General features: G+C 43.2%; 2 protein-coding genes and 1 long non-coding RNA gene across 13 annotated transcripts; 1 reads left to right on the top strand and 2 right to left on the bottom strand.

Moving 5' to 3' along the window:
• Positions 1-20,779: 20,779 nt before the first annotated feature.
• LOC118972798 (uncharacterized) lies at positions 20,780-25,923 on the bottom strand. The gene is made up of 3 exons (XR_005061885.2): positions 25,812-25,923; positions 25,459-25,625; positions 20,780-22,276 (listed from the first exon to the last, which is right to left on the bottom strand). It is a non-coding gene; the product is annotated as an uncharacterized lncRNA (long non-coding RNA).
• A 144-nt stretch (positions 25,924-26,067) lies between these two features.
• On the top strand, positions 26,068-35,446 carry HNRNPA3 (heterogeneous nuclear ribonucleoprotein A3). 4 transcript variants are annotated; one of them, XM_017666098.3, is made up of 11 exons: positions 26,068-26,167; positions 28,200-28,322; positions 28,415-28,561; positions 28,638-28,848; positions 29,160-29,249; positions 29,334-29,426; positions 29,521-29,601; positions 30,048-30,191; positions 30,947-31,069; positions 31,157-31,224; positions 31,318-33,263. In XM_017666098.3, the coding sequence occupies exons 1-10, from the start codon at positions 26,162-26,164 to the stop codon at positions 31,207-31,209; spliced, it is 1,071 nt and encodes a 356-aa protein (XP_017521587.1). In that variant the 5' UTR covers positions 26,068-26,161; the 3' UTR covers positions 31,210-31,224; positions 31,318-33,263. The 4 variants fall into 4 exon arrangements, with proteins under 4 accessions (XP_017521587.1, XP_017521584.1, XP_017521586.1 ...); XM_017666095.3 differs by lacking the exon at positions 31,318-33,263 and adding an exon at positions 33,982-35,446 and having other exon boundaries at positions 26,081-26,233; XM_017666097.3 differs by having other exon boundaries at positions 26,081-26,233; positions 30,048-30,188.
• Positions 35,447-39,391: 3,945 nt separating this feature from the next.
• Positions 39,392-69,242, bottom strand: NFE2L2 (NFE2 like bZIP transcription factor 2). Of its 8 annotated transcripts, none has more exons than XM_037020628.2 (6): positions 69,027-69,231; positions 55,617-55,732; positions 42,901-43,167; positions 42,277-42,366; positions 41,458-41,649; positions 39,392-41,069 (listed from the first exon to the last, which is right to left on the bottom strand). In XM_037020628.2, exons 3-6 carry the CDS (start codon positions 43,162-43,164, stop codon positions 39,843-39,845), a joined length of 1,773 nt encoding a protein of 590 aa, XP_036876523.1. In that variant the 5' UTR covers positions 43,165-43,167; positions 55,617-55,732; positions 69,027-69,231; the 3' UTR covers positions 39,392-39,842. The 8 variants fall into 8 exon arrangements, with proteins under 8 accessions (XP_036876523.1, XP_017521579.2, XP_017521577.2 ...); XM_017666090.3 differs by lacking the exons at positions 55,617-55,732; positions 69,027-69,231 and adding exons at positions 60,683-60,788; positions 62,128-62,276; XM_017666088.3 differs by lacking the exon at positions 55,617-55,732 and having other exon boundaries at positions 69,027-69,242.
• Between the last annotated feature and the right edge of the window lie 1,766 nt (positions 69,243-71,008).

Genomic DNA, 71,008 nt, shown 5'->3' with positions numbered 1-71,008 from the left:
CATATTGCCTAAAATTCCACCAGGGAGAGTTTGTATTAATAACATTTAAATGCACCTAAGAGAAAATTCAAATAAGTTCCTTAAGACTAGTTGTAAGTCTGGGGAAAGGAAATCCTGAGGCAAAATACCTCTAAAAACCGAAATCAGTCAAAGGGAGAAATAAAATTTAAAATCCATTTATTGCTCACAGACTGCAGTCCCGGGCCATCTCTCTTTCCTGCTCCGGCAGAAGCAAAACCAGCGCTCCCCTCACATCTCAGGTACAGATAAGCCCTCTTTGCCCAGTACCCATTGATATGGAGATGAACTTCTCTCCCACCAGCAAATACATTAAAGCCATACTTCTTTCCACCTCTGAACGCCTATTGATATGCAGATGTACTAAAGCCAGGTGAGATATTCTGGAAATACTACAGTTTTACCTACACTAGTGGAGACATGACAAAAAGGACATAGAAGCCAAATTTGGGGCAATTTCTATATCCAAAGGAACAATGACAATTGACTATAAAATATTTCATTAAAAACAGCAATGTATTTATATAAGAGAATATCCTTATTTTTAGGTTATGCAGGTTAAGTACTAGGAGAAACGTGTCGTGATGTTTGTAATTTATTTCCTTAGAGATACATAAAGAATATTTGGCAAGTGATTATCAATTGTTGAATTTAATTGATGGGTACAAAGGTGATTTTTCGACAAAGGTGATTTTCTGCATTTTTGAGAATTTCTATAGTAAAGTTGGAAAAAAAGCCCTGAGAGAATTAAAGGTCTGTCAGTCAACTGGATGGTAATCTCATTTCTTTCAATCAGATTACTTTTTTCTATATTCATTCATTCAGTGTTTGCACTGACCTTTCTCAGCAACATAGAAGCCAGGCTGATGGATGATGTTAAAATTAAAGTAAAAGTAAATCAAAATTAGGGTGATGGGACTAGTGGTAGAGATTGGTGTGTAGAACTGGGGTTGAGAAATGAATATACATTGAGGACTGGCCAGTGATAGCTACCACAATACCAAGTAGGAAATGTGAAACCCAAGTTTGATACCTACTGCACTCCCAGTTGTTTGGAAGTAATCCTGAACTGGGGGAACTGTCCTCCAAAATAAAGCCCATCTACTTCTCAGGTTCCCAGCATCTTCTTAATCTGCTTAGCTCCTTTCTAAAATTGTGGCTCCTGTTTCATACTGAGATTCCTCTGATCCATTCAAAACACTGTGTCTTATTCCGGGACTGGAGCTGATAGTTCACCCTCTCAGCTTCCCCTGGTTTTGAGCCCCTCCAGCCTAGTTTATTTCAGTTCTACCTACCATTCATGCTGGGTGGGATATATGTTGCATTGATCAGAGATCAGTAACAGCATTCTCTGGGTTGTGGTCACCTTTGAAGACCTATGCTTTCCAAATCCCTGTCACCCTAGTAGAATGCTGTGGAGGCATTGAGTTGTACTCTAAGTACACTCATGTATATTATCTCGTTTATCCCTTTAAAAAAAACTATTTCTGTGGCTATTGTTAAAAAGAAAAATTACACCTTGTCAATCTGAAAATCTAATTGTTCTATTAAATATAACTCTGGGACAGGGGGGAAATCCTGGGGCAAAATACCTTTGAAACCAAAATCAGTCAAAGGGAGAAATAAAGTGGGAGAAACCTGTTTATTTCTTACAAGCAGTCTTCCCGCATCTCTCTCAACCCTGCTCCAAAAGGAGAGCTCCACCTAACCTCTTAGGTCCAGATAAGCCCTCACTCATCCAAGTAATTACCCACTGATATGGAGATGGACTACTTCTCTTCACCCCTTGGAAACGCCTCTTGTAGGGATATGCACTAAAGCCAGGCAAGAGATTCTGGAAATCTTGCAATTTTACCCACAGGTCACCCCTCCAGAAATCTTGCCTTACAATCTACTCATTCTCCATCTTCCACAATGGTCCCTAGGTAAGAAAACTGAAGCATTGTAACCAGACTAATAACATACAATAGCAACAGCAATGAAATCATGATAATCCTCAAGCTGGATAATTAAGCTAGGTTCAAAGTCCTATGCAGATTAAGTCCATAGCTCTCCCATTCCACAGGTGGTCAGTGAAAGGAAAGGAGTGACACACAGCAGCAATTCACCGGAGAAATCCGCTTTATTAGGGAAAGGTGCTGGGTTATATAGGAAGGGGCATGGGGTGATTGTGGTGTTACTTCTATGGGGCTGGTGGCTATTGGCTAGGTGCTGGGATTGGGAGGGGGGTGAGAGGTGATTGGGCTTCAGGTAGCACCAGCGGGAACCGAGGACCCCCGAAGAGAAGCCGGAAGTTCGCCATCTTACTGGTGGGGGCCCTTCATTCCCCCCTTTCTCCTCTATGGGGTTGTGGACGTTGCTTTCTCTCTGACTGCTTCCTGCTGAACGGGGGTGGAGAAGGGAGTGAGGGCTTGAGGATTGGAAGTAAGGGTTGATAGGACTCCCCACAGTAAGGATGAGTAGATGTGGACTTCTTCAGGTTGGAAATCAATGAAGGTTCCCTGTAACCATAGGTCGAGGACCTGTTGATTCCAATGGTGCCAAGAGGATATGGGTGTCAGGAGCCAGGCATCTGCGGCCATTGTTTCCAGGAACAGTTTCCAGCGGAGAGAGGGGTCCATCTCAGCGTGTGGTGAGGAGGTCATGTGAGGGTGAGGGATCTTCTGTGGCCAGAAGCTGGTAGTTCCTGAGTAAAAGCTGGTTGAAAGCTTGATTAGAGATTTTTCCGACTTGGGATTTGATGAACTTTATTATACAGGGTAAGAAGAGACAGGCGAGAAGAATGATTATTATGGGGCCTGCAATGGGCCAGACCCAGGTAAGGAGGGGGTTTGTTAGTATTGAAGAGAATGGGTTGGAATTGGAAGCAGAGTGGAGACTGGAGGCAAGGTCGGTGAGTTTGGTAATGTCAGTTTCTACAATGCCAGATTCGTTGATGTAATAGCAGCACTCTTCTGGGAGGAAGACGCAGGTGTTGCCCTTCTCTGCTGTAAGCAGATCTAAGGCCCGCCGGATTTGAATGATGACCTTAGTTAGCGAAGTGACCTGTCTTTGGAGAGAGGCTAGGGAATCGGCAGCGGATGTCAGGGCTCCCTCAAGTTTGGCGTTGAGATCTCTAACTGCCCATAGAGAGTGACCCAAGGCTCCTCCCGAAAACCCTGCCCCAATGGCTGAGGTGGTCAAAGAGATACCAACCATGATGGGAAGGAAAGCAGCCCTTTTTGTGCATGAGGGCAAGGGAGGTTGGAGCTCAAGAAATTCTGCCATGCTGTAAAGTGTAAGCTGTGGGATTAGGGTGACGAGAATGCAGGGTGTATCGGAGTTGGGAAGCAGTGAGTTGAAAAGACTGCCATTACACCCAAAGAAGTGTCCCGGTTGCGTAAAAGTCTTAGAGCTGGAGGTAGGGGTGTAGATAGAGAGGCAGTGAAGTGCGCTGGAGGGGGGTGGAGTTGGGCCTACACAGTGGTGGATGGTGAGATTATCTGCATATTCTGGTTCCCATAGGGGTATGGAGGGGTTGTCCTTCTGCATGGAAGGAGTAGTTGGAAATATTAAGGGGCACGGAGGCCATCAGCGGACGCTGTAGTGATGCGCACAAGAAACAATTGGAGGTGTTGAGGGTGTGGTTGAGGAAGATGGTGGTGTCTTGAATGAGCTGTAACCAAGAGTAGGAGGAATAAGAAGATGAAGAGGCGCTGTCAAGAGTTTGGATAATGACTTTTTCAGAATGTCTGATATCTGATGCAACTTGAGAGATCTGGGAGTGAGAGAGAACATACTCTCGAGAGATGTGAAGGGTACCGTGGGGGGTCGAGGACCCCCGTAGTAAACTGAGGCTGTGACTCCGGTGGCCCATCGAGAGTCCCAGGGATCTGGGATTGATAAGGAGAATGAGCCGTTGGGATATTTCACGAAACGGTTGGAGGAGTAATACTGTGGGTACTGGAAGTTACCCATGTAGTGAATGGCGCAAGACCAGTAGGGACATCCCCCGTAGGTGTCTTGCCATCGCTTGCAATAGGCTTGTCTTTGGTCATACAGGAAGCAGAGGTAGGGAGAATAAGGGTAGCTGCTAGTGAACACTTCTGTGGAGGGAGGAAAGTGGAGGTATAAAGGCTCAGAGCAGCCTTTCAGAGGGCGGTCTGATGTGACAATGAGGGCAGTAACTTTTGTTTGATGCTGTGTGTAAGTCTGTCTGACTTTGAATTGCCATACAAAGGAGGCTGGGGTGGCAGGGAAGACAATAGGAATGAGGAAAAAAAGTGAGAGAGCAGTAAAGGAGGAAAAAGTCATGATTCGGGTATGGATGGCAAAGGGGGTGAATGGGAGATGCGGAGTTTCAAGGGATCAGAGGGATGAGGCGTGGTAGAGTAGACAGCGTCTTGGGCTGTATCCGAAGGACTCTGGATTGTGACTGATGGGTCTTGGGTGTCCAGAGAAGTTGGGTCCTGAGTATTTGGTTTCAACCTGGAGATATGAATCCAAGGGGTGACAGAGTTATCAGGCAGTGAGAGCTTGGCAGCTGAGGGGGTGCAGAGAATAACTGGGTGTGGACCTTCCCATTTTGGGGTGAGAGAGGGCCGATCCTCTGGCGGCTTATAAAACACTAGTTGGCCGGGCTGTAAGACAGGATGATTTTGGGAGGTGGATGGATCAGGAAGGAGCCAATCCTGATATTTCCACAATTCAGTGCAGAGGAGAGAGAATAGTGGAAGGGCCATATTGGGAGGAATTGATCCTTTGTGGGAAGGGAGCCCCGGGGGTAGAATCTGGCGGCCGTACATGATCTCCAAAGGGCGACAAGAAGGAAGCTTTCTTTGGGAGGGCCCGAATGCGGAGTCGAGCTAAGGGAAGTAAGCGAACCCAGTCAAGGTGTAATTCTAGAGATAGTTTGGTCAGGATGTCCTTTAGAGTCCTATTGGCTCTTTCTACTTTTCCCAAAGCTTGTGGTCGATAAGGACAATGTAAATGCCAGGGGAGTGAGAGCGACTTGGAGAGGTTCTGGATAACCTGGGCAGTGAACTCGGGGCCGTTATCTGATTGGAGGGAAGTGGGCATCCCAAACCTAGGAAAGATCTGGGTGAGGAGGATAGAGGCAACCGTGGACGGTCGTTTGTTAGCGGTGGGGAAAGCTTCGACCCATCCTGAAAATGTATCTACTAACACGAGTAGGTATCTGGTATGCCGTACAGGGGGCATGTTAGTGAAGTCTATTTGCCAATCTGCAGCGGGGACATTACCCCTTGCTTGATGAGCTGGGAAGGGTCGGGCCTTGAGAGGGGTATTAGGGTTAGTGCGTTGGCAGATAGTGCACCTGCAGGTGATTTGGTTAAGTAGGGTTTTGTCTTCAGGAGAGAGAGAAAAAAAATATTGTAAAAAATGGTATCGCGTCCCGCCATCTAGGGCGACGGCAGGAGAACGATCACCGAAGGCCTGGTTCATTAGGAATCTTTATTATGGGCGTCCAAGCATCCATCTAGCAAAAGGCAAAAGCAAAAAACAACAACAACCACTTCCTCCAGAGCAGCAGCTTATATAGCATATCCCAACCAATCAGCTGACTGATCACGCGCCAGGTTCAGTCTTATTGGAAACATGTGAAAAGCATACTATGAGCACGAGCACGGAAATGGGGACAAGCCAATCATGGAGGCTTCCTTATGCGCTGAGCTGTAGGGCCAGGAAGGGTGGTGTCTAGGAAGCAGGTGCCATCTTTAGGGCGTTGTCCAGCTAGAGTGGGGCTCAGCCTCGGCCGTAGGCTGGGCCCCCACATCTCCCCCTTTATTGTTTTATAACCAAAGGGCTGTCGGGATCATGCCTGTCTTAGGTCGTCCGGAGTCTGCGGCATTCTTACCCGTCCTCAGGCAACAGACAGCTTAGGTCTGCACCCTGTCTTAGGTTGATATGCGCAGCTCCCGATCTTACCCATCCTTGACTACTGATCCAGCATATTAAGCCATACTCTAGGGGAGATGCCTTCCTCTAGCGCTGCCATGGCCTGCAACAGGACCTTCCATTCTCCCCATTGCTGTTTTTTGTATGGAACAGACTTTCCTCCCAAGGAGGAGGAGGCCCACAATTAGCAATATTCCTATGACACCTACACCTGACCAGGCATGGGTGGCGTTTAACACAGCTTCAGCTATTTGAGCTACGGAGAGCATCTCTACCTTCTTGGAGCTAACATTCAAAATTTCTAACCGTAGCTGAGTGGTGAGCTCGTCAAGCAAACTGGACCAATTTGTGGTTAACATCTTGCCTAACTGTCTGGACAAGTTGGCACTTTAGAATAATTATGAAAAGGAATACCAGTAATACACCCCCATATAAGAATGGACGCAGCCCACAGATAAAACCTCCCCCAAGAGGTCCAATTGTTCTTGAAGAAGGTTCATGCGTTGGTTGACCAAGGCCATCCCATTCTTAAAATGGCCGTTGATGACATTCTGCGTTGTCATTGCCAAGGCAGTGGCCTGGGATAGACCATTCAGCGTCTCTGCCGTAGGAATGGTGATAGTCAGCGCGGCAGTGGCTGCAGCTGCAGCTCAGCTCCACCATCACCTGCTGTAGGATCCACGGCAGGAGCAGAAGCAGTGCGATCATCTTGTACCTCCGCTCCGGGGTTTTCCACTCTGCGTTCAGGCACCCAAACGGGGTTCTGCTGGTCCTGTGGAAAAACACAAACTGAGCCTCAGGTCCAGATTATCACTGGGTAGGGGCCTTTCCATGTTCCTTCCAACACATCCTTCCACAAAACTTTAGGCATGTGTTTTGGATTGGATTGTTGGCCGTGCTGCTCTGCTGCACTGCGGCCATTTTTGTCCAGTGTTAAAAAGTTTAAAATGAATAATATGATGTTTAATTTGTCTCTGGGGGATCTAAAGTCTTCTCCTATTCCCCCTTTTTGTTTATATAAGGCATTCTTGAGGGTGAGGTGGGTGTGTTCCACCATACCCTGACCCTGAGGGTTGTCTCTAGCTCCCTGCTGCTCTCATGACACAAAAGGATGTCATCCATATAATGATAGATGCCTTAGGCAGGGCCATGGGCAGTGGCAAACCCAGTTGTATTGAGCCCATAAGCACCATCTGCTTATTTACAGCCCTAAGGTCATGTAAAAGCCTCCACTTCCCTGTTTTCTTTCTTATCACAAAAATAGGTGTGTTCCAGGGGGAGGTAGAGGCCTGAATATGCTTGGCAGCAAGCTGCTCCTGTACTAAAGTGTGGGCTGCTTCCTTCTTCTCTTTAGTAAGGGGCCACTGAGGAACCCACACAGGATTCTCAGATCGCCACTGAATCTTTATTTGCTGTTCTCCTTCAGTGGCCCCAAGGAAAAACCCAGCCCGGGCCCTCCAAATCGACTGGGTGTAATGTTAGACAAAGGAATGGGCTTTTCTCGACCTGACAAGTTCTTCCCAAGTCCACCTGTCCCGGGGTTGCCCTGTCTTTTCATCATAGGCCAGCTGCTTCACATGGGGCATAGCAGTATCAACATCACCAAATATGCGACCGGCTGTTTGCATCAGTCTGGCTAGAAAGTCTGCATATGGCTCATTAGATCCTTGCAACACCTTTGACAGCTGACCCTGTAGGTCACCTGTGCCTTGCAGCGTCTTCCAGGCCCTCACTGCTGCCGCGGCTATTTGCATATATACCGCTGGGGGGAATCCTACCTGATTCTGTTGACCCAAATATGGACCCATGCCCATCAACATGTCTAAGTTCCATTGATGATTACCTGCTGCGGCATTACGCCGAGCCGTGCCCTGTGAAAATTCTTGCCAGGCTGTCTTAAATGTCAGGTACTGACCTCCAGAGAGGGCTGCTCTTGCTACATAGGCCCAATCATCCGGTGTCAGATTAAGAGAAGCTACTGACTCCACTAAAGAAACAGTGAAAGCTGCCTGGGGGCCATACGTTGTGGATGCTTCCTTCAGACTTTTAATGACCTTGAAATCTAGGGCTTGATGATACCTCTGTTGTGTATTAGGGTCTTCAATTACAGGGAAAGCGGCACTTCCTTGTTCTTTCAGCCACTCCCTCCACCCCCCTCTTTCTAGTCCTTGATTGCAATCACACATAGGACGAAAGGGCTGTACGTGATACAGGGGCGGTTCTGCAAATGAAGCCGGAGGAAGAGGGGGGCTGACGGCACCATTTTCAAGGACCGTTTCAGGGTTGTTGAGAGGGGGGTGTCCTCTGACTCCTCTTCCTCTTTCTGTTGCCTTAGCTGCATTAGGGAGGGATAACTGCGGGGGATAGGGCGTTCCTCTGGGCGATTCTAAGTCTCCTTATATGCTTTTCTAATTCCTCCCCCGATAGCTCCCCTTCCTCATCTGTAGATCCTCCTCGCTCGGACCCCCTCTCTGAGGTCCTAGCGGAGGATCTTTCCTCGAGGACATCTTCCAGGACTTCCTCCCCCTCTCCATTAGCCCTTAGGAGTGCCCGGAGGGTTCCTCCGCCCGCATCCTAGACACCTCTGAACCCATAGTGCAGAGGAAAGGAGGTTGACTCTATTCTAAGTTGAGGTTACGTGCGCCCGCGCTTGTACCCCTGAACTGAGTCTCCTTACAGCCTGAGAGACCTCACTAACTGGTTTTCGTCGCTTCCCGTGAACTTTAGTCTACGTCGCTTTACTGCGAACTTTCCACAGCGCTCTTATTCTTTCGTGAGGAAACGCAGAAACATATACAGACTAAGACAGAACAAGACAAGGAACACAAAGGCTAAACACACACACCACAATTGCTTGCATTCGCACAACCTGATGTTGCTTTCACTTTGTCCCTGACCATACTCACCACTCTCCAAAATGTCAGTCACTCGTGTAACTCTTCCAAAGGGTGTCCACTCAGATCGCCACAGGGTGAGAAGTTCCACTCTGTCCTCGGACGCCAGGTTTTCGTTCTGGGTTTCGGCACCAGCTATCGCGTCCCGCCATCTAGGGTGACGGCAGGAGAACAATTACTGAAGGCCTGGTTCATTAGGAATCTTTATTATGGGCGTCCAAGCATCCATGTAGCGAAAGGCAAAAGCAAAAAACAACAACCACTTCCTTCAGGGCAGCAGCTTATATAGCATATTCCAACCAATCAGCTGACTGATCACGCGCCAGGTTCAGTCTTATTGGAAACATGTGAAAAGCATGCTATGAGCACGAGCACGGAAATGGGGACAAGCCAATCATGGAGGCTTCCTTATGCGCTGAGCTGTAGGGCCAGGAAGGGTGGTGTCTAGGAAGCAGGTGCCATCTTTAGGGTGTTGTCCAGCTAGAGTGGGGCTCAGCCTCGGCCTTAGGCCGGGCCCCCACAAAATGGATCAAGGATTGGGGGCTGGGATGGAACAGATCATGTAAGAGGCGGAAGAGAGACTCTTTGTCCTGGGAACAGAGGGTGTCTTGTGATAAGGCTAAAACTGCAAGGACAGATGGATTGTTGTCTGGTGTGTCTTCTGATAGGGCAACTGACCGGGCTACTCTGTCAGCTTTGTTGTTACCTCTTGCAATGGGAGAGTCATCCTTTTGATGTGATTTGCAGTGGACTATGCCTAGTCAGTGTGGGAGTTGTGAAGCCTCTAAAAGTTTAGTAATTAAGGCTGAATTAGTTATGGAATTTCCTTTTGTGGTGAGGAGGCCTCGTTCTTTCCATACTGCCACGTGAGACAAGAGAATGTGGAATACGTACTTGGAGTCAGTGTACAATGTGAGAGACGTGTCCTGGGCCAGAGTGCAAGCTCTGGTGGCTGCAATGAGTTCGGCCTGTTGATTGGTTGTACCAGGGGGTAGGGCTCATGCCTCAATGACATCTTCGAGGGAGACTACTGCGTATCCTGCGTAGTGGGTGCCCTCATGCTTAAAGGAGGACCTATCAGTATACCAGATGAGGTCAGAGTGTGAGAGGGCTCCTTCAGAGATCGTTGAGTGGCACGGAAGGAAGTTGTGAAGGGCTTCCAGGCAATCATGCGAGGGAGTATGAGGAGAGTAGGGTAGAGGAAGAAGAGTGGCCAGATTCAGGGGCTGGCAGGGGAGGAAAGAAATGTCTGGATTTTGGAGGAAAGAGGACAGTAAGGTCAGTAGTCTGGAGGGAGGGAGAGTCTGTAAACTTCTGTAGGTTAAGAGATCTTTTAGGTGATGTAGGGACAGAATGGTAAGGGGCCCCCGAATGTTAGTTTATGAGCTTCTTTCTGCAAGAGCTGTCTAGCGGCTAATGCTCTCAGGCAGGGGGCCCATCTCCGAACTGTGGGGTCTAATTGCTTGGAGAGATAAGCTACTGGGGCAAAGGATGGGCCATAATATTGGCCTAGGACTCCTAGAGCTTGACTGGACCTCTCATGAATGTATAATGAGAAGGGTTTTGACAAATCAGGGAGATGGAGAGATGGAGCTTCCACAAGGGCTTGACGGGGCTTAATGAAGGAGTGTCGGGGTGAGGATGATAATGGTTCTTCAGAGGGGCCCTTGCTGAGGTCGTATAGGGGTCTTGCCAACAGGGAGAAGTTAGGGATCCACACTCTAAAATACCCAGCCAGGCCTAGAAAGGGAAGGATTTCTGTCTTGGTTTTGGGAACAGGCAGGTCAGAGAGGAGTCATTTTCTGTCTAAGGTAATGGACTTTCTTTGTTGAGACAGAAGGAATCCAAGGTAAGTGACAGAAGAGGAAGAGATTTGAGCTTTGACAGAGGATACCCAGTAACCTCTGGAAGCTAGAAGGTTAAGTAGGGAGACAGTGTCAAGTTGAGACTGTTCCCACGAGGGACTGCAGAGCAGAAGATTGTCGACATATTGTAATAAAGTGGACTCAGAGTGATCATGATGAAACTGTTTGAGGTCCTGAGCTAGGACTTGTCCAAAAATATGGGGACTATCTCGGAAGCCTTGTGGCAAAACTGTCCAAGTAAGTTGTTCAGAATGTCTCATGCATTGGTCCGTCCAGGTGAAGGTGAAAAAATCTTGGGAGGAGGCGTCCAGAGGGATAAAAAAAAATGCATCCTTGAGATCTAGGACTGAGAAGTGGGATGCTGAGGCAGGGATCTGCAATAAAAGGGTGTATGGATTTGGAACTAAGGTATGGATAGGGACAATGGCCATGTTGATGTGGCAAAGGTCTTGGACAACGCGGAAAGATCCGTTGGTTTTTTTAACAGCTATTTTTTAACAGTATTAAATGGGGAGTGAGTGGGTCTGAGGCAATTTTTGTTTAAGAGATTTTGAATGATGGGTTGGAGGCCTATGAGGGCTGAAGTGGTTAGGGGGTATTGGGCCTCACAGATATGCTGAGAGGGGTCACATAATTTGATAGAGGCAGGAGGACATAGGGCCATGGAGGGGCTTGTAATGTCCCAAACTTTGGGATTTACAGGGTGTATGAGGGCGGAACCGGAGCTTTCATTGGGTAGAGGGGGGTCATCGGCTATGAGGTCCATCAGAAAGGGAGTACTGGGGGCTGTGGGAGTGGATATAGTTATGGAAATGTGGAGGAGAGAAAGGATGTCCCATCATAGTAAAGGGATGGGACACTGGGGCATAACCAGGAAGGAGTGGGAGAAAGGTATGGGATTGTCTTGAATTGTACATAAAAGGGGGGGGGGTTAATGGGAAAATCTGTTTACCTCCTACCCCGACTATAGGAGTAATGGCAGGCGTGGTAGGGCCCCGGTATTCTCGCAAGACTGAGAAGGTGGCTCCTGTAACTAGGAGGAAGGAGATGGGGCGACCATCTACTGTTAAAGTAACCCTCGGCTCCTGTTTGGTGATGGAAATGGTTGGGCGAGAAGCCCCCGGGCCCCGTCCATCAATCTTCTTCTGCCAGCCCCACTACAGCGGGCTTAGGATGGGGGTTGTTCGTCCAGCCTCCCCTTCGGGTGGTTGGGCAATCAGACCCCCAGTGGCCCTTTTTGTGGCATCTGGGGCATGGGGTGGTAGGAGATCTGAGGGAGGGGCACACCCTTGACCAATGTCCCTCTTTTCCACACTTGAAACAAGCTCCTGGGGGGGGTTTGTTTGTAGAGGGGCGCCCAGGTTGTGGTTTTATCAGCTGGGCCAACATTTGGAAATTGGCCTGACCAGCCTTTTGTTTACGGTGTTCTTTCTACTCCTCCCGGTTATGGAAGACTTTAAAGGCCACTGTTAGATCTCAGTCTGTGGGGGTAGCGGGGCCCTGTTCTAACTTTTTGAGTTTAGCTTTAATGTCGGGGTAGCTTTGAGCTAGGAAATATGTCATAAGGACATGTCTTCCTTCAGGTGTTTCTGGGTCCAGGCTGGTATACTGTAATAGGGCTTGAGTCAGTCTGTCTAAGAACTCAGAGGGGGTTTCGTCTCTCTTTTGAATTATGTCTTGGAGCTTTTGAAAATTGACTACTTTATGAGCTGCCTTTTTCAGACCTGCTATTAAGCAGGAGGCAAAAATATCTCGAGAGCAGAGGCCCACGGTGGTGTTATAATCCCAGTGTGGGTCTTGTTCAGGGACAGCAGTGGGGCCAGGGGGATAGGTGGGGTCAGTCCTGTGGGTTTCGGTAGCGTGCATTTGGGCGAAGTCCCAAACTCGTCTACGCTCTTCAGGGAGGAGAGTATTGGCCAGGAGCATGAAAATGTCATGATGTGTGAGGCTGTAAGACTGGAGGGTCCATTGAAACTCCCTGATGTATATTATGGGATCAGTGGAAAAGGAACCTAGGCGTTTCTCTAGTTGGGCTAAATCTCCTAAGGAGAAAGGGATGTGAACGCGCACAATGCCTTTGGATTTTGCTACCTCCCGGAGGGGAGCGATAATTTTGGGAGGCTCTTGGGACCGAGTCTGAGGGGGACTGAAGGGTTCTGGCTCAGTCTGTGGGGGTGAAACAGGTGATGGGAGCAAAGACGCGATAATTTTGGGAGGCCCTTGGGACCAAGTCTGAGGGGGCAAAGACGGAGGAGGCTCCTGGAACTTAGTTAGAGGGGGACTGAAAGGCTCAGGCTCGATCTGCGGGAGGGGGGGAGGTAAGGGGGATGGAGGAGGAGGGGATAAGGTGGGGGCGGAGATGGTGGGGGAGGGAGGAGAGGAGGGGGAAGGGAGAGGATGGGAGGTTTCTGTGGGGGTGGAGGCAGTAGCGGCGGTGGTGGTAGAGGAAGGGGGAAGGGCTGTTGTAGGAGAAGAGGGGGAAGGGAGAGGACGGGAGGCTTCTGCGGGGGTGGAGGCAGCCATGGCGGTGGAGGGTGGAGTGGTTGTAGGAGGGGGAGGGGCCAAAGGGGGAAGCCTGTATGGCGGAGAGGCTCGTCAGCTGGGTCAAAGGTAATTGAAGAGGGACTGGGAGTGTGGGGAGGGGAGGGAGACATCTTGCAGGCTAGGAGAACTTGGGGCGGCGTGCAGGTGGTGCAGAGGCTGGGATTTTGAGCTAGGAGGCGAAAAGCTTTGATATAGGGAATGTCTTTCCATTTTTCCAGGTGCTGGCAGTAGTTAAAAAGATCGCGAGTGATGTTAGGATCAAGACCTCCCCCTGTGGGCCATTGGTTGTTATTGTCTACGGGGTATGTCGGCCAATCTTGGGAGCAGTATTTACAGAGAAGTTTTGGTTTTATATCAGGCATCAGGGAGAGGGTAGCCAGATGCTTAAGCAGGCATTCAAGAGGTGAACTTTCAGGGAGGGATGAGGAGGCTCCCATGGCTGAAGGACAGAGAAGGAGACAAACAGGGGAAGATGAACGGAGATCCTCGGACTGGGAGCAGACCGCAAGGAGACAAAGGGCGTCCCCGATGATCCTTGGTGGTCTGCAGAAACTCGTATACGAGTCGGAATTTCTTAGGAAGTGTGGGTCGTCACCCAGACTTCTCTAAGAAGGCAGAGTGCTGGAGTCACGAGGTACCTAGTACTAGGAATTTTCAGCAGACAGAACGGATTTCGGAAGATGGAACAGAAGGAGGAGGGGGGGAAAAAGGGAGCGTTCTCATCCGCAAAGGAGTCACCTCGTTTATGGCTGTTGGAGGAGGGGCCTGAGGATCCGCCGCAGCCGTGAAGGCCTGAGGCAGGGAGAGTTCCCTCCTCGTCCCCGAGCGTCAGGGCCTTGCCAGATAATCACAATCAATGGCACGGCGATAGCTCAGGGGAGAGTGGCCCACCCCAGGGAAATTTTGCTTAAAAAGTTTCGGCTCTGATGGAAGGGATGGTGAGTGTGTTTATGACTGTCAGAGGAGGGGCCTGAGGGTCCACCGCAGCTGTGAAGGCCTGAGGCAGGGAGAGTTCCCTCCTCATCCCCAAGCATCAGGGCCTTGCCAGACGATCACGGTCAATGGCACTGTGATAGCTCGGGGAAGAGTGGACCACTCTGGGGGGAAAACTTACCTAACGGCCAGAGAGGAGTGGTGAGTGTGTTGAGCCAGCACTGGAAAAAGAGGACAAGGGCAAGCTGCTGCTGGTGTCGGGGTGAAGACGGGGCCCAGTTGGGGTGTCCCGTCTCCCAGGTTTCAGCACCAATGAAAGGAAAGAAGCAACAGCAGCAATTCACCGGAGAAATCCGCTTTATTAGGGAAAGGTGCAGGGTTATATAGGAAGGGGCATGGGGTGATTGTGGTGTTACTTCTATGGGGCTGGTGGCTATTGGCTAGGTGCTGGGATTGGGAGGGGGGTGAGAGGTGATTGGGCTTCAGGTGGCGCCGGCGGGAACCGAGGACCCCGAAGAGAAGCCGGAAGTTCGCCATCTTACTGGTGGGGGCCCTTCAGTCAGTAACTGAACAGGTAAGGAGTTCAGAGCAATCATCACACGGCAGCTGCAGGGGGTGCATCCAGGCCACAAGGACTATAGAAGAAAATAACCTTAAGGGCAATAAGATACATTTCAATGACACCAGCATAGGCAAATCTTTTCCATCAGGTAGGATGCATGCAAGAGAGTGGTCCTGTGATAGGACAGTGGCAGGAATGGGATCTCGTCCTGGTCTTTCACCCCCCTCCCTGTGGGAGTTACAGATAGGTCAATATATAGGGCCACAAAAGGTACATGCACTGGCCATAAAGATAAAACAAAACTTCCCTGTAAGATGCTCTTACTCCTGGATGTTTTGGGTACACTCATGATCTTTGGGGGCCACTCTGCTGTTACTTCAGAATACATATGGCCTTTTCTTCAAGGTGCCAGAAGGGCCAGCCATTGCTGGTCCATGTGTCAAAATGTTCAGGGCCATGTCCATTCAACAGTGTCTCCAGGGTTAATGCAGTTGGGGCTGGCAGTAGGATGTTGCTATGCTGGCCATATCCTGGCTTCAATAACTCTTCTTTGGTTTGCACATACAGTTGTATAGGAGAGGCAACAATGTCTGTTAGCATATTTACAGGGCTCAAGGCTCCTTTTTGGGGCTTCTCATTCAAATGCCATAGAATTGTCCATACACAAATTGACCAGCCCTGTAGACTACTGGTGTCTGACTTCAGGCCAGATTTCAACAAACCATTGTACCTCTCCATACATGAAACTTTCACTTTATTCCTAATTGCTGTACCCATTCTTGTAATGCATGTTCAGTAAAGTAGATGCCTCGATCACTCTCAATCACCTGTGGCAGTCCATAGCCTACAAAGAGACACTCTAGGCCCTTCTTGGTGGTTTGCTGATCTGCATGATGTGCAGGAAAAGCAACCAACAGGTCAGTAGCTGTGTGCATAGAAGTCATAACATACTGATATCCTTCTGATATGGGCAGAGGCCCAATATAGTCAATCTGCCACCTGACAAGGGGTACCAATGCCTTTACTATTGTCCCATGTTGCTGTGGGACTCTGCGTAAGTCCCTCTTAGAACACACAAGGCACTCCCTTTGGGGTCTGCTGACTTCCTCAAAGGTCAGTGGCAAGCTCCATCAATGGGCTACAGCCCACATTGTCTTTTGCCCCATGTACAACAAACACTGATGTAACCTTTGGACTACATCAAAGGCAGGCTTTCCTTCTAGCCAGCACACCTGGGCCAATGTGTCTGCTTCATCATTTCCTGGGGATGCCAAAGGCAAATGGCTGGTCACATGATATATGGTAACTGTCTTAGACTGACCAGAGGCCCATAGGTCTTGCCACAACTCTTGCCCCCAAAGGGGCTGGTGACCAACCATGGTACCATGTCTGTAGCCACAGGGTCAAGCCCCGACAGACAGCCCACATGTCAGTGCAGACAACCATAGGGGAGGGCTCCTGGGTGATCACGAGCCATACTGCCACAACTCAGCCAACTGGGTGCTCTTCCCCTCTCCATCCTCCATCCATATTGTCTCAGTCTTAGGATGGAAAGTCACAGCCCTCCACTTTGGGGGCTGCCCGCAACTGAAGCTGTCTGTATACCAAGCATTTTCAGGTATAGGGGCTTTTCCTTCCTGATAAGGACTCTCAGCTACCAGTGGCTCAAAAGCAAGTTCTTTCTGCTTTCCAGTGGTATAGGTCACTGGCTCCAGTAAGCGTTGGAGTTCTCCATTTAAGGAGCTAGTAGAGAGGGTATTATGCTGCTGTAAATTTGCACCCCATTTGGCCAGTGTAGGCATCTGTGCCACACCATTCCGTGGCCTTTTGGTCCAGTCTTGCACCAACCCCGTGGGGTGGGATAGGTGGTTATTGCCTTGGTTGGAGCTGTTCTGGTGATGGGCTCTGTAGCCAGCAAGGCATGGTACACAGCAGCCAGTTGCTTCTCTATTAAGGTGTATAGGAACTCTGCTCCTTTCCATAGTTGTGACAGGAATCCAATGGGTCGGTGTGTCCATTCAAGCCGCTGCCAAAGACTGGATACCATCTTCGGTTATATGAACATCTAGCCCACAGGGCCTTGATGAGTTTACTATACTTAAGGCCTGTCCAGCCTTGACTGCCCAGCTGGCAGCAGTAAAAGCCGCTGTACATGTCTCATCCCATTCCCACCTGATGCCCTCTTGTATGAACTGGTATAAGGGCTTCAGAATTTGTGCCAGTTGCAGGATAAACACTCTCTAGTAGCCCAAAAGACCCAAAAACTCTTGTAATACTCCCACAGTGGTAGGGGTAGGGAAAGCCTGGACCTTGTCTATGACTGCTTCAGGAATAACTTTAGTTTCACCCAAGCAGACAACCCACAAGAATTTTACAGACAAACCAGGTTCCTGAACCTTGGTGCTGTTCACAGCCCATCCTTTCTCCTGTAGATGTTGCAGCAGTCTAGGTGCTGCCCTTTCTAAATCTGAAAGAGAATCAGATGTGAGCATAATATCATCAATGTAGTGATACAGCCACACTCTTTGTGGTTTCTTCCATGTGGCCAAGTCCTGGACTACAAATCTGTGACAAATGGTGGGACTGTGGAGGTATCCCTGTGGAAGGATGGTGAACGTCCACTGCTGGCCTTCCCATGTGAAGGCAAATGTTCCTGACTTTCCTGTGCTATGTCAATAGAGAAGAAGGCATTATCAAGGTCCACAACATAATGATACATCCCTAGTTCATGATTGAGTGTGTTCATAAGGGTTGCTATGGTGGGGACAGAAGCATGTAAAGGGGGTGTGACTTTATTCAATACCCTGTAGTCCACAGTCATATGCCAGGAGCCATCTGACTTTTTCACTGGCTGCACTGGGGAATTAAAAGGACTATGAGTGGGCTTTATGATGCCCATCTTCTCCAGCTCCTGTAGTTTCTCCAATTTCCTTGTGCCCCCCCCTCCCCTGGCAACTTATACTGCTTAGTATTTGTCACTGGCTGAGATACAGGTAGAGCTACAGGTGGGTGCTTAGCATGTCCCCTTAGAACTGCCTTTACCACATGTACCCTCTGTCTGAACTCACCTGCAGTGGTCTGTAACTACAGGCCCTGAAGGATATCTATCCCCAAAATATATTCAGGGATGGGAGAAATGTACATAGTATACTCCTTTGGGGGTAAATGCCCTATCCCCAATGGAATTTGGGTTTTCTTCACTCTATCTATCTATCCAGGATAGCCATCTATCAAGCAGGGGTCCTGGGAAAATGCTCAGGGTTGCCATAAATCAGAGAACATTCAGCTCCTGCGTCCACCAGTGCCAGGACATGTTACACATTCACAGGGGGCCAATGTATTGCTAATTCTGCATGTGGCCTCTGGTCCCCACCACGTCCCCCAAGGTGGGGGCCTTGACCCTCCCTCAGTTGAACCGCGATGCCCAATCATCGTCTGCATACATATTCCAGCTAGTGGGGGTGAGGGCCCAGGTGGAGCCTGAGTACTGTCCCCCAGAAAGTCTTGCAGGGAGACTTGCTGGACATGGGGCTTTGCCTACGGCTTATGTGTCCTGGACCTCAGTGGCTGGAACTGCTGCTCTGGCTTTAATTTTGCCACAGTTCTAACAAGTTCCTATTGGGGTGCCCATCAAGGTTTTTCTTTCAGTACACCAGCCTTTACCAAATCAACTCACATCTGGGTCCTCAAAACCTTCACGGGGCCCTTTGCACCTCTCCTTTCAGTCACAGCCCATATTTCCTTCTGTGCTCTTATTGTTTCAACCTTCCTGAGATCTGCTAAAGTACAAGTAGCCTCACTTATGGGTTGCCCTATGTGGCGGGTCAAGAGTTGTCACTAGGGACCCAAAGAGAGATGGGGGAGCTGATTCCTATGTTGAACAACTCATCAGGGCCTTGGGGGTCCATATTACAGATGACATTTTTCATGCCCAGCTCCTGTAACACCTGCTGGAGCTCTGTATACATATTCCAGCTAGTGGGTAAGTATGGAAAATCACCCTGATTAGGCCAAACTGCCCTGATGGCTGCTGTCAGCCAATCCAGAAGCACCCAATTCCCTGAGGTGCGGAGGGCATTTTGCAACTGCTATCAGAGAGAAGGGTGAGTCATCAGGAAAGCCAGTCTACTCTTTCAGAACCCAACATAACAATATTTTCCACTCCCATATCCCAGAGACACAGAAGCCACATAGGCAGAGGTTCTGATGGCTTCTGCCTATACCAGATGCTCATGTCCACCAGCTCATTCTGGGCATAGGGGCAGAGCATGGAGTGCTCCACAACCTGGGGAGGAGGCAGCTCCTCCCCGTGAGGAGCCTGTGATTGTTCTGTTTTTACTTTAATTATAACTGGGTGGGCCTTTAATACAGGAGAGGCTGGTGACTCGGGTGGTGGCTTCCACAACAAATCAGCCCTCAGCCTCACCCCTTCATACTCTCCCAACATCTCCTCTACCATCTCTGGAGCTGATAGCACCACTTTTTCCTCCCCCTCCCTCATGACCTTCTGCAATGTGGCTTCTTCCACTGCCTTCTCCCTCACTGCTGCTAAGGAATCTTCCAGGAGTGTGACCTCCTGTCTTCTCAATAAGTGTCTCTCTTTCTCAAGGGCATTCCATAGGTCATCACCCAGCTCCTCCAAGTAACGCCAAAGTGTGTCTCTCTCCTCGATAACCCTTTCCACTATCTCAAGAAGCAGATATCCCACAATCTCAGATGCTACATGGCCACTCAGGGCTTCTAAGCAGTCTTCTATCTCACACGGGGCTAATTCCACAGCTTCTGGTGTCTCCACCCTTCCCCAATTTGGGGGAAGACCCACCCTTCTAGGAGCTGCTTTACCCTAGACCAATTCCCCACTAGGGGCTCCCAAAATGGTAGCCCCATGGATAGGAGGCTCCTGGGTAAAGCTGAACCCTCCATCACTGCAGCCACTGGGGCCTCCCCACCATCCATGGGGGGATTCCAGGTATTTCTCCACCATCTCTAGGGACAGCCCACCCAAGGTTCGCACCTATGAAGACAGATTTTGGCTTCAGAGGTCATGCCAACTACCATCAGATATAACTCCAGGGGAAAAGAAGTTCCCAGGCCAGGGCAAATTGCCTTTGGAGCTGAAATCTGCCAAAGGGAGAAATTAAGTGGGAGAAATCCATTTATTGCTTACAAGCAGGTGTCCACTTCTGCTCATCCATGTCTCTCAAGATCTGTCTGCAAAGAGGGACTCTAACCAACCAACCTCTCTGGTCCAGAATGCCCTCACTTCCCCATGTAATCACCTATTGATATGGACATGGCTACTTCTCTTTACCCCTTGGAAACACTTACTGATATGGAGATAACACTAAGGCCAGGAGAGATTTTGGAAATATTGCAATTTTACCCACACTCTCTCTGGAACCCGACCATGCTGGAACCCTATAGTTTTCTCAGCCTCTAGAACTGTGAGAAATAAATGTTTGTTTTTAATTCATCCAGCCTGTTGCATTTTGTTAAAGCGTCCTTAAGTGACTAAAACATGAGGATTAATGTTTACAATAGGGAAATTAATTTGACAGATAATCATTTGCGACTTTGGAGAAAGAATTTTCATAGTCTGGGGCAGAAACTTGCTTGTGAACACATAAGAAATGAGTGGCTGATGAGGAAGTGGAAATAGTTCACAAAATGAAAAATGAATAAATTGCTCAAAAGAGATTGACAGCCTGCTCTAGACAGGGTACTACACTAGGAACCAGGGCCAGCTTCAAGGGTGTATGACCTTTTCAGCACATGGGCCTTGTGCTCAGAAGGTCCTAGTTTGGCTGAATGCACTCATGTCACTGAAATTCTTAATCATTTTTGAACAAGGGGCAGTGCATTTTCATTTTGCACTAGACCCACGAACTATGCAGTAGGTCCTGCAGAGCATTGAAGGGAACCCCAAATATTTCATTTATTGTTCATTCACTTATTTATAACAAGTAAATGAATTGCCTACTATTAGCCAGGCACTCTAGTATCTCTGGAGACACAATTAAAAAGGCAGTGAATATGCACATGAATGACAGAAAATCTTATTTTTCAAATTAAAAAAAAGTTTTTATTGGAATAGTTGATATACATTATATTGGTTTCATATGTACAACATAGGTGACTAGATAATTACATACTTAGAAATGCTCATCATGTTAGGTGTAGTTACCCTGTTATCATACCAGGATATTATATTATTGGTTATATTCTCTAAATTAGATTTCCGTTCTTATCACTAATTTATAATCTGAAGTTTGTACCTCTTTATCCCCTTCACCCATTTCACCCATTACCCCACCCCCAGAAAATCTTATTAAAAAATGTTACTTTCAAGAATATTAAGGCTTAAATACAGCTATAACATGGCATTTTACCTCAGCTCTTTAGTTGAAAGGCCTATGACCCTCATTAATTTACTCAATTTCCTGAGCCCTGTTTATTTACCTAGAAAAAAGGGCAATAATAATAGGACTTACTGCTAAGGTTGTTAGGGGAATTAAATGAGATCAGGAACATTAAGGTGCTTAGAACAGTGCAAGGTACATGGTAAGTGTTCAGTAACATAAGTGACTATGATGAATTTCCAGCAGTTTAAATATTCTGGCACGTTGTTCAATAAATGACTGGTCTGAGGCGGAGAAAAACAAATACCATATAATTTCATTTATTTGTGGTCATGCAAAACAAAGCAAAACAGATGGAACAAGACAGCATTAGACTCATGCACTCTGAGAAGTGACTAGTGGTTACCAAGGGAGGGGGACTAACTACTGTGACATACATTTGATAAAATAAAATAAATAAATAAATGACTGGTCTGTTAAACAGGGGTAAAAGGAAGCTTCAGATCAATCTGGATAGTTTGATATATTTTTGAGGAAATGAAACAGATATGGATATACATACATATATGGCTATATACATACATACACACACATTCATACATACTTAAAGCACTGATTAGACCTAAAAAGAAATGTTAAAGGGTATACACTAAGTCATTGTTTACTCTGGTCGAATCTGTCATAGGATTTGAGAGGGAGAGATTTTTGTTTTGTTTTGTGTTTTACTTAATACAGTCCTTTTTTAAAAACCAAGATTTTAGAAAAATAAAGCTATAGGCATATTCTAAATATGGTGGCAGATAACAAAGCTTACAGGATGTTAAAATTTCTCCCTTCTAAGAATTACCTTCCTCCTGTCCAAAATATTTTCATTCAATTTCTATTTTTTCCTTTAGTTATGACTTATCCATGATTTGCTATTAATCTTGGAAAAAATCAACTCCTTGATCTGAAAAACACTATCCTCATTCATAAAATGAGTCACACAATTCTGATAGCACATCCCAACCAGTGGACTTTGGCATACCGGTGTCCTGAATGTAGGTGAGAAATTGATTCCAGCAGTTGAGACGGGCAGTTGAGAGGGGCCAGATGAAGCCAGAGCCCTTTGGGCCAATACCTCTGGCCATAAGCAGCCTTGTTTAGGTCTCCTTAAAGCAGCCTGTGCAGACCAGTCTGGGGTATACACCAAAGCAGCAGCAAGCACTGTGGACAACAGCCAGTATTAGAGTTCTGCTGTGTATGCATGGCCAAGGAGATGCCTGTCACATGGGTACCTATCTGCAAAGCACCCATGCCCATCTGGACCAGAGATTCTGGAGCCAATGCACAAGTCTGTGTTCCAGATACTCAAGGGGTACAGCACACAGCTTCAGGGTAGTCTGTTAGCAGGTGAGAGAGGAGCCTGGGAAGAGGGGGGTTTCTGGTAGGCTCAGTTCCAGGCAATGTCCTTAGTATTTGTCTTTACATATAATGGTTATTTGCAATCCTTCACAGGGTGCATTCTTTAGCCTGGTACCCAGGCTAGCTGTTGACAATGCATGCACGTTCTGAAGGCTAGAGTTTCAATGTGGAAATTTTGATATAAAAATGTACTATTGGATTTGAAATCCATTTGCATTATCACATGAAATTGCAACATTACATTTGTCAATAAAAGAAGAGTTGTTATTCTTTAAATATAATTACAAATGTAAATTTTGAATGGTCGTATAAAATGGTTTTAAATATTTTATCACCCACTTATGTGATCAGAGTTCCTCACTGATAATTACTATTCAGAATATGAGGAGTTTATTATTAAAAAGGCTAGATTAGAAATTGCAAAAAGCTATTTCAACCACAAAACCTAGTATCAAAATACATTCACAGGAACAAGTTCAAGTTCATCATTAAAAAAATGTGCAAAATTTTGTTTTATTTTAATTCAATATTTAATATCTTCCCTAATACACTGTATTTCATTGTAATTGTATAATTTAAAGAAAATGTTATGAATTTTTCTCACCATCACTTAAACGTCTCTGAATCTATGCAACCTAGTGTACTGTGCAAAACTTAGCATTTTGTTTGTGATATGAAATAAATTGAGAAGCCCTAATATAGACTGTCTATGAAGTCTATCTACCACTCCATCCCACCCTAGGACCCTTGTCTCCTCTTGCCCACCCCATACACTCTTTCTCAAATTTCAGAGAGCCAGTGAAAGGGCAAGCTCCTGGACTCTACCTCAGCCAATCAGGACCGGGTTTTACTTAAATCAATCAGAACCTGGATCCTATTTCAGCCAATCAGGACCCGGATCCTATTTCAGCCAATCGGAGCTTGGTCTCTCTCTCTCCTCCAGTCAGCAAAAAGTGCACCCACCACACCTAGACTCTGCCAATTGACCAAAGCCACGACCTATCACCCCACCAACTACCCCTAGGCCCAGCAAATCAGCCAGGGCCACGACTACCACGCTACAAACCGCCCTAGAAACCCATAAAACCTTTGTTCTTGGAAAACTTGCTCTCTCTCTGGCACCTGGCCACTGCGTTGGCACGGGTGTGAGATTGAGCTCGGGCTAGCTCGAATAAAGGCTCCTTGCTTTTGCATCTGTGTTGGCTCCTTGGTGGTCGCCTTGGGATTCGCGACTTCGGGCACAACACCAGGGCTACAAGGACAGATAGCAGTTTCAAGTCTGTGTCCAGTAGGGTCAAGAACTCCAACAAGGTTATTTGTATGAGCTACCACATGTCCCCAGAGACAAAAACATAAATATAGCTAATGTCTAAAAACCACAGATTTAGGATGACCAACAAATCTGAAAGAATCAAAGGAAATAATCCACATTTTACTGTATGGATAAAATGAAAGTTCCTTTGGCCAGGATTCTCACCTGGCCCTGGTTGCCTGGCTCACTACACAGGTGTGGGCAATACATCGTTATTGACTATATAAAGAGGTCTGCCCAGTGCTCTGGGTTACACAGTGGCAGGGCTGCAGGAGAGTAGAGCAGAGGCTAGAGTGGTGGCAGCACCAAGGACAGAAGGCCAGAGGCAGAGACCGACTTGCTGCATACAGACTTGCTGTGAGTGAACGAGATTCTCATGATTGACCTGCCACTGTGGAAATAAAGTTGGGTATAACCCTTTCACCCCAAGAACGTTCTACTGTCATTTCTTTGGTCACACTGAATCCGTAGTTAACTTGCCCAGGGCTGAAATTCATTGGCAAGACAAACTGAAAGTCAAAAGACCTGAATAAATGGACCATCTAACCATGTACTTGGATGGAAGTATTCAGTATCCCATCCTCCATCATTTCTTTAAAAATTAATTTAAGAATTTGATACTTTTTAACAAAGAAAAATATAAGTTTTTGATCAGAAATAACCTGGTTAGGAAACACCTAGACAATCATGCCCTAAAGCTAAGCCAAGTTTTTTGATCACCCTTGGTATCCTGGCATGAATACCATCTTCCTAAGGTCTTTGTTTTTCTCTGTACTCAGACCAAGGTACTCCTATTTCATAGTAATTAAACTCACAAAGCTTTGATATATTAATGAGACACTAAGGGTACACATTTTCACAATTGTCTTAAATACTGTTGTTGGCACCTGATAAACAAAATACATTAAGTTTGCGTGTAGTAATGGAAGCAGAGCAACACGAAGAAGCTAATAACAGGAGTTATTTCATCTGTTACATTAGGCGATGGTGAATGGTTTCTGCCCTGCAACAGAGGACCTTTTGTTCATGTATCCCAATTAAAACACCTGTTTCACATAGGCAATGCTAGATAAACTTCAGCAAGTTATTCTTTGTGCATCCTTTTGCCAAACTCCAAGCTGACCATTTTCCATTCGTTAACACAAATTTTCCAATTTACCATGTACTTTTTTAGATTTCCAGTATTTCCAAGGGACAGCCTGGTGAATTCTAGAAGGCTGCTCATATGGATTGCTACATTAAGATAAAGGCATTTCTTAGCAGGGTAGGGAGACTTCATTGTCGTCACTTCCATCATTACCTGTTTAAATATGGATTTACAGATCAAGCCTGTCAAGGGTGTTAGAGCTCACCTAATCTAATTCCCATTTTCGTTAAAAAAAAAAAAGCCCCTGAAACTAAAGCTCAGTAAGGTCTTAAGATTTAAAACCATTTGCCTAGGCTGGTAAAGGATTAGATTTAAAGTTTTTAACTCAATTATCTCGTTCATTATACTTCACAACGTAATTGTAAACACTTGCGAACAGGTAGCGCATGTGTCGATTCCGCTTAAAGAAATCTTGTAAATCATTGCTTAAGTTATGTCCAGAAGAACATTTGCTTCAGCTCATTCTCCAGTACCTAAAAGTGTTAGAAAATCGCGCCGACAGTTTTCTGGAGATCAGTTAAGTACCTAATGAACTGCCCTCGACCAGTTCTGCCTCAGCGCGTTAGGAGTGAGATTTCTCTCTGTCAGCTGCGTTTAGAGGCCTTTCAAGGCGTCCAAAAATCAGGTGTGTCAGCGTCCCAGGGTTTTCGGAGCGGGCCCCCTTAGGGGCATCACAATCACAGAAACGGCCCCTGGCAATGAGAAAAAAAGTGAGAGGAGATGGCGCAGGGCCGAGAGGTCTTCCCTGCAACCTTGAACCACAGGAGAAATTAGCGTGGTTTTACTCAGGCACCGGAACGAAACGAATTAGGAAATGGAGACCTAGAGGCCTACGTGGGGGAGGGGATAAAAGTGCGAGAAGAAAGAGAAAGGCCTACTCTGGTGACGCGCGGTCACGAGGAGTTCTCCCGACGTGGGCGCTTGCCATTGGCCGTGCCCGAGCTGACGTCCCTGCCGCCGCCCGGGCGCGAACAGCGGAAAGGGCGGCACCACACTGCAAGTCGGCAAGGCGCGCGCGCTCCCGCGTCCTGGCACGCCCCTGCTCTCCGCCCACCAATCCGCTCGTCCAGTTTCTCTTCGCGCCCAGTTGGTCACGCCCCCGTCCCACCTCGCCCCTCCCCTGCCAGGCCGGCGGCGCGCGGAAAGTGCGTCACGTGACGGCTGACCCCGCCTCTTCCTCTCGGTCCCATATTGAACTCGAGTTGGAAGAGGCGAGTCCGGTCTCAAAATGGAGGTAAAACCGCCGCCCGGTCGCCCCCAGCCCGACTCCGGCCGTCGCCGCCGCCGCCGGGGGGAGGAGGTATTAGGGGGAGAGCGGGGGGTTGATGGGTAGTGGCCGGCGTGGGGGGCCTGGCTCGGTGGGTGCGGGGAGGCCGGGGGTACTGTCGTTAGCCGTCCCGCGCTCTGCGTTGAGACGGGCGGTGGGAGGGGGAAGGGAGCGGGCTTCTGAGGCCTTCTCGGGGCCTTTTGCCCGCCTCGCTTTCTTCTGTGGCTGCGTAGGCGGCCGCTCGGAGGCGCGGCGTGGCTGGGGAGATGGCGGGAGGGGAGCAGGGAAGCCGGCCCGCCTGCCGCGCGGCCCCAGATCCGAGGCCGAGGGCGGCATGGCGGGCCTCGGCGGGAGCGGTTGGGAGGAGGCGGTGGGGGAGGGGAGGGGACGAGCAGTCACATCCGGGCGAGCGAGCAGGCGGGCGGCGGCCACATTGACATTGATCCGCTGCCGCGTTACGAAATGGCGCATTGGCCCGCAATGGCCGCCGCCTCGCTCCGTCGCCGTTAGGGAGCGCGGGATTAGAAGAAGAGGGAGAAGGCGGCTCGGCAGAAAATGCTGCAAATGGCCTCGAAGCACTTGCGGCCTAGTCTTTTAGCTGAAGTTCTGCCGGCGCGTTTCTAGGCCCTACAGATCTCAAAGGCGACGAGAATTAAATTATCTGACCTGTACTTAACAGCACCCAGTTGAAAATAACGTTTTTAAAAAGGTTGCTGCTTTAAAATCCTTATTTGCTATTCTTGATAAAATACTTTAGGTTAAATGTTCTAGCCATGTACGTGAGGTAGTCAGAATTTGAGTGTAGATGTAAAATAGGAACTTGAAAATTTTTTTATTTCCATCTTTTCCATTTTCTGACAGGTCAGCTTTCGTTGTAGTTTCTTGGGTTTTTGTTTCAGAGGATTGCAACTACAATTCAGCTTTGGTGTGTGCGAGATAATTTTATGTGGGTTTTCATTGTTTCTTTTTATCAACTTTGTGTAATGCAAATGCATTTAACCAAGACGTGAAAAGATGGGGCGAAGTGAATTAATGCTGTAAGCTATTAATGATTTAACATTTTTTTCTAGCATGTGACAGTCTTCATATTAAATGCCTTAACATCTCTACTTTTAGAAGACCCACGAAGACATTAGAATGTAAATGTGAGCCCCTCTATTTAAGGACTTTGGCTGAACGATTATCTTAATGCATGCATTAAATAGCAATGTAATTTATTAAAGAGCCAGTTGTAAAATAATTCAGGTTATGTTAATCTTTTAAAAGAAATCTCAACTTTGATTTTACTGTTACATTTTTCTCTGTTCTAAAGTCCAACTTGCCTTTTTATCACCCTATATTTTTGAAATTTTTGCTAGGTGATAAAAGTGTCAATAGGTAACTTGCAGTATATATAACAACAAAAATCGGGTACAGACAGGTATATCAAGATAAATGGTGGGTTTTTCCCACCGTAGTTTTTTTGGGGGGTTGAGGGGGGTGCTGGTTTGGCCTTTGAGGAATACCTATTTAACATTTTGATTTGCTTGAACTGGTGAATTTCCTTAAATTTGCTACTCTGAACTTTTAAGTTGTACTTCACAGTTTTGTGGTTTAAGATCAGATGTTCGGACTGTGTAGACTGAAGGGAAGCCATGAAAGAAATGTCATGGAGGAAGCACATTTTTCTACAACACTGTGGTTTTTTAGAAAATGATTTCTCGGTAGTAACTTCCAAAATAATCCCCACTTCTAGTTTAAAATTAAGGGACTTTTTGATTGTAGTTGATTCTTAGACTTCAATTTAGTTGAAGTGCTGTTGGCATTTCAAAGGCTCGTTGTAGGTATTGGTAATTCGGTTCCTTTGGTAAGTTGATGTGTGTGATTCTACTCCCCATTTTTAACTGGACAGTGTTTACAGGAATTTGATGTTTAGTTAATGTGTGGCAGACTAAAGGCTTGTGCATCTTTCTTTGCAGTTCACCTACTAAAAATAAAATGTATTGGTTTGTTTCCTCAGGGCCATGATCCAAAGGAACCAGAGCAGTTGAGAAAACTGTTTATTGGTGGTCTGAGTTTTGAAACTACAGATGATAGTTTGAGAGAACATTTTGAGAAATGGGGCACACTTACAGATTGTGTGGTAAGTGATTAAAGGAACAAAAAAATGTTCTCAAGGGGTAAGAAGATCTCTGGAGGTGTGTGTTTCAATGCTTTAAATGTTTTATCTTGTAGGTGATGAGAGACCCCCAAACAAAACGTTCCAGGGGCTTTGGTTTTGTGACCTATTCTTGTGTTGAAGAGGTGGATGCGGCAATGTGTGCTCGGCCACACAAAGTTGATGGGCGTGTAGTGGAACCAAAGAGAGCTGTTTCCAGAGAGGTATTTTAACACCATTTTATGTAACACTTGAAGTAGTTGTAAAATTTGTTTTGACTTACATAGGTTTTATTTGTAGGATTCTGTAAAGCCTGGTGCCCATCTAACAGTGAAGAAAATTTTCGTTGGTGGTATTAAAGAAGATACAGAAGAATATAATTTGAGAGACTACTTTGAAAAGTACGGCAAGATTGAAACCATAGAAGTTATGGAAGACAGGCAGAGTGGAAAAAAGAGAGGATTTGCTTTTGTAACTTTCGATGATCATGACACAGTTGATAAAATTGTTGGTGAGTACCAATTTCAAAGAACTTGAATGAGAGCAGAAATAGCTTCCCTGTTTCCTTAGTTGCTCAAAATTTCGTATTGTGCCTAATAACATAAAGTGTACGGTTCAGTTTCCACAAAGCAACTACACCTGTGTAACCAGCATCAGGATCAAGAAATACTAACATCCTAGCACACTCTTTCATCCCCATTTTATCATTGATACTTTCTTGATATCTTAATGAGTTGTGTAGTGGTAAAGGATATCATTTAATATATGCTTTTCCAAACATCAAATAACTCTTGTTTGTTTGTTTGATTAAAAAAAATTTAGTTCAGAAATACCACACTATTAATGGGCATAATTGTGAAGTGAAAAAGGCCCTTTCTAAACAAGAAATGCAATCTGCTGGATCCCAAAGAGGTGAGTAATACCATATATACACAGACAATAGATGTAAATGGTATTTATAAGGTTCCTAAAGTTCTTTCTTGGCTATGTTAAAAGGTCGTGGAGGTGGATCTGGCAACTTTATGGGTCGTGGAGGAAACTTTGGAGGTGGTGGGAACTTTGGCCGTGGTGGGAACTTTGGTGGAAGAGGTAGGGCAGTTACCTTATTTCTGAGTACATGTCAACCTGAAATTTCTCCATAAGTTGAATGTGTGTTTCTAATTCATACGTTGCTTTTCCTCAGGAGGCTATGGTGGTGGAGGTGGTGGCAGCAGAGGTAGTTATGGAGGAGGTGACGGTGGATATAATGGATTTGGAGGTGATGGTAAGGTTTTAAAAATTGATGTTTTGACTGTCTGTACTTTTCTGTTTCAGTTGAATGGCTTGACTGTTAAATGATTCAGACTGAAACCGTGTAAGACTAGACTTTTTTCCCCCTTAATCATTTAACATTTATTAGTTCTTTTTGGCTAGTTAAGTTTTACTGAACTAGAAGTTGAGTTGGAATTAAGTCTCAAGACTGCTATTCCCTTTAGTGAAAAACTGTAACAATTTTTCTAATGCCAAAAGGTATTTAAGCATCTTAAATCCTATTAGCCCAGGTTCTTTCTGTTTTATTACCATGCTTTAGAATGTTCCGACTGATTGGCTTATTTTCCAGTGGCTTATATGTAATAAAAGCTAAAAAGCTAAAGTTCAATAGTGTGATACTCTATACGTTTATGTTCTTGTGTGATCCAACTCTTTTTTTTTTTTTTTTTTTTTTTTAAGGTGGCAACTATGGTGGTGGTCCTGGTTATAGTAGTAGAGGAGGCTATGGTGGTGGTGGACCAGGATATGGAAACCAAGGTGGTGGCTATGGTGGCGGTGGAGGAGGATATGATGGTTACAACGAAGGAGGAAATTTTGGAGGTGGTAAGCTTTCACTTTTAAATACTCAAAATTGTTTATAATCTTACTACACGTTGGAAAAAGTGATAAAATGTAGTAATTGGTTAAATTTCATTTTCTACAGAAATACCCAAGTGGTGGGTAACTGAACTAAATTTTCTTATTTGCTGTTTCGCAATTTGGTGAAATGAATTCAACTCTTAATGTTGTTGACATGGATATTTATCAGTAAAGTATTCCCAGAATTGTATTTCAGATACTTCTAAAGCAGGACAAATGGGAACTGTAAATTGAGTATGCAAATATGTTTAAATGAATAGGGTATCTGGAGCCTAGGTGATGAGTGTTAATATATCACAGGGACATTGCAGACCACAAAAGCAAGTCTGCGTTGTTACCCTGTGATCCTACAGATTCAGAGCTTTGTAAGGAATGCACTGAGTTTTGTTGGACTACCAGAGTGACTCAATTTTGGTGTTAGTGGTATGAAGGAGAGTGCACATGCCTATGCTGTAGCATCTGACATAAAATATAGTAGCTATCTAGATAACCTGTGTTCTGGTACATCTTCCACTCTTTGTTTCCTTCTCTCCTTTCTATGCTGAATTCTTCTGGTGGACCTCTGTAGTAGGGAGTTTGGTAGCTTTGTAAAATTTCAAAGTGTTGCATGTTAAGTGTTCTGGAGCATGCTCCCAAGATTGTCAGAAGACAAAACATATATAGAGAGAAAAATAATTTATTGTGTGGGTCAACTACAAATAAAACCTTTGTAATTTCAGGTAACTACGGTGGTGGTGGGAACTACAATGATTTTGGAAATTACAGTGGACAACAGCAATCAAATTATGGACCCATGAAGGGGGGCAGTTTTGGTGGAAGAAGCTCGGGCAGTCCATATGGTGGTAAATAAATTTTTTTGTCAAAATTGTTCATATCCTTTATAATTTAAAAGTTCTTTATCTTTTACAATTCTGCATGTATATTTCCAGGTGGTTATGGATCTGGTGGTGGAAGTGGTGGATATGGTAGCAGAAGGTTCTAAAAATTCAGCAGAAGGGTAGGTATCTTTAAGTTTTTATCTTGAATGATAAAGAATATGTGGAACTGTTCACTGAGTGTAATAATTTTTTTATCCTGTATTATTCAACAGGCTACAGTTCTTAGCAGGAGAGAGAGCGAGGAGTTGTCAGGAAAGCTGCAGGTTACTTTGAGACAGTCGTCCCAAATGAATTAGAGGAACTGTAAAAATCTGCCACAGAAGGAACGATGATCCATAGTCAGAAAAGTTACTGCAGCTTAAACAGGAAACCCTTCTTGTTCAGGACTGTCATAGCCACAGTTTGCAAAAAGTGCAGCTATTGATTAATGCAATGTAGTGTCAATTAGATGTACATTCCTGAGGTCTTTTATCTGTTGTAGCTTTGTCTTTTTCTTTTTCTTTTCATTACATCAGGTATATTGCCCTGTAAATTGTGGTAGTGGTACCAGGAATAAAAAATTAAGGAATTTTTAACTTTTCAATATTTGTGTAGTTCAGTTTTTCTACATTTTAGTACAGAAACTTTAACAAAATGCAGTTTTGAAGGTGTTTCCTTGTGAGTTAACAAGTAAAGAAGATCATTGTTAATTACTATTTTGTATGAATTTTGCTAAAGTTAACTGTAAAGAAACACCTGCTGACTTGCAATTTAAGGGGAATCTATTCTCCCCATTTCCAAACCATGAAATGAATGGGCTCTGACATGTGGAGAGAATAGATATTTGTATGTTTGCAATGTGTGTTTTAGATAAATAGAATTGGGTATTTAAATTAGCATATTTGTGAATTTAATAGCATTAAGATTTACCTTCAAATGAAAAATCTCAAAATTCCTATTTGGTTTTGTGCATTTTATTTCAAAATGTAATCATGATTTTAGTGTGTTAGCTTTGCTGAGAGTCCTAGCTGTGTTTAGACATCTCCATTCTACATTCACCTTGATCACCTGTGAACTGCTGCCATAGTCTTGCTGGGTGTTAAAGAATGTCTGCTGCCCTCTGTTTATATGGAAAGGGGTAGTGGATGACCCTTTCCTCCTACCTTAAAAACCATTAAAAACTTTTCAAAATAACAGGACCACTAAGCCTGCCTTATCTGAGCAAATTAGTGGTCACCCTTTTTTCATTTCTAAAGCACAAGAGGCCCATATATCTTCAGTTATTTTCCTTGGTTGAATATATATTTTTTTTGATAACAAGCTCTCAGAGCAAGAGAATAAAAATCATGCATTGTTGAACCCTTAACTGGCTGGCATACTTTCCTGTTTGTACCTTTCTGCATTTTACCTGATGAAACCAAGGGTAGTCTAGATACAATCATCCCAAATGATTCATGCAGTAGAGGTGTAGCACAGTTGCTTAGTACAAGCTTCTCACTTCCCAGAGACCTGAATTCAAATACGGATAGTCTTGAGTTCTCAAAACCCAAAGAACACACCGTGTTTCCATGTGTATGCTTGAACCTAAATCATGTTGGTATGAGTTAACATTTGTTTTGGAAGATCCTGGTTGGGGAGAGTTCTAGATAATGAGGTCACATATATAAAAACCAATGTCTACTGTTTTGCGCCAGCTAGTGCTTACAATTTCATTCGAGCCCTAAGTATGTGCCCTGCTGTTGTTATTTCTTTGGCAGTTGAACGTTGATTTTGAGATTTCTTATTTTTGTTTTAAGAAGTACTAAGCCAAAACAAGCAATAAAGAGGGGAATGGGGCGTGCTAGTGTGTGAATATGCTCTCTCGTTGCTCTAATTCTGTGCCTCTGTGCATTATTAATATTTGGATGCATGCAATGCCAGCATGGAAATCGGTCTTCACAGATACTGCAGTTTTCCAGAAAACACTCACAAACCAATAAATGTAACAGACAACATTCCCTTTGTTAATGGACATATGTGAATAAGCAGTGTAGAAAATAGGCTACTATTAGAAAATGGTTAAGTCTTTAACAACTCACAATGTGGTTATATAAATGGACACTGTCAATGTTCACAACCTAAGCCTGGGTACTGGACAAAATGCTTGGGAAACATTTTATTAAAATTGAGCTAAATTGTCTCAAGTTCTTTTATTCATATAATAAAGGTTGAAGGAATGGGGGAGATTAACATTTCCTGTTTTTATGTTTGTGAAATTGTTTTGATACAACCTTGACAGTATCCTTTAATGGCATATGAGGTTAATTGTACTGTTAACAAACTTTCTGTGTTCTGGAACTAGTTTAATAGTGGAAATATTTTCAGTAAGTCAATGTTTTGCAACCTATAAGCAGGTGAAATCTGTGTGTGTGACCTGTTCATAAGTTGTATTAGCATAGTTCTTGTGAACGGTGTGGAAAAGTAAGCCATGAGGAGAGCGATTTAACCAGCTTTAAAGGACCTAAGATATGCTTTTTAAGCACTGCATCAAAGGAGACTGACTAAGACAGGACTTCAGCAGCCTTTTGAGTATGGACAAGTCAGCATAAATAAAGAAGGCAGCAGCAAGAGCTTCAACTACAGAGAAGTGAAGGCATAAGATACTATGGTGATAGTGAGCAACTTTGCAAAAGCTAGTTAAATCTGCTTATTACAACTGAAATATCGAAGAAAGTAGCAGGAAGGAGCTCTTCGCCTTTTGGAACATCAATGAGCTAGTTGCCACAGTCACTAGGTCTAGCATTTAGACCTGCAAGGAAGGGCAATAAGCATTAGGTAAGGCTTGAATTTGAATTTTTTCACTAATTAAAGAGTAATTTTTTGTAAAGCAAGGTAAGAGTAATCTTTTTGATTTGCAGGTTGAATGAGAACCCTACTTCCTAAATGAGGAATGTCTTTCCTACCATCTTAAATACGAAGGTTTCTGGCTGGGTAAGGTTTGTAGCTCACAGTAAAACCTATGACACCATTTGTTTTCCTACGAATTTATATCACATTTTTTAAAATAGTTACATTGGAAAAATTGTTCAGCTGAAAACTTATCTTGGAACCACATCCAACACATTTTAAACAGTTTCAAAATTTCCCTGCAATGTCCATGTGTGTTTATCTTCAGTCAGATGTCCCCATCTATACAATTGGTTGGTGTCTAGGGTAAAGCTGGTTTTTGCTAAGAGAAAGGGTAGTCTCAAATTTCGAAGAGTGTTTCTCCTAAGCATCTTGTAACAGAATCATTAAGGTGCCAATCAATCCTCATTCTAGGAAAATCACATTGGAATTGAACATCCAAAATCGGCAGATGATACAGATAGAAAAATGGTCTTCATTCACGTGGCTTCATATTATACAGTCTCTTGCATATAAATTCAGGAAGTTACTTGGAGTGGTGGGATAAATTTCGGTTGTGTTTAACCTGTTGACAAGTAGCAGTGAGGGCCTAGTTAATGCTAATACTCCTTTTTAAAGACTATTTTTCCCAAAGGATAATTACTTAGTTACTATTTTAAATCAGCTGTTGATTATTCATAAGGGGTTTGCAAAAAATTGGGACATTAATTGACTTTTAAAACACTTTGGGTGACAGATGCTTAAAATTAGTTTCTAAATTATAAGCCCAATTTCTTACATAATCAGGAATGGTTTGTTTGCCAGTTTAGCCTCAGAAAATGGCTGGCTAGTTCTGTTTCTGCATTCTATACATCACCAGAGAATGAAGTGTTGAATAAGGTAATAGCCTTTTAATGGTAAATTTTTTTCACACATGGTTTAGTGAAGCAAATTTCCTAATACAGGAAACTTTAACTCGTTCTTTCTAGTCTATCTCATTTCCTTATGAAATAAAGGTGCTTAATTTAAATAGTTCCATTGTCATTTCTGAAAAATGCTCTTCAAGTCACCAGTAAAAAAAAAAAAAGCAAATTACATATGGGGGAAATGGTCAAGGAAAACTTTGTCAAACTCAGGATGCTGCTGCTATCCATGCTAAGTTAATTGGGGGAAAACACTCAGGTCCTAAAGAAGAAAATCAGGGAAGACCATTTTTGAGAGGACTAAACAATTGAAACAGGCTTAAGAGTTCATCTGATAAGTAATTCGAAACATTTCTAATTAAGCCTTTGGGAGTTAACAGTAATAGGTCACAAAGTAGTGGATAAGCATGTTAATGTGCAGGGGTGATGTAAAGATTGTTAGACTACAAACATTCAGAATTTCAGTCCTTTCTGACAACATAAGAGGTGGTCTGTAATGGTTTCAAATGTTTCATTTGTAGTACGTTGAAATGTTTACAGAAAGATAACTTTTTCATTAAAATATTTTTAGAAATGTGTGTGTGGTTTTGTGGCTTCACAATGTTCATGTGACATGCTGTAGGCGAATAACTTGGCAAAAGGAAGCTCGGCGTAAACCTTTACATACTAATTTTAAAGATGTCTAGTTAATGGAGAACAGGTAAGGGGAATAAACACAAGGAATAAGTATTTTAAAGAGCCTACTGCCACTTTGGATAACTACTTAAGATTCCCAAGTGATAGGGGAAGAAGAATCAATGAACTGGGATAAAAAGTTAAGGACAATTGGTATTTTAATTTAAAAAGCAGGATGAAGATGAAGGGGGTTCCAGATGATGGAAGTCCTCAGGTTTCAGGCCATGGATTGCTTGAGCACTGAGGGTGGCGAAAAAGCTTTGAAGTGACATAGTCTTAAAACTAATGCTGAACCTTAGCCCAAGTTAAATATACTCCTAACTGAAGTAGGCTTTGGATGATTGTGACTTTAGAAACCAGCACAAGTATTGGGGGGTTCTTAGTATTGAAAGAGATACATTGTTAACATATCAGTCAATACTCGAATCCCAAAGATGAGAGGACTTGATTACAACCAAAATTTTTCAGAATGAAAAAACATCAAATGAAACTCAGGTTAACAAGATAAAATGGAATCTTGTACTTAGGACTGCAATTAAGTCTGCTGAAGATTAGTGTTTTGCAAAGATGGGATCCTGTTAATAAGGTTGATTTAACAGCTGAATAGAAACTACCAAGGGTTCGGGGAGGGTAAGGTAATGGGTAAAATACTGGGGTTTTTTTGCTTAATTTCATACATTTAGGTAATAGCAAGGGTGCATTAAAGTACTTGTGGGAGAGGCTAAATGGGCACAGTACTAAAAGTTCATTAGGAAGTAGGTTACCAATAAAATTTATTGATGACTACATACAAGTTTTGCAAGTACAAGTGGTCACTGCTTTAAAGTACTTCAAAAGATGAATGAAATGTCACTACATGTTAGAGCCATTGCAATTAAAGGGCTTACAATCGTGAATTCAAGTATCATATAAAAATTTCACAGGTACTTTATGTTTTTATAAATAAGCCTTATTAGTCCTTACATTCTGTTCATGGAACTGTTGAATAAATATCCTTTGAAAGTTATGTCAAAGTTCATCCATTTGGGCTTAATCTCAGTTTTCTATTTCATTTTATAGATAACGAAGAAAATGCAATTAGCGTGTCTGCAAACAATTACAGATGCTAAGTAATTTTGTGAGTGGTGAAGTTACTTGGGGTTTCTTTTAATGTTATACTCCCCTTTGGCATTTGGGTGGTGTCAACACCCTTCAGAATGTATTTAATAAATGACTTCAATGTTATATTGAAAATAGTCACTGAAATGGAGTCTGACATTTAGTGTTTTAAACCTAAGTGAGGCTATTGGTGTGTCAGTCTGACTTACAGCTGAAGTTGTGACGCATGTTTTGATTTAATGGTAAAATTAGAAGTACTGTACATAACCATTGTTGCCTATACTGAAGGACATGTAAATTTCACTTTTGTTTGTGAAAATAACTCCCAAATTCTGACCTAAATTCTATCCAGATAAAGAACTCGTGTTGTACTCAATTTTTTTTGTAAAATAGGTTTAATACCCACCCTCATTAAGTCTGAAGGTTAAATGTGAAAATGGGCTTAAATTCAACCTGGGGCTTGGTCATGGTCTCTAAAGGTATTTTTGGTAATAATACTGGGCTCTAATAAATCTGCAACATACCTACAATTTTAATTGGTGGCAGTTAATTTTACCGATTGTAAATTTTTAATCTATATAGGATTAGTTTTAATGGTTTTTAGTTTTCCCAGTTCTCAGATACTAAAAAGGATCAACTGAAAGCTGAAACTGGCCTGATAAATACCTTTATAATAAGAATGAGAATTACATGTTCTGAAGCCTAAAAACTACGGGTATGGAAAGTATTGTGAGGTAATTTGAGCAGCTACTCCTGCCCTCAAAAGTATGGATTTAAGAAATCTGAGGAAGAAAATAGCTCATTTTATAGGACATGTGCTATCATGCAATTAAGGTCTTTAACAGAATGCTTGATACACTTCAAAGTGTAAAAGGCTTAAGTACATGTGTTAAAATCAGTAATAAATTCAGTTAAGGTTTAACAGTTGGATGGCTGGGTTTAAGGACAGAATAAAGCTCATTTTGAATACGTTTAGATGAAATTTGGGGTTTTTGTCAGAGGTAACTTTTCTAAATGGCAGTCTTCAGTGTTTTTAGGTACTGTTAAGGTTATATGGTCAGTTGAATGAATTTAGCAAAATATTTTGAAATTTGACTAAAAAAGCATGTGACTTTTAAGGCATCTGCTGTCAGGCTGGAAGTCTGTTAGTGGTCAGCCCAGCAGTGTTATTCCCTCTTGCAGTGCCCATGAGTCTAGGTATTCCAGATGGGACTGCTAACAGATTTTTGCCACCACCCCAACCCCCAACCATAATTTTGTCTAATGGAGGAGACCTTTATTCAAGATAGGTTTTTGTTTCCTGAAATTGGGAAAGTGATGTCTCTTCCAGGATCTCACCACCACCACTACTACAGGAGGAAATCCTTGACCACAGAAGTCAGCAGAATCTTCACATTTGAATTACTAGATCCATTTAGTCCTTGAAATCATCTTCAGCCCTGAGCTTTCTAGTCATTGAGTTAAAACTTTGCAACCAAAAGGCATCCTAATACAAGGCTAAGAATTAAAAAATGCGCTTTATTATAGAGTGCCTACTATGAGGTATAAACTTTATGTGGAGTAACCACTGAATACTTAGCTTTACAGACGAAATGAGGATAGGAGTTACTTTAAGTCATCCTAGAAAAATGACAGCCACAGGCCCAGCCAGTCTGGCTCGAGGGCTTGTGGACTTCTCTAATGGACTGATGGGAAAATACACCTTCAGGTGATTGCATTTCTCTACTTCTAAGCATGAACAAGGTGTGATTATTTGAAAGTTTGTCAATGCTGTGAATGGTCTATTAGGCAGCCTACAGGCTTTCAAAAGTTTTTGAGGAGACTTGGTTTGGACCACCTATTTATATGTTTAACCTTTAATGTCCCAAGGCAAACTGATTTCTCCCCCAGATCTCTAACCACCGATTTTACCCATCTCTGGGCATCTCAATTCTTAGTTCAAGCCCTCGACTCCACCTTCACCCCACATCTACTCTGTAGTTCTACCTTTGAAATGTTAAGTCCAGTGCTTTCTACCACTATCACCGATGATGGATCCCATGTGCATAACTTCAAAGCCTCCCCATTTGGTCTCCTTGCTTCCAACTTGACCCTCTTAACACAGCAGAGGAAACTTAGAAAGATGTTACTCCTACTTAAACTTAACATCTCCAATAGCTCCCCTCTTTGATAGATAAACCCTACTAAGGACTTCGTCATTTACTTCGCAGGGCTTTGCCATGTTCCACTCCTATCCACCCACCCTTTGTTCCTCTCCGTATTCAGTCATAGTCCTGACTCTTCTAACCGGCCCCTTGGACTTGTAATGTATGCGATACTCTCTAATAGAACAGCTCTCCCAAACCTTCAAATGTTGCCACCTCACTGTCTTTCCTACTTAAAAAACTCTACCTAAAATTGCAATGCTTCCCTTCTGCTGGTCTTCCCAGTCCTTTTCCTGGCTTAGTATTTAGTGTTTTCCCCTAGTTCCAGGAGGATGGATTTCCACTTCATCCTCTGTTACCCCAAACAATGCCTAGGCCACAGTAGGCATGCATCTATTGATGTGAATGAATGAATATTTTTGTCAAGATTTCATATTTTCCTTGGTTCAAGAGAAAATTCTTATACTTTGTCTGGCACCAGAAGTTGAGCATAAAATGCTTTTTATATTTTCACAGGAAGCATTCTGATTGTGAAAAAATTCAAATGTATTTAAATGCACTGTCATGTAAAACCATGTAAATAAACTTGAATTCCAAAGAAATAATTTTAACAGTCATGGTATTCCTTTATTAGTACCAGCTTATCAACTAAACTTTTTGCCAGAGCTAAACAAATGTAAAAAAAAGTTCATACAGTATTTATAAAAAAGTACAGTGGTTAGTTTTGCAAGTTTTGCTTTTAGCCAGATATCATATAAATCCGTGAATGTAACAAACAGTATAAATAAGGAGTTTCTGTAGTATTTACACATATAAACTAGCCCAAATGGTGTTCTAAGAGATTAAGTTTGCATTAAAGTGACACTACGGATTGAGCATATTGATGACTTATTTTAATGCTTTCTGAAGTTTTTAAATCTTCTACATTAGTTTTGACTAATTTTGCATAGACTTATAAAGTGTGTTTCTGCATTTCACATCACAATAGGAGCTTTTAGTACAACTAAAAAAAAACCCACCCACTTGCTCAGAAAAGGTCAGATCTTCCCAAATCTAGTTTTTCTTGACATCTGGTTTCTTACTTTTGGGAACAAGGAATACATTGCCATCTCTTGTTTGCTGCAGGGAGTATTCACTAGGAGAATAAGGTTTTCCATCTTCATCACGTAGCATGCTGAAGACTTCAAGATACAACGTACTGAGTTGTTTTTTCAGTAGGTGGAGGCTTTTGTCATTTTCTCCTTTCTCTTTGAGCAATTTTTCTTTTTCATCTTTCAAATGATCCAAATCCTGCTCCAGTTCCACTATATTTTCCAGTTTTCTTTTTCTGCAATTCTGAGCAGCCACTTTATTCTTACCCCTCCTACGTATATCTCGAATCAGTGCAAGCTGAGCCTCACTGAACTGTTCTTTGGACATCATTTCATTGAAATCATCAACAGGGAGGTTAATGATTTTTTCTACAGGGAATGGGATACAGAGAGCTTTTGCTCTTAGCTCATCTCTTGTGAGATGAGTCTCCAAGTGGCTTGCATGTTTGTCTTTTGTGAATGGGGTTTTTCGATGACCAGGACTTAGAGGCAAGTCTTTCTTTGGTGTGCTTTCGCACTGGGCAGCATATGCTGGAGCACTGTACCCCTGAGATGGTGATGGGGGTTGGACTGTATCCCCAGGAGACTGTGCTGGCTGTGTTTTAGGACCATTCTGTTTGACACTTCCAGGAGTACTATCTACCTCTTCCATTTCAGAATCACTGAAACCAAGTGGTGTGTCTCCATAGACAGAAGATTCCACTGAGTGTTCTGGTGATGCCAAGCTGGGACTTGTGTTCAGTGAAATGCCAGAGTCAGAATCATTGAATTCTGCTGTACTTTCAGGGTGGTTTTGGTTGAAGGCTTTACAAAGTGAAAGATCAGAAATATCAATAGGTCCGTATAGAAGTTCAGAGAGTGACTGGCTGAGAGTAGCAGAGGAGGGCATGCTGTTGCTGATACTGGGTTCTGCTATGAAAGCAGAATAAAATTCATCACCAAAATCTGTGTTTATTGTGGCATTTGAATTTAATGAGTTCACTGTCGACTGGCTGGAATCTTCTGTAGAGAGGATGCTGCTGAAGGAATCCTCAAAAGCATGGAGAAAATGTGGACTGCAGCTCCCTACTTTTTCCAGTGAGGGGACTGATGAGTAGAAATTGTAATTGCTGTCAATTTCTGTCAATTTGGTTTCTGGACTTGGAACTGTGCTAGTCTCAACCAGCTTGTCATTTTGAATGTTAAGACACTATGGAAAAGAAGTTTATATTATGTGAATCAAGGTTAAATATTAATAGCTGGTAGTCTTATCTGATGGTAAATTCTCCCCCATGTCTCCAAATTTTCTATAATTCAGAGATAATTACCATTCTAAGAAATACTTATGCCTGAGTATATGTATTGTTTTCAGAGTTTCTAGATCAGACTACAGGTTTATAACTTGATGTATCCCCAAGACATCCAGCCCTCCTAATTAACAAAGTGCACTTAGGTGAGCACTGGCAGCTCTCACAACTAATTTAAAAGTACCCTGCAATCCTTCCTGCAAGTGGTGGCATACAAGTAAGTAACAACAGGAATGATTAAAAGTACTGAATCTAAAATGGTGTTTCCAGTATTTATTAGATCTTAGTTACCTGTAATTCTGGAATGGATAACAGCTCCTCCCAAACTTGTTCAATGTCCTGCTGCATATTGTCTAAATCATTAGTGACTGACTGAAGGGCAAGAGTTTGAGGTGACTGAGCCTGATTAGGAGCAATGAAGATTGGGTTCTCGATTTGGCTGGGAATATCAGGAACAAGTGATTGAAACGGAGCTGAAGAAACCTAAAATTGAAAAGGTATTTATCTGGATGAGTTCACACCAAGGCACCATCAAAACACCATAAACTCCAAATGGTCAAAGTTATTTCTCTACTTATAAATCACTTATTTCTATATAATGAAACCAATCTGTTTTTCCTACTTAAGTTTACTCCTTATTTACTAGCTTGTTTCATCCTATACATTTGAAGGTAAACTTCAAAATAATTTAATTTGTATCTATATTATAAATACCTAGTATAGTGTTTCAAAGACAATAGATTAAAATTGTTATTCAAGCAGGTCTTGGTTTATTACCCAGCTTGGTTTTTACTCACCAAAATTTATTTCTAAGTACCTATAACCAGTGAGTTACTTATTGCCATGGTTCTGTTGACCTAGGCTTCTGGCTATGCAGGGGTAAGCATTTTTGGTTTCTGCATCATGTGTGTGTGTGTGTGTGTGTGTGTGTGTGTCGGGGGCGGGGAGGGGTCTTTCCTTTTTTAACTCTAAAGTTATGTATAAGGCTAAGATTTCCTTGACCAAATTTCCTCCTGGAATTCTTTTTTAAAAATGGAAACACATTAAAGGGATCTATAAAGGATATACTGGATGTAGCTGTAGAGTTTTGCTCTTAACTAAATGTTATACCTCATTGTCATCTACAAATGGGAATGTCTCTGCCAAAAGTTGCATGCAGTCACCAAAGTACAAGGCATCTGGTTTGGGAATGTGGGCACCCTGGATAAAAGGGAAAGACAACGGAAGAAAAAAATCATTCAATGTTTACAACCCAGTTAAATGAAATATTCCTCTTATTTCAGAAATCATGTTAAACAGCACAGAATCACACAAACGAGACCATCTGGGCCAGATATTGGCTCCCACAATTTCTTTAGTGCTCTAGGCACATTTAACCTCTCTGAGCTTTAACTACTCATCCACAGATAAAATGGGGACAATGGTATCTAATCCCTCTCAGTGTTCTGTTGATTATATCAGTGCCTGGCAGAGTTAGTGCCATAGTGATCCCTACTACTAGTTCTGCTGCCACGCAGGTGCTACTGCTGACCCTTACGTAATGTTTCCATAGCTTATAAAGCTCTGCCATGTAGTTTATGTTCTCCTAATCACTTGAGAAGCTGACTTGATTATCAGGTCATGAAGACATAGCAAAGCAAAGCTGGAACTCAAATCCAGATGTTTTAACTCCTAAGTCAATGTTCTTTCCTTAAACCCGGCTAGGCACCTTCCCAAGAACTGAGTATTCTGTACCTGGGAGTAGTTGGCAGATCCACTTGTTTCTGACGGGATGTGTTGGGCTGGCTGAATTGGGAGGAATTCACCTGTTTCTTCATCTAGCTGTAACTGAGCAAAAAAGGCTTTCTCTTGCTCCTTTTGCAGTTGTTCTTGTCTTTCTTTTTCAAGTTTTTTCTGTTTTTCCAGCTCATGCTCTTTCTGTCGTTGACTGAAGTCAAATACTTCTCGACTTACCCCAAGATCTATATCTTGCCTCCAAAGTATGTCAATCAAATCCATGTCCTATGTTTAAAACAAGGTGGGAAAGACCATGGTCAACATGATTTTAAGTTAACAGATACCATGTAACTTCCATTGCATCATAGTTGATGGTGGGAGATGGGGAGATTACAAACACTCTGAATGAACACAGATTCAGTGTTCTGGAAGGGCACAGTAAATTACTAGATATATCTATTCATTAAAAAAACGTAGTCATCTAATCACTTGTTACTTGAATTATTAATGACTGGGTGATGGTGTCAGCAGAAGTCACTAAATAGCAAAGTAACTGTTCAACTTCTTGAATTAAAAGAAATCCCACACTGATTTAACAGAATACAGCAATTGGAGCAAGCACTCCAAGCCACTGGTTTATTATGAGAAATGGAATTTGGAAAACACAACTAAATAGGTGGAATTTTTTTCCCTGAACTTGCTCAGCAAAATAACCAGTTTACAGGATGGGGGAAACCCAAGTTAAATTGTTGATTCAGCAGTTGTGAAATTATCACCATTACTTTGGTCTTTCCTACATTGGTTTATCTTTTCCCCATCATTTCTGGCTATTCTTGTCTCTGTGGCTCACTTACTAAAAATTTCCTCTAGACTTGAGTTTTAGCACCTGAGGCAGGAAAAAAAAGAAAAATCCTAGCTAATGGTCACCTGGTAACATATGGGTGGGGTGAAGGGTGCCTGACACCTATCAAAAGAGTTGAGAAAGGGGTGCCACCCTAGGTTCCCTCCTGAAGTGTCATAAATAACCATCTTTAAAAAAACAGCACTGCTCCCCCTCCCCACCCCATGGCTCAGAGTATTAAGTTAGAGGGAGAATCTTTCAAGGACGGAATGGTTATTTTGACTTACATAATCACTTATGTCCAAAGCAATTTTCTTGACTTATAATTTTAGTTTTTTGAAAAGTCTACACAAGTAGGAAATTTAAATTAGTTTCCATTTAACCAATCATCTATACTGCAAATAATGAGATTGAGACTACAAAAATCAAGACATGGGGGAAAGGGAGTTGGGGCCTAAAGGCCAGGAGATTCAAACTTTGTATTTTGGTTCTGGTGATGGTTGGCAACACCAGGCTGCCCAGTATGTCTACAGCTCTACTACTTTCAGCCTTCCAAGGACAAAAATAACCTGGCTGGTGCTTCAGTGAGCTGTCAAGACTATTTTCACCCAACAAAGGAAGAGCAGGCCACCCAGCCTAGTCAGTACAGCTTGTCTGAATAGCAGAGGCTGGTGCTAGAAATCTTAAATGGTGTGAAACCCTCTTCAAGGGTATTCGCCATCATCTGAGTCTTGAGCAGTGTAACAGTATAAAGCACATACACTAGGGCTAGTTGAAACAGTACCTGTAGTTCCTTAGATCTGGCCAGGGTATACCTATTGTTAAACCAACACCTATTAAGTTCTTTATGTCAAGCATTGTTTGGAATACTTTAAATATAAACAAACTAATACTCAAAACAGTCATATAAAGGTCACATATATCCTTATTTTACAGGTAAGAATATTGAGGTTTAGAAAGCAGGGATTCTACAAGGAGGTGGCTGAACAGGGACATGTACCTAGGCAGCCTCCATCTTGGGACTCATGCTTTCTTAAACACTAGCTTACACCAAAAATATAAAATCTGGTCCTTGGCCAGTGGTTCCTAACCTTAACAGAATATAAAATCCATTGTCATACATATGCTTTGCCTTGACATATTGTTGAGTGAAGAAGTGGCTCTTCACAGACAGATTGAGCACATGTCCTCTGGGCCATTTTGCTGGCCATGAGCGACAACTGCAGAGAATTTAGTTACACATGGCTATCTTCTCAGGGTGCTCCCCACTAAATAAAGCATGAGAATAATTCACACTTTAATAAAAACAACCTGTTTCCATTTTAATGGACATGTTTACCCAAAAGTCATGTGAAAGAGAAAGATCCAAGGTACAGAGAAACCTACTTAAAATTTTGATTAGGTTGGGCCGTATCTTCTCAGTGAATCGGCACAGCACAGTGTCCTATCCAGGCTGTTCTCCAAATAGGAGCTAAGAGGCCACAGTATTAAGGAGATGCAGTGTATATTCATACTGAACTCTTAGCTTCTCTCTCTAAAGAACACTACCTGCTCTTATCCCTCTCAAAAACTAATGCATAATGTGTGCTGAGCTCTTCAGGAATGAATGAAAGAGAAACGCAAACACTGAGGACCACTCTGTCACATCCCTCCGTCACTTTACCCAGACTGCCTAGGCCTGGGGTTGCTACTTATTAAGAGACCCCAGGATAAAAACCAGTACCCACTTCTGACTTTTTCATAAAAGAACCGAAAGAGCACTGAAGCAATTTAGGTTAGAAATGCCTAAACCCAAATCTGACTATTCCAAAGTATCTCTAGAACCGAGCCCTAGGGGCTGGAGGAAAACTTCTAATGTAATTTACTCTAAAATTACCAGTGGTAATCACACAAGAGTTTATATATTTCTATTCTTCACTTTTCCCTCAGATATCTTCCCCATCAGATGTGATGTCAAGTGGATTCAGATGGTTTAGCTATAAATTTAGTAAAATTGTTCTATCCTATTCCTGTCATACAGATGTTGGTGGATCAAATGAATCATGCAAGAAATCTGTAAATGTAGAGTATATATGCAAATGTTATGCATGCTGACAGCGATGGGCCCCAACTACTTGTGATAGGCCCAGCCAAACTCCAAGCCAGTGGAGAATAATGAAGTTGTGGACCTAACTGTAGTGGGAGCAGAAAAAACACTCAGCAATTAAGTTGGCTCCTCCTCGGGAAATGTCTGAAACTACCAACCAGGCATGTGTAACGTGCTATAAAAAAAAATAAAAGACTTTATGCTTTCATGTATACTTTCCTGTACACACATAAACCCACTCAATTGCTGCTGGATTGCTGATGACCCTTCACTGCACAGCTCCACACTGACTTGATTTTTAAAGACTTCCCATAATATGATCAGAAAAGGACACCTTGATGGATACTTACTGACAAACGAACAAAAAAACATTTGACACATCATTTGGATCAGCTCTTCAGCACCCTGTTTCTCCTTATCTCACACGAAACAATGCTGCAGGCAGAGCAGCTCATACAGCCTTAGCTTACTGGCTCCACCCAGAATACACCAAAAGATGTTTCAAATAAAAACATCTAACTGTCCTTAATCCAGGCAGGGCAACCTTCAATGGGACCCAAACAGGTTGCAAAGTGTTTCAGGTTTTTCTCTGTATTTTTAAGCTTATGTTTATATAATGTTTATTCTTACTAAGAGAACTCTAAAAGAAAACTAAGACTTTTAAATAATCTGCGTTTTAACTACTCTGAATTCATTAAAACAAGTTCTCATCCAATTTAGAATGCAGCAACTATGGGTTTCTTCTCATGGCTTTAAATATGTCATGCTGTGTTACTCATTTTCACTTAAGTTTCAGAAGAAAAAAACTTAAGGGATTTGATACCGTGTGAAGTGTCCAAAGCTTTAATTATGTTGAAAATATGAACGGCAGAAAAATTTGTCCACCCAAGACCCACTGTTGGGAGCCCCATAGGCTCAGGACTGTGTTCTGTGCTGACCTAAAAGGCAGTGAGCGTTTCCTGTAGGGGAGCCCTGTGGCTGGGCACATGACGTATTTCACAAAGGACCCATCTCTCTGCAAAGGTCCAGTACCATCTAAAAGGAAGTAGTCCCTAATAAACAAGAGCATGACAACAGACAGTGGGGAAGGGAAATGTGTAAGAAGACCTAAAGCTGCTCTTTGTGCATAAATCCCAGGCACTGAGAAAGAACAGCAACCCCTCTAAGTCCCACGAGGAAGGTCACCATACAAAATGGCTGTTAGGAAGAATCAGGGGAGGGAGAGGCAAGTGGGGAAATGGTATGTACAGCGTTCCAACAGGCACTTCCTTAGGACCTGTGAAAAAGCCTCCTCGGCTGTGCAGGCACTGGTGGTAAGCCTTCACATCCAAATGGAGTGTCTAAGGCAGTCTATTTTTTTTGTTCTTGTTACTTAATGATTTCTGAGTGTGTTCCAAACTATGTTGCTAGCTTGGCTTAGACAAAGGAAGACAATTTAATAAGAAACAAATGTTCAACAATTTGCGTTAAGTCACCATATGGCCCAAAAGAAATATTCATTTTAAAAGGTATATATCATTATTTGCCATCTGGGTACGCTCTTACACATTTTATGGGAAATCTTAAGTTGGACCATTAACTCATACCACTTTAAAACAAACATCTTTGTTCCAGGATAAACAATGAAGAAAGGCCTTGAACACCAAATATGCCTTTTGCAGCCAATTACAGTGCCTTGAACAAACTATCATTTATCGTGCTCAGATGATCCAAAAATATCAGAAAAGATAAAGATATCACCATCTCCTCCTAAATTAATATTTAGACTGAGGCTTTGGAAAAATAAGATGTTTTTCTATTACATGCTGAGATCCGTAAATGAGGCTCGCACCTCCCAACCCCCTTTACTCCCTTCCCTCTCCTATCCTCTGTTTTGTCCAGAGAATGATGGGAAGGTGGTGGGAGGTTTCTTTCTCAAAATAAATCTGACCAATAAAATGTTAATATTAATCGCACAGATTAATTTTGTAAATGGTAAATGAAAACTGATGTTCATTTCCAATTTCCAATTTTAGAGTATCAGGATTAAGACAATGTCTCAAGTTATTCTTTCTTAAAAGAAAATAATAAAGAAGTTTCTGTTAGTGTATTTCCCTGAGAATTCTCTTCCATCCAAATACTAATTATTAGCATTCAGAATCTAAGTTACACCTGGTAATGTTTTTCTTTCATACATTTCAGTCTTTATATTATATCCAGATGGTTGTATTATTTAGCTGAATCTGGTTTAATATTTTCTTTCCCACAGAAGCTGCTCAAATATTTCTGAGTAAAACAGTGTTACATGAATCACACCGTCTATTTGAGTACAAACCAAATTAAGCTATAGGAGGCTATGAAAAACAGCTGAGGGCATGCCTGAATTTCGAAGATGATAAAACAACAAAAAAGATCTCCTTTAGCCACAAGCCACAAGGTTCTTCTCTGCAGTCACAATCCTTACTAAAGTAAAATGACACCCAGCAGGTGTGTTTTTAAAATACATCTCACTGATGACTATTATAATTCATACTTACTTACCTCTGTACTTCTCTTTGCTTTTCTACTAGTGCTTCATTAAAAGATGACACACAACACAATGCCATTGTTTTCTCAGTGAGAATTCTAGTGAAGGTAAGTGACAGATCATTCAAGGCTTGCCCACGCTCAAACACTTGGTTCTACTGGACCTACTGGCTGACTTTGTAATATATTGCTACAATAATTGAGAAGTAGGTGATTAAAAATGGGGAACCACAGAAAATATAGGGAATCACAGAATGTTACAGATGAAAGGGGCCCTAGAGTCATCTACGCCAAGTATAAATATTGTTGGGTTAACTTCTGTATAACTACAGCTCTGTTTTTAAAAATAACTGACCATTATTTTAAAAATGGTCCAGTTTTCTTCACAGTCTGGCACGTTACTATGTACAAACATTTTCATGGGCTGCTTCCTGTTCACAAACAAGTTTCTCAGCAATGACTCAATCTAAGAAATATGATCCTGCCTGTTTACTGCAACCTTTACCCATTCCTCTTGTCTGTGAACTGCAAAGCATGATGCAAAGATAAAGCAAACATGGAGCGCAACAGAATAGGAACTTGGACTATTTCTTTTCTCAATAGGCACCTAGGATTTGGCCAAAAATAAATCAGAAACAACAGTTAATTTCCAAAATAGCAGGTGATCTCATCTGCTACAAAGAATGCATGGACCTGACTTGCCCATGGATACCTCACACCCAGATCCCAGTGGTCCCTCTCTCTGGTTGTCTGTACTGGAGCAGGATGCTGCTGCTGGGCCTCAAAAGGACTTGTGCTAAGGGTCATCACTATTGTGTCAGAGAATGGCTTGGTTTGATAAGCAAACTTCAGGCTACATTTTTCTCTTCTCTTCCCCATTTTTGAACAGGCCATGTGTGTATGCAGTTCTGCATGCCATGCTCCATACATGAAAGGACTTTTGCAAAGTCAGTCTTTCATCGCTATTAGAATGATCCCACAGGGAAACACCCCAGTGCTCCCTCCCCCACCTATTACCAACAGAACCTTCAAGCACACTAGATCTAACTCCCTAACCTACTTTACCTAATGTACACAGAAGTTAGCAACCTACTTTACCTAATGTACACAGAAGTTAGCTGGGTGTGGGCTAACCAGGCAGCTCAGCTTACCCACCTTGAAGTCCAACAGCCCAGGTTGCCCATCCTCCTCACAGCGTGTCCCCATGTCGGAGGGCAGTGGTCCGGCACAATGGAACCACTAGGGCTCTTTACAGCCACTTCTCAACTCCCTGCAAGATTTTACCCTCTTTGGCTCCCACATTTGTAAAAAGAAATTATTTCAATCTTAAAGCTTATTTGGAGACGTAACTGCCTACAATTAGGTTAAAAAGGTAAGAAAGAGGAAAGTCACCCAGGCTTTTAAGTACTGTACACTGTTTATTGGTGTCAGCCAATGACCTTGTGTGCCAGGGACGGTAGAGGTGATGAACTTTAGATATACGTTATATATTGTAATATGTAAGAGCAAAACTTGGCTGTTTCTTTTTTTTTAATTGCATAAAACAAAACGTTAAAATACATTCCAAACATCCTGTTTTGTTTTTTTCAGCATGGACTTAATTTGAGTATGAATTATTTCTTGAAATAATAAACTATTAATGGCTAAAACTTCATTTTACCAGAATGGTGGTAGTTATAGTAAAGGTGGTGGTCAAGATCAGCAAGATTAGTATACTTGCTACCCCAAGTGGATCATTAATCCATCCGCCCATCTGATACCCTTGCCTGGATTACCTCTCAGGCACCAGGAACTGTGCGAGGTGCTGAGGACGCAAAGGCAAAGAGACAGTCTCTGATGTTAGTTTTGAAATGTGATGAGATGCGTAGGGGCCAAGACAGCCTGGAGGAAGTATCCCAAAACTTCACAGAAAGACCTCACAGACAAGTCGCAGCTGGCAAAGCACCCAAGTCACAACTGCTATGAACATTCTACCAAACGAACAAGGGTTAAACCTGGTTTCCAAAGGCCTAGTCCAGGTTAACACTTGCAAGCAAACATTAAAGGTGAAAAAAACATGCAATGGCTCCATGTCCACGCACTGTAGGTCTGCTTCATCTCCCCTCTTGGTGGCAGCAGTGTTCCCCCCCTTTCCCAAAACTCCGACAGAGGCTCAGATTCTCCAGCCCAAGAAAAACTTCCAAAAACAAAGAGACTTCCTCCTCACATTTAGAGTTTTCAGTCAGCATGACTCACCTCCGCCGCGATGGGAACTACTAATGCCATACTGTCCTGGAATGCTACATCTGCAAGGGACCACCGGACTCACAGACAGCCCCCTCTATTTTTCAAATAGGGAAAAATTTAAAGGGTGAGACAACTTGGTCAACGATTGTAAAACTACCTTCAATCCACTTTTTCCTGATTTGGCAACTCTTCGTAAGTTATTTGGCAAAGAGAAAGAAATATATTTTTGCTTCACTTCAATTTTTTAATGAGCATCTCCTGCTCCACTCCAGCTTGCCAGCCTGCAGGTACCTAACAGCATCTATCACAGCTGCCGTTTGCAAATCACTTTACAGGAGCGTTTGTGGGCAGTGGCTCATTCAAGCTTTGCTGCAGTAGCACAGGGAGGTGGGTTTATCTTCATTTATGGATGAACACATTCAGGCTTTCAGCACTGAACCACCCTACCCCAAATCACATGTTCGACAAGTGGCAGAGCCAGGACTCCAACCCTGAACTGGTGCTGAGCCTGCCAAGCTCTTCCCACACTGCGGTGCGGCTCCTTGATGTTCTGGTTCACACCTTTATAGGACAAGGTCTGGAAACTACTTTCACCCTGGTGCCCTCTCCCCAGGCAGGGCACTGAGACTTGGAAATTGGCCCTCTTGATACACTGTCAGACCTGCCTGTCCTGATGACTCACAGGCACAGCAGGTTGACTTAGCTGCAGAAAGAGAGTTTCTTAATCAGTCTTCCCATAAAGCCAACAATATTTACCCTATACTTTATGCGTCCCATCTGGGCTTTTCTACAATGGTCTGACTAAAGTGTAAACTCCTTTAGGGCATGACAATGTCTTTTTTCAACAGATAGCACATACATATCGTACAAAATCTAAAAGTTGCAAAAGTAATCTCCAAGTTAGCCTTCCTCTCAGGGCAACCACTGACATCATCTTTTTGTTTTCTTAGGAAGCTTTTCTAATGCACACACACAGACACACAAAACAGCATATAATCATAGTACTTCAGACTTATTTCTCCCTATTTAAAATATTTAGAGATGGTTCTATATCAGGGCATAGAGTTAGTTCCATTACTTTCAATGGCCGAGAAGTATTTCATTATAAAGACACACAATAATAATATTTATAATTAATTAGTCCTTCATTGGGCTTTTAAATTATTTCTAATCTTCTGTTATTACAAAAAATGCTATAATGAATATCCTTGTACATAAATTATGTCATGAATGTATGGGGAACCTGTGGGATAATATATGAAGTGGGACTGCTGGATCAAAGAGTATATCCATTTTAATTATGACAGATACTGCCAATAGCTCTACACAGAGGGTTGTACCTCTTACACTCCCACCAGCAATGTGTGAGAGCACCATTTCCCCATTATTTCCAACTCATCTGTCCTTCAGTCATATTGGTATGTGGTACTCAACTCAAAAAAGCATACTAACTGTACCAGGTCTCCTACATTAATTCCAGAATCATTTCAGAATCGGCCCCTCCTACTATCTTTTAACGAAAGTTAAGGTTAAAGAAGAGAATAAGCTTCATATATAGTCAGTTGGCCAGCAAACAGTATTCTGTCAGCCATCCGACCAGGCCCAGCTTTGCTCCAGGCCAAGCTAACTTTGGCTGGTGCCACTGGAGCTTCTGGAACAGTGGCAGGGGCTGTGGTGCATGCATGGAAAATAGAGGCTGGACAAAGTCTCCAAAGGTGAGACCCTCAAGTGTGTCAGGCAAAATCGGCAACCTCTCAGCCTTTCTAACAGATAAGGTAAACTTCAAAGAAAAATCAAGTCCAGCCAGGCTGACCCATCTACTAACAGCTTAAAGACCAGAAAAGGCCATTCTCTCTAGGGATGCATCTCTCAGGAACAGATGCTGATTGGTCATAAAGTTGCATTCAAAACACACAACTAAAGAGAGCTGACAGTGATCCTGGAGACCAAAGTCCAAACCCTAGGTTTATAAATGGGCATCCCGAGGCCCAGAGATGCAAATGGGTAACTGGCCATAGGTCTCATCTGACTGAGCAGAACCCAGGAGTGGTCATCTATAGTCAACCTCACACAAATTAGATCTCAAACTAGACTTTCATACTACAATTACTACCACTTAAAATTCATGAAATACTAGGAATTGCTTTGAAAACAGACCTTTGCAAAACTGCTGTGTGGCATTTGACCATATGGCCAAATTATTGGTCTACAAAACACTGTTATTTAACTGATGTCTGACCTGAATTTTTCTATAGAGAACTTTCCTTCCCCTACCCCAAGCTCTAAATACTGGGTGGTTTTCTAAGGACTGTGATCTTGCTCAATACAACAGGACTAAGAAGCTCCCAGTTCTAACACCCTTCAGGTGGGACTGTCTCTGCTCCCAAGAGTTGAAGGGCTCAAAATTAAGACTGACTCCTTGAGGACTCCCAAATTGTGGGGTCAAGGCCAGGCACCCACCAAATGCACATTCCAAATATGAATGACTCATCCAAGGGCTAAGCCTGGGTGTGTCCCAAGAAGTTCTACATCTGCTTGGAGAAAGCCCTGCCAGACGCAGCCCTTGCATTTATAGTGCTTTAAGAGCATAAAAACACTTTCACTTGCATCATGTCAGTTAACCTGCACACCACTCTCGGTGCAGATTAGTGAGATGAAGAAACTGAAGCACACCGCAGTTATGCATCAAAGGCGGCACGGCTTGTCAGCAAACAAAGCTTGTCAGCTGCATTTGCGGCAGAAGCAGCCTCCTCTAAATCGGAGGGACACACACATAAATCCAGCATTTAGTAAATCGTACTGCCTCCCATTCCTCTTCCACTCCTACAAATATAAAATCCTGATTTGCTTTAAGGTGTTCACCGTAACCACTGGAGGTATCTTCCTTTCAATCAGCGTTGCTGCACTCTTAATACCATAAACAGGCTTTGACTTTTACCAAATGACATCTGACAACCTACCTAAAAAACAAACACATCAAGTCAAGCTTCAGCACATGAATACTTTCTTCTCAACGCTTAAAATGATTTCTTTTTAAAGCCCTTTTCTTCAGTATGGACCTGGTGTAAGTTTAAGTTCTCTACAGCCCCAACACCCACCACATTTCCAATGCCAAGTAAACCCAGGACCCTAAGCAGTTGGCCATAAATAACATCAAGCTCCAGGCCCCACCTGGTCACGCCACTTTACAGTAACTTTTTGCCTCGGTTTCTTCATCCGCCAAAGGATAATGGTTAGGTGCCACTTAAAATCCCATCCTCTAAATACCTGATTCTAGGATGTCCAAAGTATTAAGTCTGAAAACTAATTTTTAAATAAGCTCATTTCAGCTACCTGTAACATGCTTTAAAGTAGTACTTACTATTCAACAGAGTGCACATACCATGTGTGTAATTTAAAAATTTTTAGTAGCCTTGCTAAAAACCTAAAAATTAATCATTTTGATAAAATTTTAGTAGTTTAAAATATACATTTAATTTAAATAATACATTTATTTAAGCTAGGTGGAGAAATACAAATACCATATGAGTACACTCATTTGTGGAATCTAAAAAAAAATCAAAACAATACGAACAAAACAGCCGCAGATTCACAGACCCTGAGAAGGCTCTGGCGGTTACCATGGGGAAGGGGTTGGGGTTGGTGGGGGAGGGGGATAAAGGGATGCAAAAATTCTCAATCATAATACAAGCTAGTCACAGACTGTAGTGCAGCATGGAGAATACAACCAATGATTCTGTAACATCTTTCCATGCTGACAGATAGTAACTTCATTAGTGGGGGTGAGAATTTATTAGTATGGGTAACTGTTGAACCAGTATTGTATATTTGAAACCACTATAAGATTGTGTATCAACAATACTTCAATAAAAAATAATAATACATTTATTTAACCCAATATATCAAAAAATTATTTTAACAAGTAACCAAAATTTGAAAATTACTGATACTAGAAGTGACAAACGCACTCAAAATATGCTACAATAAGTCACACCCATCCTCCCAAAGTTTTATTTAACAGGTAAGTATAATGGCTGTTTTTAAACTTAAATAAAAAATTCATTTAAATTAAAAATCCAGTTCCTCAGTTGCATTAGCCCCATTTCAATTGCTCCAAAGTGACAAGTGGTTGGTGACAGTGGAGCTCCGCAGAGGTTACAAAGTGAGCCTTCCACACTCCTTAGTGGGAATTCTATTGAACCAAACTCTTCTGTTTTGGCAAATTACATCCCAAGGATACAATGGGAACATTAACAAGTCCAAACCACAATAAGTAGTATTTACACCATAAGCAATTATTTGGAAAAAGCTACTTCAATGGTCTGTGTGTGCTAACAGGAGTCTGAATTACTCAAAGAGCTTAAAAAGTTCAAATGGACCACCTTGATATTATTCAGCAATGTTATGGTCCCTAGGCCACACAATTACCAGATTATTCTGAAGGTCATCTGAATAATGGGTAGAAATAAGGTGTTTAGGTGATGGGAAAGTACTGTCTGTTCCAACTAAGGACATTAATTAATCCTGAGTTTAAAATTCTATTAACTGCTTTCAGGTGTACACTGTTGAAATTGCACAGTACCCACTGGTTGCCCACTGCCAGGCAGCAAGTTGAGCCTCTTAAAAAGGAAGTTATAATTAGTATATTATCATTTTATTCTCTTAAAATCAGTATAGGATTCTTTTATTTTCCTTAACGTAAATCTTTTCAATTAACCCACTAAATCAATGCCAGGATAATGGTTACTTGGTGAACCTTCTCATCAAGATTTGAGAATGAAAGAGCACAGTGCCAATCTTCTAAATCCAGATAAAGGCAGGTTATGACACAATCTAAGTAACAGTATAATGGCGCAGTTACCATGCACTTTCTAAGTGTTCCATACCATTCCAAGCATTTGTATCCATTATTGCATTTAGACTGACACCAATGTGCAAGGTAGGTAGTGCTGGAGCAAGGAAACAAACATGGAGATATTGACTAATTTTGTCTGAAGACCCCCATCTAATAAATAGTGACAAGGAGATCCAATCCAGGTGTACATCCAGCAGCTCTCAAATCACGCAGGCTCTTACTTCAGAAATAACAGGCTTTGTCAGGGGGGTGGTGCAGTGCTAGGGAAGCTCGGGCTCTGGGGCGGACTAGCTGTAGGGTAGCTTTGGCCCTGCTGCCTGTCCTTACTGTGCTGGTCCTGTGAAGGGAAACGGAGAAAACACTGTTTTCACAGAACTGTTTTTCATATGGCCACCTTAAAATGCATGCCCCCTTAAAAATATAGGACAACCCAGGGGTGAGGAATTAAAACATTTATTCAACTCCTGTTGCAGATGTCAACTCCTGTTGCAGATGTCAAATGAACATGAGAAGCATCTGAATTTTAGGATTCTGGGTCTAACCAATATGCAAATATAGGTCAGTTCACACCTTGTCTCTGTAGCAGACATGGCAATAACAAAGGGTGGTACATGTAGAAGTTTCCAGCTATGTCATCTCCCCTGAGGTCTTAATACAGGGTCTTTCTTCCCTTCACCACTGAGTCTTTTTTTTTTTAAGGCCAGTTACTTAAGGGTATTTATTACAAAAGAACTATTTTCATTTTTGAAGACTAAACGAAGGGGTTGTAGGTGGGAAGAGGACAAGGCCACGGGAGTCAGCTGGTTCATGTTTGGATTTAGCATTCCACTAACACACTTCCACTCCCCATGCTGATTCCATCTGTGCCACTTGCCTCTGGACACAGCTCTGTTTCTAGGCCCAGAACCCCAGAGTACAAAAGTTGGCTACAACTGAAGGAGAGTATCTGGGAAGGAAGTCAGTAAGACGTGTACCATCCACACAAGCACAGGAAACCCGGTGGAGGGCTAGGGGCCGCAGAGAGGCTGTGTGTGGCCCTCTGCTGGCCCAGGGCACAAGGCGGCCCTGCCACGAGAGGGTTTGTGTCACAGGAGGCTTCATTCTCCACAATAGTCAGGCCCTCCCATGAAGCCAGGGACACACACTGGAGAACGATAAGTTGATAGCCAATGGCACAAAAGGGATAGACATTTATGGCATTACACAGCTAGAAATCAAGGAAGGATTTTTTCAAGTGGACATTGGAACTCAGATCCCCACCCAAACATTTTAGTTCTGACAAAGAACTAAAATTATAGTTAACAGTAATTACAGCCACCACTGTCAAATGTATACAGTGTGCTAGATCTGTGCCCAGTTCTTTTCTTTCTTAATTCTAAGACTACTGCCCCCGGGGTATTGCCCACACTCTAATGATGATAGAGCCGGTCATGCTCCTCACCGCACAGGGTGGAGGAAGGAGTGCACACCACAAGATTGGCTTGGCAGAGCACTGAGCAACCTGGCCAGCACGCGGCAGACCCCCCAAGGCTGCAGCGGCCCTGACCAGTATTGCTGGATGCCTGCCTGTTAGCTTGGGGCTTACAAGGAAGTCCATGGATATTGTCTGTGTTCTTCTTTTACTGGATGAACACTACTAGTCATTGGGACTGGAAACTAAGGATGAGTGTTACAGCTGAACAAAGACAGTAGGAGTACATCAATCTGGGAAAAGGGCAGAGAGAAGCTCCTCGTGCCACCTCGGAGAAGGTAATCCATCCTTAAAGCAAAACAGCAACTTCTGGTTCACCTGTCCTTTACTTTCATCAATGGAATTAATGAATACACTAGCAGATGAGTCTGTTAAAACAGCATGAGCAGGGCACACAAGCTTGAGCACAAGGGCTTCCATCATGGGGCCAAAAGGTGAAAAACATCTCCTTTAAAAAAATTCTTAAATGGTAACAAAGGTGGTACAGGTGAGAGTTACAGACCCTCTGTAAGCGCCACTGCCAAGCCGACTAAGACACACGATGCCACAGCAAGAGACCCCATCTCTGCTTCCAACCTGTCCATATGCCAATTCTCAGATGACAGGAACTTCCGGTCCACATCCAGCTCCTGGGTGGTCTGTTCCTTCTGTGATTTTCCACTGCCTTATGTGAAGTTAAAACACCACATGGGCACTCACAGCAAGCCCCAAACGGACCTTTCAGCCCTAGCAACTCGATCCACTGCCACCTTCCGGCTCATGACTATACCTTCCTTGGGCTTCCAACTGGAGCTTAAGCCAAAACAAATCCTAACGGCTTAAAAAATTCTAGTTAAAAATGCCACCTCTTCCAGGTCTTCTCTGAGCACCCCAATTAGAAATGACATCTTCTCCTCCCACTGTTATGGAGCTGTCAGATGTCACAGATGAGCCTGTATAAACACCAAGCTCCTAGCAGACTATAATGAGTTGACTGTCGCATTTATTGGGCAACTACTATGTGAGCACAAGGCATGTTACATATGTTACAAAAATGAATGAAATATAGTTCCTACCCTACAGGAAGTTATCCCATAAGCAGAGGAGATAGAGATATAAAGGAATTTTATACTCAATGATACGAAACATATCCTACAATCCAGGTGTACAAAGAGCAAAGGGACCAATTAATTAGGCGGGACAATAAATGTCCTTCACGGAAAACAATACATTTGCTCCATTATCTTGGAAGATTAAAATACCTTCATGCCCTGAAAGTTCCCAGGGTTTATAAATACCCAAGAATTATTTGTGGAATAAGTAAGTGTACATTTAGGCTCAGAATTCAGTATTATCATTGTATACCTTAGGCTCTTGAGGTTAAAGTGTTCTAATTACTTTAGTGACAAATGTATCATGTTTAATACCACTTATGGCCCAACTACTAATCACATAAGTATTTTTACATTTCATTCACACAGAAATAGTATTTAACTTCATGCACAGTAACAATACCAAATCATTCTTTGGGTACTCTACTAAAAAAAGTATTTTATCTTAATAACTATAAATGTAGACTATAAGTTAACAATGTAATTGATATTCAGAGAGAACAAATGTCACAGTTATTTTCAAACTAAAGAATTTAGCAACCTGGTAATAAAATGTTGATCAAGCACATCATCTCAAGGAACACTAATTATTTCCCTCAGGTTGACAATCAGAAAAAGGACAAGAAAGTGGACAACCTATTTTTGCCCCCATATTCTCAGATATCTCCACCTCTTCAGCTATTCTAGAGTTTTCCCTTACTCTTTTCCATCATGGCTCAAACTTCTTCAAAAAGTACCCAGTAAAGAAAGGGAGTGAAGACCCAGAGAGGTATGGCATATGACTTTTAACCTTATCTTGAAAATTAAAAATGTTTAGCTTATCTTTTGGAGACCAATTCCTTGAGCTGGAGATTTGAGAAAGGGTAAACATCAGCAGTAACAATTACTATTTTCAAATAACACTGCTCTGTTTTAAGAGAATTGGACTAGACACTCTTGGTAAATGAAATTTACTGGTCCCTCTGGTTTCTGGGCGCTCATCACTTCCTATCATCTTTCTTTCTTCCATTAGCCCCTTTCAGTTTGGAATAAAAGGCATGAACAGGCTGCCATCTGAGGAGTTGGTGGGCTTCCCTACAAAGAACAAAATAGCGTAGTAGCTCCCCTCCCACCACCTTCCAGTTTCCCTTTCAAGGTTTCAGTTACCTGCAGTCAACCCCTGTCTGGAAATAGATGATCCTCCTTCCGATGAATAGTCAGAAGGTCAGTGGTAGACTAATAGTATGTCACAATGCCTACGTCAATCACTTCATCTTACCACGAAGGCATTTTGTAATCTCACACCACTGCAAGAAGGGTGAGTATAGCACAGTATTGTGAGAGATGGAGACAGCCCACAGTCATGTTAACTTTTATTACAGTACATTGTTTTAGCTGTTGTTTCATTAATAGTCACTGTTGTTAATCTCACTGTGCCAATTTATAAATTAAACTTTATCACATATTATGTATGTACAGGAAAAAAAAACAGTATATATAGGATTTGGTGCTATCCACAGTTTCAGGCATCCACTGGGGTGGTCTTGGAACGTCTCCCTGGGGATAAAGGAGAGACTACTATAATATCCTGGGATTTCCTGAAGTAAACAATAATAACCTAGCTTCAAACTGTCTCTAGAAGTCAACGTATTACAGGGTTCCACTTAGGAGCAATTGGAATTGTATGGGATGGTGGGGGGGGGGGAATTGGGGGGACACTTTCTGGTTGTCACAATGACGTTAAATATCCTATAATGTGGAACAGTCCTCCACTCCAAAGAGAAGTCCAGTCCATGTGCCAGCAGACAAACACAGAGTGAGCTCCAAGGTAGGGGCAATCGTAATTGTTGTACAGGTGTCACGCATGCTTTAACATTGAACAAAACACCCACAGTCATTAGACAAGGAAAGGAAGGAGAACACCAGAAGGAAAAGTAGGGTTTACAGACATTCTAAATCCCCATTCAGCCATCACAAGTGACTCTGGACAAGTTGCTTAAACTCTAAGTAGGTTTCTTCATCTGTAAAATGGAGTTAACAGCCCCCCATCACAACAGATTTGTCATCAAAATCAAATAAAGAGAGCATGTCTAGGATATCCTACAGTACCACCAGGTGTTCAGTAAATGTTATGAACTGAACTGAAAGGCTACTGTTCCCTCAGCCTCCATTATTATCTTGTCAGCACACACCAGTCACTTTAGGTTTACTACACAACTGTATTAACAAGTGGACTTTGGAAACCTGCACCACAGAGCAAGAGCATCCACTCCAAGAGCCCCAGGCTTCCAGGAGACCGGCAGAGACAGAAGGGAGGGATATAAATGAGTTCTCATCTCGGGGAGTTGTCTGTACCTTCATCTCTCTGGAGAGAAAAGGCTTTATCAGGATAAATGAGATGTGGGGTTCCTCCAGCTCTTCTTGAGATGCTTTGCCTCCTTTCTGAACCTCGAGTTCAAGACCCAGAGACTCAAGTCCTTCAGCACCACCAGAAACACCCAGAATCCATCATGCCCTGCCACCCCAGGGGTACCTGACAGGGGGAGTAGGGCACAGAACCTACCAATCAACTAGGTGTCCCCTAAGAGGAGCCTCCATCTGCACTCTCAGAGAAATTCCCAAGATTACTTTATTACTGAATTACTCTGTGGTCATGTATGCACACTCCATTAACTGGAAGGAATATATAGCTACTAAATGTTCTGTGGAAGAGAGAATAATAACGTGCACATGGCACTCTCATTACCCTTTAAGACGGGGACATGTGAGTCCCATGCTGCATGGTGTCCCCATACAATTCTCCAGGCAGGAGTGATGACTGCCCCGAAGGCATAGCAGCAGGTCTAAGATTCCTAAAAAGGAGATAGTTTGGGGAAAAGTGCAAGGACTCTGATGGCAAAGGTTCCAGTCCTGGCTCTAGCTCTTTCCAGCTATGTGACTGCGTTGGTCATTTGCCTGTGGCTTGCAGATCCCTTTCCCCACGCTGCCTCTGCTTTGTTCCCAGGCTCCCTGGCCAGCTGGCTTCCAACTGTGTCCCACCAAGTGTCTGGGAGAGTGGGAGGAAGAGCCTCCTCCCTCTCCAGGGTCCCAGCTACTACAGCAGTGCCAGCTTCGGGAGGAAACACTGGGTTCCTGGAATCCCACCTCCTCCCTGTGCACCCCCAGCCCTCGGGCCGGCTGTGGCTTTCGGAGGGTACTGATCTCTAGGCTGCCTGGCTTCTCAGTTCTTCCATCACCTATATAATTAATTTCCTATATTAAATTCCCTGTTTGAACTATGTTATGTGGTTTCTGGTTTCAGAAACCAAACTCTGGACTGTTGCTTAACCTCTCCAAAGAGTTTTCTCAGTAATGACAAAACTTACATCAACAGGGTTAAAAGAACTATAGTTAAATGAGTGTAAAAAGAGCACAAATGCTCCAAAATGCTTTCCCTTTTCTTACATGGAGAAGCTAAACACAAAGTGCTTGTTGAAAAGCAAATCTAAGTATTATGGATTTAAGAGATCCTCAGGTAAAAAATCTGGGTCAATCTGAGGCTTCCCTCGGGAACCGTCTAAAAAATAAAAAGGCTGTAGTCCTCCTGGGTTCGGTATAAGGAATCCCCTAAGCTTCCTCCTAACCTCTCCCCCTTTAATTCTAGAAACTTCTTGCCAGGTGAAACTAACCTAGAATCTCCCCTCCTGGAGTCACCATCTTCACTCTCCACCCACTGCCCAAGGGAGTCCCCCAAATATGCATCCTCGTAAAGAAGCTTCCAGGTGAGAGTGAACCTCTGTCTCTGAAGAAAGACCTGAAACCACAGAATGGTTCCCATTGGTCCTGGTCTCAGCTTGGGAACAGAAGAAGAACACGTGAGCCAGGGCGAGGGGAGGACTCCAGCTTGCACCAAGTGAGCCAACCCTAACCCCACCCTTCGAGTTGGGTTCCCAATGTATACTTTAATTATGTTTCACTGAGAATTGCCATGAATGAAAAAAACTTCAAAAATTGGCAATTTTCCTATTCCAAGTAAAAAGTGACAGTTGTTTTTAGTGGTTTTCATTACCAGGATTTTAATGTGGCTTTTTTTGCTAGATAAAAAAATTCATGGCTCTTCAATACTCCTGAGACACAGCAGCCAAGACTGCCTGGCTACAGCACTGTGAAATAAAACTGCAGAAGTCCAGGTTCTTAGTCAACCTCACGCACCTGGGAAAGTAGTGTAGTTTCCTGGGTCATACTTCTGCTCCTATTCCATTCATAGAAGGCAATGAAACAGTAATTTTCTCCCCGGTGTTCTAATCCCTTAGGCTGGGAATAGGTTGAGTTCTGCATCCATGTGCAGTATTACAATTTTGTGCTGAAGAAGAGCAGACAAAAGACTGTCAAAAGTCTGAAGTAAAGCAAAATTCCGTACCCTTTATCACCTATACACAGTCAGTATTGTCTCTGCCTGGAGCAGACACTGGAGGCAAGGCAGAGGAAAGATGGTTACCTCTCGACCCTGGTCATCAGCTACATTCTGGCAAAGAAAGGAAAGGGCATTTGATGGGAAAAATGATCACTGAAATACAAGCAAGCATTGCATAACCTAAATGTTAGCATTGTAATCCTCCAGTTTCAAGGTGCTTTAAACACATTATGTGCCTCAGTCAGCAGAAAACTCCTAAGAACAAGTAAAGAACAGGATATTGTTTTTTAAATCTTAAAGCAATAGGAGAGATGGGTTAAAAGAATTTCAACCTCCTGATGACTAGAGATACAAGAGTAGGCCGTTTCTTGAAGGATGCCTAAATGTACCCCTCCAATGGGGCAATGGTCGGGGGAAGGCTGGAGCTGGGACATAAAGCTCTGGCTGGCAGCCCAGAGAGAGGCTATGGCTTGCATGGGAGTGCCCACTCCCTTCTGGGCCTGTTCCCACCCTGCCTGCAAGGTGGGGCTAAGTCAGCTTCAGAAGGTCCTGGGCCGCACCCTCAAGTCTCTCAAGTGGGACTACTGTGGTGTACAACACACACACACTTGCAAGTGATTCAGAAATTAGTCCCAGTTTCCAAATATGTAAACTAGAAAGCCACTCAAGTAAGTACAAATGGTAGCCACAGTGGTTAGAATACTAAGTTGACTTTCCCAGGCAGCTACAGAGGACCAAAAAATTGAGTTGCTAAAACTTGCCTTGTAAATTTCAGCTTTTTGTTTTTTTAATGGGAGAAATGAGGCCCATGAACACAAAGCACAGCTTCCAAAGTGAGGCAAAGCTCTGCCCTGGCCCACCAGGCTCACCAGCACCCACCCCCCCAAGCATCCTGTCCTTACTGCCATTTCCAAGCTATTCCCAACTTAGACTGCAGGTTTTCCCAGCCACACTCCTGACAAAACATGGAAAAATTTTACTGATCCACTTGGTGAACTTTTGATAACAAAAATTATCACCTAAATTTCCCTGAGGAATTAAAGAGCTTGTTATATTTATTGAATTTCAAGCATTAGCCAGGTACCTTAAAACACAGCTCCCAGATTTAATCTTAAATCTGCGAAGGCCAGTAATCAATTATAAAAACACTTCTTCTTTCATGATTTAAATAAGATATCCTAACCAGATTTTCTAAATCACTGTGTAATACACCTTCTATGGGTACCATGCACTGAGCTAGTTCCTCTAGCGCAGTTTCTCAAGCCTGACTGCACACTGGAATCCCTTCTGAAGCTTGAAAAAATACTGCTGCCTGGGTCCCACCCCAAGCCTTGATTTAATGAGGCAAATGGCCCGAGCATCAAGATTTTAAAATCTTGATGGTGATTTTAATAGACAGCAAATTTTAAGAATCATCACTGTAGGGAACCAAAAGAAATATATAAAGTGGAAACAACTCAAACGTTCATCAACCAATGAATAGATAATGAAGTCCTGATAAACACAACCACATGGTCACACCTTATCAACACACATTATATAACATGGTTACATAAAAGCCAGCCACACAAAACCACATATGGTATGATATCATTTATATGAAATATTCAGAACAGACAACTTCATAAAGATAGAAAATCCGTCAGTAGTTACCAGGGACGAAAGGAGCTGAAGAGAAATGGGGAGTTAACTGATAACCAGTATCAGGTTTCTTTTTGGTGTAACGAAATCTTCTAAAATTGGCTGTGGTAGTAGTTGCACAAATCTGATACACTAAATCACTGAACTGCCCATTTTAAATGGGCAGACTATATATCTGAATTATATCTCCTAAAGCTGTTAAACAAATAAATATAAATTCTATGCCCAGTTCTCAAGTAACTTAAAATTTAGCTGTAGAGGAAAAAACACAGATACACAGTTAAGACAAGTACGAGAAATTTAAAAAACAATTAAAAAGAATTGCCTAATGCAGAAAATAAAAACTCATTTCAGAAAGAGGCTTGAAAGCCACATGTTGTGCTATCTTTCTTTCCTTGCCCATTCATTGTTTGATTTGAAGAAAGCAAATGGCAAGCTCAGATCTCATCAGTATGCTGCTGTTGATAGAGGCCGCAAAAGTCTCCATTTTCAAGCTGTAAGGAAGGAATGACTACTTAGCATTGTTACAGATTTTTTTTTTAATCCTTCAGAACACAGGCTGTTGATGGATTATAATGGCTCTCAAGAATCAATCATCAACAGGATCTTTGAAAGGTGGACTTTGGTGATCTAAATCCTTATGCCCTGAATTTGTTTTCACTACTATCAGAGTTTAGGCCAAACAAACTTACCTGCTCACACACACAGAAAGCCTTTCACGTATGAGGCTTTGCAAAAGACAGATATTATAGGACATATGCCATAAAAAGGACTGGTTAGAAGTGCTTCCTACCCTCAGAATTCCTAAAATTCTTAATATTGGTAGTTTAAAAGTATTTATTGTGGCAGGGGCTGGACACAAAGAAAACCAACTTTAGGCACGGTGGCATTTTTGTTTATCAGGGTTTTTTTAGGGATAGGGGAGAGATTGGTGTAAGAACACCAATTTTATTTTTCTAGTACTACTTGGGAATGTAAATATTATAACCCTGAACATATTTTTGCTTTAATTTCCAGAAAACATACCAATATCAACTGAAGAAATCTTGGCCTGTATGTTAGAGCCCTTTAAACAAATGTTTGAGCCTATTAAAAGCACATAGCAATGAAATTTTACTAACTCCTAGAAACTGTATCATCAAAACATAAACTCCATTCTCCATTTTACAATAAACTTAAACATACAGCCATAGGTAAAGGAAGCAGGTTAAATACTGCATTTAGTAAACTTGTCCTTCTATACCCTCGTGTACAACAGATTTCAGCAAACTTTTGAAAGTGGCTGGGCCAGGCATTAAAACCCTCGGGATTAAGGAACTTTTGGGCAAATCATCCATTGAATACTAAAAATACTGTAGCATCCTTAATTTAGACAAATAAGACAATTATGAAGATAATTTGTTTATAGGAAAAGTATTTAATTTTGAAAGGTACTATTCTCAAAATCCAAGTAAGCTTCAATGATAGACTGGAGCCCTTATGCTTGCTTTAATTCAGAAATGTCCAGATTAGTGTTAATTTGAGCTAACAGGTTTCTACTAGCTGTTTTCAATTCAAATTCTCCCCATTCTACCCACTTTTCTTCAACCTGGTTTAACCTGGTCTGTCCCACTCTTCACCATATATATTTCTTCACTACCACTTGTTTTTTGACCACTACTTCAAAATAAAGAAAACCAATGGAACAGGAGAATGTACCAACTAACAAGGAAAATAAAGGTAAAATAAAGAATACAGTAAAGAGATTTAACTAAGAAAAAGGAAACAGTCCCTGAAAAATGTGAGGCAGAATCTTGAACCTTGCTGAAATCCCAGGAATTTGTAAAACTATTATTACGGTAAGAAAGAAACAGTCCTGCTTCTCTAAATTAGCCCTACCCCCAAGTCCTCCGTGTAGCCCTACAAAGGTCCCCCAGGGGGTAATTCCGTCAACAGGTTGTATTTACTCTCTCTGTATTTCAGAAGACCTACCTCCCCCCTCACATATAGTTAACTGAAGTTCTTGCTTAGTTGAAATGGCACAGAGATTAATCTTTTTAGTTCTTTTCCTTCCTTTCTCTGATTTTTCTCAATTAATTCACTTTAAAAAATGCTGAAATCTTTCTCCTATTTAAAGTTTAGTCCTCCAGTTTGGAAGTGGTGATTAACAGCTATCCGAGTCAGGCCTCTTAAGTTTGAATCCCACCCTCCACTTCTGAACAGTTGGGTCTCTTTAAGCAGGGCTCTGTGACTCTTTTCTCACCTGGAAACTGGAAATAATATTTCCCATGGGGTCACTGTGCAATTATGCATGTGAAGCAATTATTACATTGTCTGGCACATAAATAAGTGCCCCCAAACTCACCTGTTATCATCTTAGTGCCAAATTCCTCCTGTGCCCTAGAGTTTAAACTTAAGCCCAGATCAAGGAATAATTAGAGGAAGTATCATTTATGCAAAACCCCCTTTAAAAGTATTAAGTCAGTAGAGAGGAAATTCCCAGAAAAATGTTCTTATAGAACAAAAATAAAGAAAATGAATGTATTTGGCTTTCAACTTTTTGATAATCCTTCAGAAAGACAGGGTTTTATTCCCCCACCCCCAGCATTGTTTATTAAAGCCCAAATTAACAAGAAGATTCCAAAACGGCCCATGTTATTTCTAATTTAGAAAGACAGATAAGAGCTGTGTATTTATCATCCTACATGCTGCTTCCGCATCTCAAGAGATTTTTCATGTATCTAAAAGTTCAGACGTTCTTTGCTTAAATTCATCCTAGAGATGAGAAGCCTATTTTTCTTTTAAAAATAATCTTACCAGTCTAGTCCAAGATCAACCTCATCCCTCATAAAAGTACTTCATCTCTTCCAGATACCCTTGAAAAACGTAATGGATGGTTCATTACCCCTAATGGAGAGGCAGAATCTAAGGCTCTTTTTACTGCCCTGTTCATCAACACCTACTCTGCACGAATGATGGAAAATTGTATCCTAGTACCTCACTCTCAACTGTAGTTTGACAAAAGGTCAGAATCTGTTCAACTCTTTCTGGACTACAAACAAGAAATCATTTCTAAATTTTCCATTTTCTTTTTCAAACTCTTCAAATACGCAGTGATGTCTGATTACAAAGGTGGAAAAGCAGTTACCTTTTCAAACATAATTGGAAAATTCACATTTAAAAGAAAAAGCAGCGCATATGCTGTATGCACTATGGTATATGAAATGTTAAACTACACTGTAAAGAAAGAAGATTAAAACATAATAGAGGGCTCTTGAATATTTTTCTAAATTCAGGAAAACTAAAGTCCATTAGCTTCATATATCCTTTGGTCATACATAGATTACTATTTGAATAGCTGTGTAGATGACTCTTGAACAGCAACCAAATCAGAAAGTACAATTACTTCATACTAGCCAAAAACAGAGGAATACAATACTAATCATTACTGGGTAAAAGTCCTAGACAACCAGCTTTAAAGAAAAAAAAACATAATTAATACATACAAGTCAATAACTTAAAACCTTATTTTAGATCTTCAGGATCAATCTAAAATTTTACGTTTAAAAACATAAATGTATTTACTGTGCCTATTATACAGTTATATATTTCCTTGAATCAAGTTATCTTTTTCCTAAAAACCCCTAATACAAAAACAAAACGAAACTTGGAAATACATCTATTTTACGTCCCTACAAAGTATGAACAGAAACTTTTCACTTTTATAACAATTTACAGGTTAGCGAAGCACTATTAAACAAGTGTCTCACCCTTAGCAAAAGAAGCAACATGTTGAGAAATTGAAGCAAATTCTCTCAAACAGAAAAGGAAAACTATAAAACACCCAGAAGAGAAATTATGCATGAAGCAAAACATGTAACATCCCAAAAGCAATAGAAATTCTCGTCTACACTCGCCAACTCTTACCCTTGACAGCACAGAACAGAATAGCCTGCCTTACACATTTTGGAATTGCAGTTCTGAAACGCTGAGTCCAAAGACAAAGCCGCCCTGGGGAAAACAACAATTGCGCAACAGATCAACAGCTCCAACTTGTCCCTTGGCCCCGGCGCGGCAAGGTTTGCACGCTATAAAGCAGGAAAGGGCCAACCGAGGGCCGCCGTGACAGCCAACCGGCCGCTGTCACGGAGGCCGAGACCACGCACGCGGCGTGCGCCGCTGGGAGGCACTGAGAAGCCTGAGACGCGGCCGACTCTGGCCTGAGTCCGCTGCCCCGCCGCACTTCCCCGCGCGGGGCAGGGGGCCGACTGGCGGTCTCCAAGCCGGAACCTTTCCCACGGCGCGAAGAAGCGCGCAGGACCTGTGGGGCCACCGCACGTCGGGGCTGCGGAGAGCGCTGGGCACTTCGTACCTTCCCCCTCCCGAACCCTGGGGCTGGGTTTTCCCGCCGAGCAGCAGCGGAGTGGTCTGAAGGGAAGAAAGACTACCTGCCCTGCAAAGGAGCAGCCTCAGACGCGGTGACGCTGCGTACTGCAGCCCCTGCGCCCACGGAGGTCGTGGGGCCGGAGTCGGTGGCAGTGGCTGCGGGGGTTTGGGTCCCAGCCCCGAGGAGACCTCAGCTCCCCCGAGAGCGGCCCCGTGACTAGGCACATTTTTGCCGGCTCCGAGGCGGGGGAGCCGCGTAGCCCCGGAAGGGCCGGGCCGCGCCGGCTCAGACCGCCAGCGTCCACCCCCTCCGGCCCTGCTGCCTCTGGGGCCACTCACCTCTGGCAGCCGGCTGGGGCTCCCACGTCCCAGCTGCGGCGGCCAGGACACGGCTCAAGTCGCCCCTTCGCCCCATGCGCGCGCGGGCATCCCCAACCCCCAGCCCAGTCGCCCTCGGGAACCGCGGGCACGTTGTTGGTCGGACACCGGCTGCAGCCCCACTCCTCCCGCATCCCCGTAGGCGCCGCTCCTCCCCGCCCGGCCCCGGCGCAAGCGCAGCGGCTGCAGTACGCCGCCGCCGCCGCCGCAGTCCCGGCGCCTGCCACAGACGGAAGGAGTAGCCGGCTGCGGCTCCCCCGAGTCCCTGCCCCCGCTCTGGCACCACCGCGGGGCCCCGGGGTCGGGGCCTCACCTGCTGAGACGGCGGTCCGGACGGCGGCAGCTCCAAGTCCGTCATGATGTACCGGGCACCGTGCTCTGGCGCTCCCGACGGTGGCCCCGTCCTGGCTGCTGAGGCGCGGGGCCACAGGGCGGAACTGGAGGCGGCGGCGGCTCCGGCTCCTCGGGGTTCCGGCACCTCGGAGTTGCCCGGCACTCGCTACACCGCGTCACAGCCCGAGCCGCACGGCCTGCTCCTACCCCGTTCCAACCCCCGCCTCCTCGGGGGCGGGGCAAGAGCCCGGGCCCTTCCTTCGCGGGCCGGCCGCGCGAGCCGAGCTTCCGAAAACCCCCCACCCGCACCCCGGCTGACGCAAGAAGCTCGCGGTCCCAGGGCTGAGGAGGGCCGCGTTAACACCCCGGCCCCGCGCTCAGTTTGCCCTCCCTGCGCAAATAAAACCAACGCGCTGTCTCCGCGAGATTAAGAATTGTTTGCCGAAGGTCGCTAGAGTTCGGGCGCTTTGAAACAGCTGGAACCAACACCTAACCTAGAGACGCGGCACAGGCGCTGGTATCGGAGCTGCGCCTCCCTGATTTGGAGTTGCAGAACCTTGCCCCTCTTTATCTCACCCCACCGCCCGAGAGTGGCGCCGGCCCAGGCGCGGGGGTAACAGCTCAGCCCCCGGCCGCGCGCCCCGCGACCTGCCCTCTCGCTCCGCCCGGGCTGGAGCCTGTGGGCGTGCCCGGGGGAAAAGTGGGCCGCGCGGGGAGCCCGTGCCCCAGTCACCCTGAACGCCCTCCGCTCTCTTAGGCGCGAGTCGCCGAGGACAACCCGGGAAGGCTCTTAGGGTCGGAGGGTGGTCAGCAGTGTCCACCAAGAGTTTTCAGCAAAGCGCACACGCCACACCACAGACGGCATCTTTTAACGCTGGACAATTTCTACATGCCCTAATCTATGTTTCTTTTCACGTACGGTATAATTTTAAAAGTACAAGAACAAGTTAAAAAATCGTTTGTAGAGTATGAACCAATTTTGTAAAAACATGCGCGTGGAAGAAATTTTAAAGTTGTTCACCAAAATAGTAATAGTTGTGATTTTTATCCTCTTTGTAACTTTGTTTCAGATCTACAATGAATAAGTATTACATTTTACACTAAAAACAATTATTTTAAAATTGTCCACAGGAAACTTTGAAAACATGAATATTGTGAAATTCCTGTAAGATTTAAAAGAGAATAGAAACTTTTTTTTTCTCTTATGCATGAACACTTTTAACTTTAACTGTCCTGGTTTTCATTTTCTAATTTCTTGTAATTTATACAAAACCAGGTGAAATAGACAGTGACTGCAGGGCTTTTACCTTTTCATTCAGAAACCTGAGGTAAAAAAACAAAACTGACTGACTGATTAAAGCAGATCAATGCCCAAAAAACTGCAAAGAATTTAACTTTCTCTTGGTTGCATAATTTGGCACTCCCAGGATTTATCTGTAACCTTATATGTTCAAATATTCCTTGAGGTAAGTGAAGCCTAAATTAATTGCTTGTAATTGAAGCAAACTTCAACTTGAATTAAACCTTTTCAGCTGTTATGTGAAAAGCCTGCAAAATGATCTGCACACTGAAAACAGGCTTAAGAATTACTTACAATAAACCTGACACAAAACAGAGACATAATGAAATGACATCTCTGTGTCAAAGAAGGGCCCAAGAGCATATTGTTAACAATTCAAGTTACTTTTTAAACCACTACATCTGAGAAAGCAGACAACGAACTCAGGAGGCAGGAGATACCAAAGTCATTTACATGGTTGCTGCCCTCAAGGAGTTTATAGGGTTTGGTATTTCCTTGTTAAGCAACAATTTCCATTGAGTTTAGACTGAATGAAAAATTATTTTTACAAAAACAGCAATTACTGGGAGTATTTTATTTCAGGCACCTGCAAAGTACATATTTTCAAAGGGAGGAGAACAATATGATAAGAGTGAACAAGTTTTAAGAAAAGTAAAGGAAAA

The sequence above is a fragment of the Manis javanica genome, chromosome 12 (assembly GCF_040802235.1).
Source record: "Manis javanica isolate MJ-LG chromosome 12, MJ_LKY, whole genome shotgun sequence".
Taxonomy (NCBI): domain Eukaryota; kingdom Metazoa; phylum Chordata; class Mammalia; order Pholidota; family Manidae; genus Manis; species Manis javanica.
This window is presented reverse-complemented; position numbering and strand designations above follow the sequence as displayed.

Excerpts from the sequence above, each read along its gene's own strand:
- HNRNPA3 (XM_017666095.3), top strand. The coding sequence starts at position 26,162 with ATGGAGGTAAAACCGCCGCCCGGTCGCCCCCAGCCCGACTCCGGCCGT. Across the intron at positions 28,323-28,414 it reads GCACACTTACAGATTGTGTG|GTGATGAGAGACCCCCAAAC; the intron begins GTAAGTGATTAA and ends TTTATCTTGTAG. Across the intron at positions 29,427-29,520 it reads TGGGAACTTTGGTGGAAGAG|GAGGCTATGGTGGTGGAGGT; the intron begins GTAGGGCAGTTA and ends GCTTTTCCTCAG.
- NFE2L2 (XM_037020626.2), bottom strand. The coding sequence starts at position 62,253 with ATGCAGAACTCAACCTATTCCCAGCCTAAGGGATTAGAACACCGGGGA. Across the intron at positions 43,168-62,127 it reads AAACTACACTACTTTCCCAG|GACATGGATTTGATTGACAT; the intron begins GTGCGTGAGGTT and ends TTTTAAACATAG. Across the intron at positions 41,650-42,276 it reads CATTTGTAGATGACAATGAG|GTTTCTTCAGCTCCGTTTCA; the intron begins GTATAACATTTA and ends TTTCAATTTTAG.